The 72,089-nt window shown below is 40.3% G+C and overlaps 1 pseudogene; it reads left to right on the top strand.

Annotated features, from left to right (window-relative positions):
- The first annotated feature begins 30,132 nt into the window (after positions 1-30,132).
- On the top strand, positions 30,133-58,920 carry LOC145794659 (hypothetical protein At1g04090 pseudogene; annotated as a pseudogene).
- Positions 58,921-72,089: the final 13,169 nt, after the last annotated feature.

The following is a 72,089-nucleotide window of genomic DNA, read 5'->3' as shown; positions in this document are numbered from 1 at the left end:
ATTTGATCTAAAATCAATTTTCCAAAATGATTTGCCAGATTGGACTCTTTGGTGTTTATCAGTCTCACATTGCACTTTGTGAGATTAGATTCAGAACCGTGATAGGGGTCCGAACTGTAGGAGACCAATTCGTGCCTCTCCGAAAAGGGGCACGCGAAGAAAGTCGAGTCTACACCAAGGCTCTGGAAATCAACATAAGGGGAAATCATCTCCTTGGCAGACAAAGCGTCCGTTCAAGGTTCCCCGTATTGGTTTGTGAACTAACTCATACTACTTCTCATTCCTCTTTGCTTTGATCCTTTCTCTCAACTCTTGCCCCTTTCCTTTGCCAATCTACAACAGTAGGTTTGTGTCCTAGCCCGAAAGCATGGGGGTTGTGAATCATTTCCTCAGCAACAGTACCTCCTTGTCTGCCACTTCGGCCTAGTCCCGATCCAGGCATATGCCCCTGTTTGCTCATCATGTAGATGGACTGAACACTTACATAAGTTCCTTTATCTCTCGCCATGATAGTTTGAACTAATCGGGCCTTCGCTAAAGAGAATTCGGAGTGGAACACATCCTCCTCCCCATGTACATAGTAGCAATCTCGCCTTTAAAGGGGTACTTCACCAACTGATAAACCATTGATGACATCGTTTTCATCTGATGTAGCTAGGGCCTTTCCAGTAGTAGATTGAAGGTGGCCAGGTCCATTACATGGAATTCTACCTCATGTTTGGATGGGCCAATTAGTACTTGGTTCTTGAACGTTCCCATTACATCCCGACTAGTATTGTCATAGGCCCGGATGGCCTGAGTTGTGGGTGTAAAGTCAACCAGCCTCAAACCTATAGCATAGGCGGTCCTTACCGAGCACACATTGATTACTGAACAAGTGTCTACCAGGACCACTGGGATCCACTTTTTCCAACTTTCCAGGGTTATGTACAAAGGTCTGTTGTGGTTTGCACCCTCAAGAGGCAATTCTTTATCCGTAAAGGATATGACTAGCATAACATCCCCATAGGTGACCAACGACACCAATTGGTTAGCGGTGGTGTCAATGGGTAATTTGGTCCGATTCATTGCTTCGAGCAGGGCTTGTCTGTTCTTCCGAGATGTCATTATCATCCCCCAAATGGATATGTCAGCCTGGATCTTCTTCAGCTGTTTCAAGACTAGGTTTTCTTCGGCATCCTTCTTCTTTGCTTTCTCAGCCTCTCTGTTGGAAGATTCTGGCTGATCCAAAGTTAGAGGTTTAAAGTACCGACCACTATGAAACAAATGATCAATCTCATCAGTATACCACGTATCATTATGGGTATTATCCTTCCACCCTTCATCCGTGTATGCATGGCTTAGATCGTTATCTTCCCACAATTCTCCCGCGGTCATGGCTGGGCTGCTGTCAGGTTCTATTTAGAGCATGTTAACATCACGTGCCCTGTCGTCATATCATTCTTTCTCCACTACAGCTCTGGTTTCAGCATTCCGATACTTTCTGAGTTTCCTTAACATTATTTTCCTGTCATTGGGTTCCCACTCAATTTTCTTAGCGTTTTGAACACTGCCGGTTGTGGACTCAACCTTTTTTTTCTCTTTTTCCTTTTCCTGTTCCAGGGCTATTTTCTTCTGGATCTCTTCTATCATTTCCCTTTGAAATTGTTCTAGTGCCTGTTCCTTCTCAGTCAGAGGTGCAACCTCAGCCTTGCCATTAGCACCAATTTCCTTTTCCTTCTCAGTCTCTCTTATCTGTTCCTCCACATCTGACTCCTGCTCACTCAACCATCCATTGCTTATTTCCGGTTGGCTAGGATCCCACCATCCCAGCTAAACATTGCTCATTTCCTCTTTGTCAAAGAAGTAGAGGTTGTCTAAGTCCTCCTCCAACTCGGCCAGGCCCTCTTCCAATTCGACCAAGTCGTTCGAGCCTTATCCAGGCTAATCTTCTTAATGTTTCCCTAACTGGTCTTCTCTAATAAAGTTGATACTGAGGACATCCGGCAATATGACTGCTGGCTTTGACAGATCGATGGCCATAATGTATAGACTGGGATCGTACTCCTCTGTGAGTGAGACCCCTTTCTCTATGACACGGGTATCAGGCGACCCTGTCTTCAGTGCATTCTTTTCTTTCTCCATTTCTACTACTACCGGCTTGGATTGGGTTTGTAGTGTTAAATCCATCATGCACATGTCTGTGCCTTCTGGAATGACCACCTCCAGTTTTGGTAGGTAAGATGAGGTAATGTATGTGCTAGGGTTGAAGGTAGGCGGTAGTGTATGGATGTGGTTAATGTTTCTGGGGGACTTGGTTGTGTGCAGGAAGTGGGTTGGTTGTTACGTTTGGTTTGGAAGGTGGAGCAATGACTTTGTTGTCAATAAGATCCTGGATCTCATGACATAAACAGTAGTATAGATCTGTGGGGTGGCCATGTTGTTAATGAAAGAGACAGTATTGGATTGGGTCGTGCCTATGTGGTAGAGGGTCTGAGAGAAGACGAGAATTAAGAGGCTTGAGATGCCCCTTTTACATTAACAGCTTGAGGGCGTGGGTTGGGCTCATATGGAGGAGAGTAAAAACTCTTCGATTCCGGGGTGGACCGGTACTTTGTGAAGGTTGTGAGGTTGTGGTAGTAGGAAAAAGGATTAGCCATCTTGGCTGTTGAAACAATAGTACTGACATCCGCAGGCCATGGAATAGTGCTATTGCTAGCATTGGTACTCCGAGAGAATGGTCTTCTTGCGAGTTCGCTTGTTCTATGTATAATACCCTTTTTGAATGCACTCTCAATCTGGACCCGCAACTCATATAAGGAAGCAAATGTAGACAATGGTGCCACTATCATTCTCTACAACATGTCTGGCTCAAGGTTCTGGACCACTAGTCAGACTTGTTCTCTTTTGGCAAGCCTATTTGTCATAGGGCTACCTTGGCTATCCACCTGGTGACAAAATCGATGAATGATTCTTTGGGGTTATGGGTAGTGTAGGCCGACTTTTTCGCGCCCCCTTTCAGAAGTTTGAAATATGCCCTACAGTTCGGGCTCCCGCGGTTCTGAATCTAATCACACAACTGCAATGTGAAATTGATAAACACCAAATAGTCCAAATCTGGCAAATCTTTTGGAAAATCGATTTTGAATACAAATGCCAAAATTAGACTGCTTTGCCAGATACAGAGTCGCCACCTAAATGTTTTTGAAAAATTTAGGAAACCCATGACTCGTGCCAAAGGCCACGTGTCCGTCATCACAAAGATTGTCTCGGCTCGGGAACTTAGGTATGAGAGGGGAAAGTCATGAATACATTTGAGCACCTCCGCTCGCCCGATCAAACATCGGTCTCCACTAATCATGATATGATTTTTATCAACATTATATGCTCTTGTTCCGGTTTATTAGGCTAGCATTACTATGTCATGCGCGCACACAAGTATAGACTAAATCACAAGAATTGGAACATCTCGAGTCATGTTTGTTTTGAAAATTGTTTCGAAATATGTACCACTTGAAAAAAAAAGAAAAAGTGATCGCATATAAACATTGCCCAAATTATTCCAATTCAAGTAACAAGCCTTCATCCATAGGCATTCAAGTAGTTATAGAAATTAAGCAATTAGCCTCATGGCAAGCATGCTAAACATGGCAACAATCACACGCATGCGATATGCTAAAGCAAATAAAAGCTTACCTAGTACTCCAAGCCAAAAAGAGAACAAAGTTAGAAAAATGCATGATCCTAACTATGCGATATGACTAATGCAACATATTTAATATGTAATTACTTAGACTCGGCTACTAATATGGCATATGAATCAATTGAAATAGCATACGGTCTAAGCACGTATTCAAAAAAGTATTGAAATGACAATGCAGTTAGAATAATGAATCGAGCCTTGGCACATGCAATACAAATGGATGGAAACATGGAGAGTGCTAAACAAAATGTGATGTCCCTAAACTAACCATCATAAGCAGTTAAATAAAAGGGAGAAAGACGTAGGGTTGGAAGACATACACATTATTACAACATTGCGCTCTCACGAAGGAGAGTTTGAATGAGTAAGCTAATTAACTAGCTAATTAAAGCTAAGCTAATTATTACAAAACAAATGAAATTAGCTAGACTACTTAACTAATTATTATAACAAATGAATTAACTATTCTAGCTAACTAACGGATCGAAACAACTAGTTAACTAACAATTAATTACAACACTTTGTAAGATTAACTAGCAGCAACTAATTAATTACAACAAATATTTAAGCTTAAATATTTAAACTAAATAGGCTAGATATGCGAGGAATGCTCTTGCACGTGCTTGCTTTCCATCTAAAAAGCCACTGTTTTGCTTCTGAATGCCTCTATTTGCAGAGTTAAACAACAACACTGCTGCCCACTCTGCTCTGCCTTACAAATTCACTACTCAACTTTGCACCAGTGGTTGGCCGGCCCGTGAAGGAACTTGCCGGCCACCAGTGATGGCCGATCGGCCATCGAAGGTGGTCTGCCGGCTAGCTGCCGACCATGGAAAGTGGCCTGTCGGCCATTGCTGCACAGGTTCATCTTGCTGCAATAGAGGACAAACAGAGCATATACAGGGTATTTCAAAGGTTTGTTTGCACAGCTCACCCCTCCTTTTCATGAGCAAATCAAAGGAGTAGTGAACTTAAGCCACAAACCACCAATTCATGCAATTTCATTGCATGATGGCTTGTGAACTCAAGTGTGCAAGTTCAGTAAATGCAAAACAAGACACAAACCTCCTCCATTTCATGAATGATTAAGGGAAGTGGTGACCTTGGAACCTTGAATCATTTCATCACTAATGAGTATGAAATGGTTCAAGTTTCCATGTGTTCAATTAACGTCCGATTGAAAACAACCAAATTATTATTTTGCTCACTTTTAACTCCAAGTTTTAGTTACTCCATTTTAGTTACCTCTTCATCCTTTAATTCATTAAGTCCAAAGGGTGAGTTTAAGTCCTCTAAATGGAAAGGGGGCTCAAATCAAAAGTTGTTGTAGGCATGAAAAAGACCTCATATCGTTGGTAATGAACCCCCTAAAGGATTAAACCATTAAGTATGACGTCTCAATCTCATGCTTTAAATAAACAAATAGTTTGAACCACTTTCAAAGCAAATTTAAAAGCCATGAAAGAAGGGAGGTTGTAGAGATGATTAAGTGTTGAAAATGAGTGAGAAAAGCATAAATAAATGCTATCAACTCAAACAAGATGCTGCCTAAGGCCTAAAACACCAAACTCATGAGGACTATTACACTATAAGCATGCAAACAAAGCTTAAATGCAAACAACAGCCTAAAATAGTGCTGAAATAGTCTAAAACAAGTACTAAAACATGCTAGAATTGAGTTAAAAATAGCTAGATTAAAATGCTAAAACATGGCATCAACTAGGCTAGTAAGCAAGACACAAGGAGGGGAGGCTAACCCCTTCAAATTTGGATTTCAAAACATGATTTTGGCTACTAAAAAAGCTCCAAAAATTAGTGTTTAAAAGCTTGGAAAAAGATAGTAAAAGAGTGGGAAACACAAGGGAAAAGGCCTCCAAAATAAGATACAAAGAAGGGTGAACCACCCCCTAACCATTAATGGCCTTAAACCCAAGCTTCAGCCCAAAAAATGCAGAGTTTTGACAGCCCAAAACAATGGAAAAACAGTAGGAATAACAGCAAATAAAACAAAGTTATAAGCAAAGTCTTATACCTCTTGAAGAGAAGAAGCAATTCCAAGCAACAAAACCAAGTAAACACACCCTCTAGAGATCAAACCAAGCTCAAAAGTACCTCAACTCAAAGATGGTAAGATTTGGTTAAGGGTCTATAGGCAAAGGTTAAGGAATTGTAGGCAAAAGTGTAGAGATTTGGTAGAGAGAGAGAGAGAGAATTATAGAGAGAGGGGAAAATTTTTAAGCTCAAAATTTTCTAACCTTAAAACATGAGAGAGGGGCCTCCTATATATAGAAAACATGAAATTCCCTTAAGGAGATCCAGCCTTGCACGTGGGGATAGATGCATGCATCTGTGCAAATAGCTGGCACAACTGGCATAAAATATCTGCAAAATACACTGGTGGCCTGCAAGCCACATCAGTGACTAGCAGTCCAAAAGTGATGGCCGACAGCCTCTCAAAGTGGCCAGCAGGCCACCAAAAGCTGCAGGCTTAAAGGACTAAGGCTTGGTCCAAAAATGAGGCAACAAGGGTACAGGGTTTGAAAGGCTCAAAGTTGTGGCATTCCGCTGAGGACTTCGGGAACTGAACAAGCACATACGTTCATCATCGGGTGTGCATGAGAGGACATCCAAGTCATAAGGGCCATTAAAAATGGGGTGTCTATAGTTGCCCTCTTTGACAGAACTCGGAGTCATGAAATGACATAAGTGAATGTCAAAGCCCGAAGACAACCCATTTTGACAAGGCCATAAGACTTGGACAAACAATCAAGACAGAAACAAATGGTTGCGCCCGCAGGCTGCTTACGTATCCCTTTACAAGGAATCAAACCAGCATAGTTCTGGGGCAAGGTACAAATGATATGCAATGCAACTTTGAAAATTGGATTCACACGCTACGCAAAGCCGGCTATTTTGAAAAACTTATGATCATGCGAGATGATGCAATAAGCAACAACAAATGTGATAAGCTAGAATGAATACAATAAGCAAGATAACAACACATGAATGAGCAATTTCCAACACAAGTTTCATGCAAAATGAATATAAGCACATGTTTAACCACGCCAAAACACAGGACGAGGAAAGAAAACACCGCTTAAGGTTGCATTTCACGCATCCCTGAGAAACTGAGAAAACTGCTCGAGGTCGTGTTTCACACGTCCCAAGAAACAAAAGAAAGAAAAACCACTCGGGCTCGTGTTTCATGCATCCCGAGATAAACAACCACTTAGGACCACGCTTCGCACGTTCTGAGAAAAACCGCTCGGGCGCGTGCTTCACACGTCCTGAGATGAAACCGTCCACAGCCGCGCTTCTCACGTTCTGAGAAAAACCGCCTTGATATGAAACCCGCCCAGAGCCGCACTTCGTACGTTCTGTGAAAAACCACTCGGGCGCGTGCTTCCCACGTCCCGAGATGAAACCCGCACAGAGCCGTGCTTCACACGTTTTGAGAAAAAACCGCTCGGGTGCATGCTTCACATGTCCCGAGATGTAACTCGCCCAAAGCTGCGCTTTGCACATTCTGAGAAAAACTGCTTGGGAGTGTGCTTCATATGTCCCGAGATAAAACCCACCCAGAGTCGCGCTTCACAAGTTCTAACAAAAACCGCTTGGGCACGTGCTTCGCACGTCTCGAGATGAAACCCGCCCAGAGCCGCGCTTCGCACGTTCTGAGAAAAATTCCTTGGGCGTGTGCTTCTCACATCCCAAGATGAAAAAGAGAGGTGTGCGATAGATGCACAAAATGAACGAGTGCGATAGATGCACAAAGGACTTATCTGGAACTCCTCCAAATGAACCGTACATACAATATCGTTTGTCTGTGTTGGCAAAGGAAGAAAGAAAGCAAAGTTATCATGAACAACATGCGATGCACCGATAATGCATATTCTATGCAAGATGAACAGCCGAGATATGAAATTAAGTGAAAGCATGTTCTATGCTAGATACAATGGGATATTATATGCGAAATTGAAATGATGCGAGACTCGCATGCAATATATTTATATATATATATATATATATGCGAAATGCACATTCTATGCGACCATACATGTGAGATGCATATTCTATGCAACAAATATGTGAAATGCATATTCTATGCGACAATAGAGAACGAAAGGAGAACAAAAGTGAAACGAACAAAAGCGACATTCGATGGCACCTTCTGATTTACCTCTTGGAGGAAGTGCAATATGTTTAATAAGGATACACCTCGTTCACGTTGATAAGTGATGAACATCGTGCGTTGAAAACACAGTTTTGAGCTTCCATAGAGACAATCTGGACCCAACAGTGAACCTTCCTTGCAACTCTTGGGAAACAAAGACACAAAACAACAGCAAAACACAAAAGAAGGCCATCGGCCATTGGCCGGCCACAGGGGGAGGTTGCCAGCCACCTACCGGCCATCTACTGGCAGTGCGGGAGTTTTTTGGTCTTTTTGGCTTGGGTATTTAAATATAAGCCACTAGGGCTCATTTCCTCACACCCACACATCCGAATTTGCTCTCTCTCTCTCTCTAGGTGCTCCTTCTCTCTAGATTTGCGCTTTCTACGCATTTTCTAACACCCCAGGCAAACTTTATTCGCTAAACCCTCTTAGTTCTCTTCGTTTTGAACTAATTGGAATTTGATTTCGACACTCTTTTTCTCATTTTCACCCTTCTAGGCTTGTTTCCCCAGAGTTTCTCTCGAGTTCTGTGCACTTTTCTCGACATTGACTTTTTCTTCCATTTTCTCTCTCCTAGGTTGACTTTTTCCAAGTATACCCTATTTTCTCCATTTTTCTTCATTTTTCACCCACTTCTCACCCATTTTCCAGATGGTGGATGGTTCACCACACGATGGGGCCCCTTTAGAGGTTCGCCTCGTATTTGTGCCTGTTCCCGAGGTGGATGAGCCGGTCATTGCCGAGGCGACTGGAGGTATTAAGGCGGACCTTGAGGCAAAGTTTGAGCACGAGCCAAAACCAGAGCCACTACCAATGAGAGTACGACCATTTGATCAGGAGAGGTACTATTCCTGGACACATATCTTGCCAGCCGATGGTATTAGGCCCTTTAGCGACTTCATTGTCAGTGTGCCAGAGGATCTCCTGTTGAGGGAGCCGACTTCTCACCTTTCTTCCGTTGCAGTTGAGGTATGAGCATTGTTTTCATGCATTCCTTCCTGTCTTTACTTGCATTTCTTGCACTGCATCTTCGGACTGTACTTTCATCATTGCTTGATCTGATTCATTTATTCTTTGCCATAGGGAGAGTCACGTGCCTTTAGTGGGTACAGAGCCACGACTGCGCGAGACTGGTATGACAAGCTCCTTGCAGGAGTTTGTGACATCATAGACGAGACTGGCTTTGGCCTATTCTGTTCTGGGTTGACGCAGGTTATTGTTAGCCATCCATTTCTAGGCATACTTGTGGAGAGGTGGTGGGATACCACCAACTCTTTCCACTTTCTATTATAGGGGAGATAATGATGACTTCCTACGACTTCGCCATGATCACCGACTTAGACGTAGGGGGTGATCCGATCCCTTTCAATTCAGACATGGGAGAGTGAGAGGCAGCCTGGGTTGAGCTGCTGGGAGTGCGTCCACCTTTGTACCAGGTAGGCATGGTCAGATATACGTGGTTCGCCAAGCAGTTCAGAGAAAGCGAGCCTGAAATGGTAGCGGAGATGGAGCAGTATGCCAGAGGCTTTCTGATGTTCGTCTTTGGTACCACCCTGTTTTCGAACAGGTGGAACACTGTAGGCTTATATCTGCTGAGCGCCCTGGTGACCCTTCCTCAGGTGCGCTTCTATGATTGGGGCGGCATTGCCCTCGCCACCCTGTATGGCTACATGAGCTCTACCTCCTCTTTGAGGGGGGACTTGATCGGAGGCTACTGGCGAGCTTGGGAGGTATGCATCTTAGTTCCCTCTTTGCACTTTACATTTTCTACTTCACATCCATTCAACACCTGTGCTTTCTGCTTTGTACTTTCTACATCTGTTCACACATTGTGCTTTCTGCTTTGCACTTTCTATATTTGTTCATGCATTGTTGATCACATATCACTGCATTTTCCTTGCAGCTGTGGGTGTATGCATATTTTTCGACTTTCACCCTAGAGCCCATAGAGGAGTTCCCACTTGCAGTCCCTTACTCACGGAGGTATGATGGCTAGCACCAACACAAGACTCGCGAGACCTTTACATTCTTTTGGCATTACTTCGGCACTGTGGCTACTGATGAGGTAACCCGAAACACAGTCATTTTTTTTTCTTTACAACTGTTCTGATTCAAATTTAGCAACTGATAGCAACTAATAATCTATACAACCTCTGTTTGCAGATCATGTGTCAGCCATGGGCCATGATGCCTGCCGGGATTCGAGACCAGTATGTCGGAGCCTGGACCACTTCTGGCTTTCGCATTCTACTTGAGGGCCCAGTCTGCTGGGCCTAGTTCTTGAGCAAGCGGTTTGCATGCTAGACTGTGGGCTTGCTTGACCCGATCATTCCGATTGCGCCGCCAAAGTCCATGTGATTAGCAAACAGCCTATCCATTGATGAGGTCACTCAGTTCATGGTGGGCTTGGATGCTGACTACTTTCGAGCAGAGGGCGACTATGCGACCTTTATTCAAACACACCTCATGCCACCTTTGACCGGTGCTTGTGGAGGTGAGGGGGTGAGACCTCCTGTTGCGAGAGAGGCGCTTAGAGCGACCAGAGCGACCAGGGCCCATACTAGAGGGGCTCCCCGCACCGGTTGGCTAAAGCTTCCTACCACGCTTACATACCGGTGGCATACCGGGGCGGCTTACCAAGTCCTGATTGAGCCTGTAGCAGTTGATCACGAATTTGTTGGGGTTCTAAGCCCGACTAAGGTATGGACCATACTTTTCGATTTGCACCCCGTATTTCATCTCAGATATATTTATTGCAGACATTGATCATCCAATTGCATTTGCAGGCATCCATTGAGTACACATGGAGTGCTTTCGAGTTGATAACCTCCTTGATGGGCATGGTACAGATGATGGAGACGCTGTTCGGCCTCCATGGCATCCCGATAATTTCTTTAGTTTGCGCTTCATGTATCAAATTTTCCACTAAAGTATTGGCATTTCAACTGTAGTCTTTCCCAAACTGTATCCGACACAATATATCTGACACACTGCATTAGCATACTGCATTCACACACTGTATCTGACTCCTGCATTCACATTCTGCATACTATGTTTGCATCTGCTTCTATCTGAAAGACACACTACAATTAATACGTGACAACTATCTTTTCAGATCCCAGTTATGCGAGGTGCACCAGCGGCAACAGTGGCACCAGCATCAGCAATACCTCCTGCAGTAGCAGGGGGAGAGGTAGAGACAGGGGTGCCCAAGGTCGGAGCAGTCCTCCCAAGCCCATCTTAAGGGACGACGATGCTGAGACTAGTGGCTTGGAGGAGGCAGCAAGTCAGCACTCAGAGTCGTCCAAGAGTGGAGATGATGATATCGGCTTAGGTTCCAAGAGCGGAGGCAACGATGCTAAGGAGGGTTCTAGAGCAGAGAGCAGAGATGATGCTGGCTCTGGTTTCGGCTCAAAGGCAGATTCAGATAGCGTAACTAATAGAGATAGTGCCCCAGAGTCTTCTCCTCCAAGGAAGAGGACCAAGAAGGCCTCTCGGGCAAGAGGCTGCTAGCGCTGATTTTTTGTATTTTTGCTTAGTTTATTTTTGTTTGGTTATGTTAGCAGATGTATGGCTTCAGATAGGTTTTATTTTGCTTTAAAACTTGTACTCCTCTTTTGTAAAAAACCATGATCGGAATAAAACCTCGCAGTTTTTATGAAAAGTATGTTATCATTTTTGCATCAAGAGCACCATATTAGTATGAAATGGACATGGAAGTGAAATGGCCAAGAGTGCTTGATTGAAACAAAATTCTTAATCGGGTAATGAACCGACTGACCAACAACCAAAATACAAAATACAACATACAACTCGATAAGCAAAACAACTCAAACACAACTCAACAAACTTGCTAAAACCAAAAAGACTTAAAACAAGACCCTAAAACACACAAACAACATAACAAAACACATGCTTTCAGTAATGTTCAGCACAAAAGTGGATAACAGAGCTGAAAACAAGGTTGCCGGCCAAGAAAGGGACTTGCCGACCACATGCCGGCCATCAATGCATAAAACCTCTAGATTGTTGACAACTGGCTTCCACTCATTGCCTTATCTTCTACAAAAGGTTGAACTTCGGGAATTCTTCATTTCAGCTGCAAATTCTTCACAAATGGAGCCATTTTTCGCCAAAAGACTCTCGGATTGGATAGCGACTTTAGATGGCTCGAAAAAGGTAAATTTTGGGGTTTTGGCATAAATGTACTTTTTTTGTTGAGCCAAACTCCACTTTGTTTCAAGTTCCTTCATGTCACGGCTAAGTGCTGGGACCTGATTACACACGTCTTTAGCTTTGGGGGGACAAGAAATGTGCCTGACAATTGAAGAATTTCAAGTGTTAATGGAATCCCGGCGCGATGAGGAAATCATGCCTCAGCCACGTTTTGGCCACACCCAAGCTTTAAGATGGATGTGTGGGCTCACTCTGCACGAGGCTTGATCTTTGGCCCATGATGGAGAGCTAGACATTCCTAGTTTGATTCATCGATTTTCCGACGCCGGTAATCGCGGCGACCTTCTCTAGTGAGGTTTTCGGCAGCATGCCCTCTGCTTATGTATGCTGGCTCATTTTCTTCTTGCCTTTAGTTTTGGTGGGTCCAGCATCCGATTGATCGAAGTGGCTAAAGGTTTGAAAGTAGGCAAGAGTTGCATTGGCTTGGTGTTGGCCGAGACTTTGATGGGCTTAGACGTCTTTCATCGGTGAGAGACTACCAGATTCGCAGGGAGTCCACTACTTCTTCAGGTAATGTTTCCCACCCTTTCTCATATCTGTTTCTCACATTACTCGATACTCATGCTCTATTTTTCTCTCAAATCCCTTTTCTTACTTTTTTCTCAACATATATCTCTCTAGTCTTTAATCTCTCTTTTCTTTCATCCTTTCCCAGGTGTGGCTTATGGATAAGATGAAGGTAGTGGACTCTTGCCCTGAGTACTCAGCTCGAGGCTATTTCTTCCACCACCGTCTAGTGGATTTCCCGAATGAGGAATGGTGGTACAACTGGATGTGCAACAAGTCTGCTGCCGACATAGCTTCGCGTTGCCCCTGGCTTAACCTGACCGAGATGAGCTACAACATGGCTTGGCAACTTGGGATACAGCTGATCGGCCTCACACATAGTGTGTTCTACTTCTCTTTCCGGTTCAGGCGTCAGTTTGGGCATGATCAGATCTGCCAAGAGGAAGGGGTAGAATACCCAGTTTCATTCATCGTCCAAGGTTCACAATTAGCTAGGTACCTCACTACTTGGAGGACGAGAGAGCTCCTAGCCCCTGCCCTTAGTTTCAGTTGAACCCTTTCTGGCAAATGTTTGGCTTGGCTTGAGGATGAGGCACAAACCGGGCCTAATTTAGCTTCAGAAGCTTCCACAAGCACGAGCGGGGAACGTAGGAGCACCTGACTCATCTATGCCTCTAGTTTATCGCTTTGACCTTTCTTTTCAAGTTTTCAATGTAATAAAAGCAACTTTGATTTGTATCAGAGAGTTGGTGAACTTTGTATTGAAATCAATGAAATTAAAGTTGTGAGCACTGAAAATTTTCATTTTGGTCTAAAAATGGTCTAAGTTGTAAAAGGTAAATTTGAACAAAAATCAACTTTTATCAAAACTTTTCAAAACCGTTTTCGAAAAGGACCACCACTTGGCAAGCACGAAATCAATCCTCAAAATATACAACCCCGAATCCAAAGATCGCAACTGCCCCTTAATTGAACACCACTGCTCAGCATTGTAACTAACTCTTCTCCTCAGAGTAAAGATCACAACCGAACTCTCAGATAAAGAACAGAAAAAGATAACCTGATTAGACACATGGACAAGACAGTTGATTTGGAGATGTTTACGGTTGGACTTTAGGATGAAGTTGCCTACGTATCCCGAAGATGGGAATCAGGCCTTACCTAGTTCGATTTAGTCTCACTCGGGTATTAACTCTCTCTTTTTATGCTCTAACTTTTGCCAAGGCCGCCCTTCCGGGTTTTCAACCTTGTGAGCTCAATTTTTCTTTATTTCTAATTTTTCATGCTCTAACTTTTGCCTAGGTCACCCTTCTGGGTTTTCGACCTAACAAGCCTCTTAGGGATAGTATTTCTTCAACCCATGTTGATCGGTTGAGAAAATTCTAGGCCATCTAAGTCCATGAGAATAATAGCTCCACCTGACTAGATAGTTTTGAAAATGTAAGGACCAGTCCAATTAGGTCTGAATTTGCCCCTAGGGTCATGAATGGAAGGTCGGTTGTCTTTCAGCACCATATCTCCCTCTTTGAGATTCCGTAACTTAACCTTCTTGTTAAAAGCCCTAGCAATCCTGCGTTGATAGCCATGAACATGATACAATGCTTTCAGCCTTCTCTTATCGAACAACATTAGCTCCTCAAACCTACTCTGCTGCCAATCTGCCTATACTATTTGACACTCAGCCATAACTCGCAGAAACGGTACTTCTATTTCAATTGGAAGAACAGCTTACATTCTATGGATGAGAGAATAAGGAGTTGCCCCTACAGACGTCCGGATTGAAGTTCTATAGCCCCAGAGTGCGAATGGCAATTTATCTGGCCAGTCCCTGTAGGTCTCAACCATCTTCTGCAGAATATGCTTGATGTTCTTGTTGGCGGCCTCAACAGCTCCGTTGGTTTGCAACCGATATGTAGACGACTTATGAAAAGCCACATTGTATTTCTCTAACAAGTCTATCACTTCCTTCTTGAAGTGGGAGCCATTATTTGAAATGATCTCGTTTGGGACCCCATAACGGCAAATGATGTTGTTTCTGATGAACTTAGCTACGCGCATTGCTTTCAACACTGCATAGGACTGAGCCTTTACCCCCTTTGTGAAGTAATCAATTGCCACCATAATGTATTCATGCCCATTTGACCCTTTTAGTGTAACTGCAATGATGACGTCGATTCCTCAAACTGAGAAAAGCCATGGCGAAGTCATGTTGTACAGTTTTGACAGCGGGATATTCATGCGATTAGCATGAATTTGGCATTTGTGGTATCGCCGAACAAAATCGATGCAATCCTCCTCCATGGTAGACCAGTAGTAACCTTGCCTAAGAATCTTCTGTAACATTAATCCGTTCATGTGTACTCCGCACTCTTCCCCATGAATGGCCTCCATTAGGCGCTTTGACTCCTTTTCTTCAACATACAACTTATGCATTCCCAGATGACCCTCTTGTACAGTTTTCCTCCGCAAATAATAAATTGAACGGCCAGTCGCCGTATTGCCCTTTTGTCCTTGGCATTAGCCCCTAGTGGATAAATCTCATTCTCCAAGAAGTTTCAGATATCATAGAACCAAGGGTGTTGATCTTGCGCTTCATCTATTACAGAGATATTCTCATACGCTAGCATGTATCTCTGTTTAATGATGATTAGACACATCTGGACTCCAAATAGGATGTCTATCATGGAAGATAGAGTTGATAAAGCCTCAGCGAACCTGTTGTTCTCTCTCAGTAGATGTGTGAAAGTCAGTTTTTCAAACCTAGGAATCAGAACGTCCAAGGTCTGATGATAAACCTTCATCTTTTCTTCCTTGACTTTCCAGTCTCCATTCGCTTATGAAATAACTAGGTTCGAGTCCCTGATAACGTCCAACCTTTTTGCCCCTAGTTCCAAGGCGGCTTCTAATCCGGCGATACACGCTTCATATTCTACTTCGTTATTAGACACCTTGAATCGGAGTTTAAAGGCTAAGGGTATATGGGAGTTGTCGAGTGCTATCAGCAACACACCTATCCCATAACCGTATTGATTAGATCCTCTGTCAAAGTACATCATCCAAGTCTCCTCCTCAACTTACAAAATGGCTTCATCTGGGAACAGGTATTCCACCACTTCATCTCCCTGTACTAGGTGATCTGCAAGGAACTCCACTACAGCTCTCCCCTTGACCGACTTACGGGTAGCATACTTAGATCAAATTTGGAGAGGAGTGTAGACACCCCATTTTTGACCGTCCTCAAGACTTGGACATCACCATTTGAACACTTGGTGATCATCCATGTTCGTGTTTGTTTTGAGTTCCCGGAGGTCTCCGCTACGCGGCTTGCCTCAGGATCTCTCAACCCGACTATTCTGTGCTTGGTTTTGCACTAAGAACTTGTTTGTTTTATGCACCTGAGGGTAGAGAGTAGCTTTTTAGCTATCCCTGATACCCACCGGCCATGGCTTGAGGCCACCGGCTGTGTATTACTGCCACCGGCCATTGGTGATGGCCGACCGGCACTATTTTTGGTCGACCGGCCATTTGTTTTGGTCGATCGGCCACTTTTTCTAGCCGAGACCTTTTCTTGAGGGGGTTTAAACCTTTTGAACCCCTTGTTTTAGCTTCTTGAGGAAGCTTGACCCTTTTGAACCCCCTGTTTTAGCTTCTTGAAGAAGCTTGACCCTTTCGAACCTTTGGTTTTAGCTTCTCGAGGAAGCTTGAACCTTTTGAACCCTTGGTTCTAGCTTCTTGAGGAAGCTTGAACCTTTTGAACCCTTGGTTTTAGCTTCTTGAGGAAGCTTGAACCTTTTGAACCTTGGTTCTAGCTTCTCCAAGAAGCTTGAACCCTTTGCTTCAAGCTTCTCCAAGAAGCTTGAACCCTTCTAAGCTTCCAAGAGAAGCTTGCCCCTTTTGCACCCTTGTTCTAACATCTCCAAGAAGCTTGAGCCCTTTGCTCCAAGCTTCTAAGAGAAGCTTGAACCCTTGTCTAGCTTCTCCAAGAAGCTTGACCCCTTTGCCTAGCTTCTCCAAGAAGCTTGGCCCTTTTGCTCCAAGCTTCTAAGAGAAGCTTGACCCCCTTGACCCTTTTTTGCTTAGCTTCTCTTAGAAGCTTCAAGCCTCCATCTTCTCTATAAATAGAGAGCCTGTCCTTCCATTCACAGGTTGAAGGAATTTGTCTAAGACAAAAACCATACACTTCCCTCCATATCTCTACATTCCAAGCTCCAAACTCCATTGTTCTTGCGCCATTACACACCACCTCCTATCCTAACACCTCCACCACCACTCTAAGGATCTTGGAGGCCATTTTCAGAGGCTAAAGGAGCTGGTTTTGGTCCAGAAAAGGGGCTGTTTTGCTGAGCTACAAGGGTGAGCACACTTTACCCACTTTATTCCCCGTTTTTGCACACACTTTTTTGTGTTTAAAATACTTCATTAAGGACACTTTTGTTTTTGGGGTTGTTTACCCCCTCTTAGGCCTTGTTTGGCCCCATTTTGTGCTATTTTTGGTGAGCTCTGGGACCACCTTGTTTGGGCCTCCTCACCACTGAAATCTTGAGGGATTTCAGTGGTGAGGATGGTGGTTTAAGGTCCTAAGAAGGAGAGGGCCACCCCCTCTCCTTGTTGTCTTCAAAAAGTGCCATTTTAGCCTCATGTGTGAGCATCATTTTTAAGTACATGTTGGCCATGTCTTAAGTGTTATTTGTGCTTATTTTGCCATGATTTAGCACTGTTTTTACTTGGTTTAGACACACCATGCTTGCTATGCATACTTGTCTTGTAATGCCATGAATTGCCTTAACATGTGCCTAGCATTTAGACTACTATGCTTACTTGTTTTGGCTTAGCTTTGTGAAGCTTTTATGCATGTTTTAGTGTGCTTGAGATCTGTTTTGGGTCATTCGGGTCATCCATGCTTTGGTTTGTATAGCTACCATGTAATCCTCCTTGGCTTGCCTTGAGTTTTAGACCATTGTTGCATGCTTGGCCTATCTTGTTTACTTGGTTTTGGCACCATCATTAACATGATTTTCAGAGCTTACATTGCATGCCATATGCCCATGTTGTTCCTTTTTTAAAGTGTGCTTAAAAGTTGTCTCTATGTACCTAAGTGTTGGACCTTGCATGCATGCCTATTTGTATGTGTTTTGGCTTCCATTCTTGAGCATGTTGGCCACTGTTTTGGACCTAGTAGAGAGCTGTCCAAATTAGTTTAAGACCATCCCTTTGGCATGTTGTTGCATGCTATACATGTTTGTATGTTTAGGTACTTAGCCTATTAATATGTTGCATGTTTAAGTGTCATCGCATTTGGAATACTTCTTGTGTTAAGTTGCTTTGCATATTCGCATGTGTTATGCCTTTCATGTTGTTGCATGTGTGTCATTGACATTGATGTTATATGCCTTGCATGCTTACTTGTTTAGTTCATGTGCCTATTGCGCATGGTTTTGTTGTTTGCATGATCATGTTGCATACTTAGCTCACATGCCTAGGTTGCATTACATTGGCATGCATGTTTTGCCTCTTGAATTGAGTATGATAGAGGTTGAGTTCATTGTTTGTTTATGTGCATTTCATTCCACATTGAAATTGCACACTTTGGCTTCTTGGGCCATCATGCATTGAAATGCGTGATTGGTGGTCCGAGGGTCGAGCACCATACTCCCTTGAGTCTTAAACATGATATGGAGTGTGGTGGTGCACACATTTGCTTGAAATGCACTGTCATGCCTTGTTTTTCCCTCTGCTGCTATCAAAACAGGTTCTGCAGGAAGTTTTGGCCGGTCGGCTGCATAGAGTGCCGACCGACCAAGTATGGATGGCCGATAGCTTAACCAGTGGCCGGTGGTGTTCCCCCATGGCCGGTGGTGTTCCACAACACTCAGAGAAGCAACCCTGAAAATTGTGCCATTTTCGGAGAAGCAAAGCAGGGAAAACAGAGGCAACTTGTGCATGGCAGTGGACTTCCGAGCAGAGCCGAGCATGCATTGCATTCATCCCTCTTCCCGAGGCCTTTACTGCTTTAGTAGCTTAGTTAATTTGTTTAATTAATTAAGGGTTTGTAATATTTAATTAGCTTAATAGTTAGTTAAATTGTATTATTCTTTTTGGTCCCTCCGAGCGAGGGCAAATTTGTAATAAGTGTGGGTGCGTGTGTGCATGTCTTCCAACCCCCACTTCTTTCTCCCTTTTACTTACCTGCTTTTGATGGTTAGTATTAGGTCATATTTAATTTAGCATACCTTATGCTATGCATGCGTGCATCCATACATTGGTCTTATATGCACCGGGCTCGGCGCATCATGCTAACTGCACTTGTATTTCAATTCCAAAATTGAATACGTGTTATCTGTTCAATTTCACATGCCATGTTTAGGATAGCCGAGCCTGTCTAGATCGCATCTTTGCATTGTTGCATTAGCCATTTTAAACATGAACTAGGATCATGTATATGATTACTAACTAGTTTCTGTTTTGGCTTGGAGTACTAGGTGAGCTTTTATGCTTTAGCATCCTTGCATACGTGTGAATGTTGCCATGACAGCATGATTACCATGAGGCTAGTTGCTTATGTGATATAAACTGCTTGAATGCCTGTGGATGGAGGTCGAATTACCTAAATTGAAATAATGCATTAAAACTGTGAGTTTTAAGCCCACTAGACAGTGGCAAAACCATATTTCCTAAGCCCACTTGAGGGTGGCAAAATTCATGTCTTAGCCTACTTGCGGGTAGCATCATCAAACCATTTTTCAAACAAACAAACACGCAATGCTTTGTTCCAAATTGGGCGATTTGGTCTATACTTGTTTGCTGTGCGCATAACATAGTAATTCTAGGCTAATAACCGGAATAAGAGCATATAATGTTTTCAAAAGAGGATACCATGGTTAGTAGAGGCCGATCTTTGGATCGGGGGAGAGGGGGTGCTCATAGCTGACCTTCCCCAATCGTACCCAAGTTCCCGAGCCGAGGCAACTTTGGTGATGACGGACACGTGGCCTTGGCACCGAGTCAGGGTTTCCTAAATTCCCCCATAAAAAATATTTAGGTGGCGACTCTGTATCTAGCAAAGCAGTCCATGTTTGGCACTTCTTTTCTAAAAATCTGTTTTCTCAAAACGATTTGCCGGATTTGGACTCTTTGGTTCAGATTTAGAACCGTGACACAAAATCAAGTCCGAATTGTAGCGGGGTCCCTCGCGGACGTGCTACAAGGAGAAGCAACCAACGGGCTAGCCTACCTGTAAGTGCTGGTTTCTCAAAGAAATATTTGATGGGATCTAATCTCGAAACCAGAATTACAGAGTGAGCTAACACGTAGTGCCTTAACTTCCTGGTAGCCCATACCAAGGCTAAGCAAGCTTTCTCTAACGGAGTGTAGCGGGTCTCATAATCCAACATTTTCTTGCTCAAGTAATAGATGGCTTTCTCCACTCTATCCTCAGATTCCTGGGCAAGCATTTATCCCATTGTGGTGTCTGTTACTGATAGATACAGAATCAAAGGCTTCCTCGGCTCCGGCGGTGACAACACAGGAAGATTCTAAAAGTACTGCTTGATCTGCTCAAAAGCGAATTGACATCAATCATCCCATTGGAATTTCTTTCCTTTTTTTAGGAGACCAAAAAGTGGTTTACACGTCAAAGTTAATTTGGAAATAAACCATCTTATGAATTGAGTTTTACCTAGAAAGCCTCGCACCTCATTTTCAGTCCTTGGTGGTGGCATTTCTAAGATAGTCTTGATTTTGGAAGGATCTACTTCGATGCCCCTCTGTGTGATCAAAAAGACCAGCATTTTCCCTACTGTTACACTGAAAATACACTTCTGCAGATTCAACCTCAGCCTTTATTCACCGATTCATTGAAAGAATTTCCTCAAGGCGATGTAATGGCCCTCTCTTTCCTTAGACTTGACAATCATGTCATCCACATACACCTCGACCTCTTTGTGGATCATATCATACAGAATAGTGGTTGTAGCCCTTTGATAGATAGCCCCAGCATTCTTCAGCCCAAACGGCATAACCCGATAGCAGTAGATACCCCATAGAGTAAATGCAGTTTTCTCTTTATTCTCGGGCGTCCTCAGAATCTGGTTATACCCGGAAAATTCATCCATGAAGGAGAGCAATGCATGGCCCGTAGTGAAGTCCACTAATTCATCGATGTGAGGCAAAGGGAAGTTGTCTTTCGGACTGGCTCTGTTCAGATCCTGGAAGTCCACACACACCCGGATTCTACCATCCTTCTTCAGCACTGGGACAATATTGACTAACCAAGTCGGATATTCAGATACTAACAAGAAACCTACTTCGATCTGCTTGGTGACCTTTTCTTTGATTTTCAATGCCCAATCCAAACGGATTTTGTGCAACTTCTGTTTGACAGGCTGGGCCTTGGGGTCAAGAGGGGTCCAATACTGTACAATATTAGGATCGATTCTAGGCATGTCTTCGTAGGACCACGCGAAAACATTTTTGAAATCTTTTAATAAAGCGACTAAGCGCTCGCGTTCTTCCAAAGACAACGTGGACCCAATCTAGACCAAACGCGGATCCTTCTCAGTACCCACATTAAAGCAATGATTACATCAGCAAGGGGTTTTGCAAACCTCTGCTCCTCTCGATCAATCAAAATTTTCGAAACCAGAGAAATTCCTTCCTCATCGTTTTCATTAAAATTTTGAAAATCTTGGTCAATGCAATAAACAAGCGGCATAGAGAAATAATCAGAATCAGCAGCGTTCTCATTCATAAAATCCAGCTTATCCAGCTCTTCGGTTACAACCAACTCAAAAGCAAAAGAAAAAGAGGACCTGGACAAGACCTTGGTATTCGGGTTATCACCCCCAAGAATACCAGACTCAGACTTAGAAGAACCGGAATCTGATTCCAACTCCACAGACTTTATGGAATTAGATTGTGGCTCATTACCCAACTTAGAACTAGATAGGTAGCCCTCCCTAGCTGCCAGATAAGAGATGGTGATTTAGATGCATCCAAAATGCTTCTAGATAGGTTCACACCCAGTTGGTCCCCGATCATGGAGATGGTAAGGTTATTCCCTAAGCTCTCTGAGTTAGCCAGAGGATCTGAAAGGAGACATACCAGTGCTGCCTCTACTCCAAGCTCGCTGTTGTCTGAGTCACTTTCCATACTCTTTTCAATTTCAGCACTTGGTTAAGCCTTTTTCTCGGCATGACTATTTTACAGCTGCAAGTCAAAGAAGATTTCGAATCCGGGAACATTCTGCTTCGCAAAATTCATCCAAAGCTGCAAAAGGGGAAGTCTTCACTCTCTTGAACAAAGTGGCCATTTAGCGTTCCTTGGATCGGCCTGTGAATGAGCTCATAGCGTTTCCCAGCCTACTTGGCTCTAGCTCTACCTGTCATCTCTTCTCTTTTCCTAACCCAGTCCTCTTTGGTGGGTACATATCCTAGACCAAAGGCATGTGGATTATGCGGCACATCGGCCAATGCTGTGACACCTTTCGGCCACTTTTTCCCAGCCCCATTCCTGGCACATGCTGTAGCTTATTCGTGAAATAGATTGATTGGGCACTAACATACATACCCTCATCAGCTGCCAAGATATTTTGCACTGCCTAGGCCTTAGCCAAAGTAAACCCTAAGAGAAATACATCCTCCTCGCCATGGTTGATTTCCAGCACTGGTGTAGTAACCTTTGGCGGAGGATGTATGGACAAATTCTTGAACACAATTGACACTCCCTTCTCGTGAGGGTATTTCAACATTTGATGAAGGGTGGAGGAAACTGTTTTCACAAGGTGCAGCCAAGGTCTTCCTAGCAGTAAATTAAAGGTGACTGGGACGTCCAGGACATAGAACTCGATATCCTGCTGAGCTAAGCCCACCTGAACTCTGATTTGTACCGTGCTTATAACCTCCCTGCTTATGTTATCATATGCCCGGATTACTTGGGTTGTAGGCACGAAGTCTGCTGGTTTAAGACTGATGGCATAAGCTGTTCTAGAAGGAAAAACGTTGATAGCTGAGCCGGTGTCGACCAACACCACTGGCACCCATTTTTCTCTGCACTCAATAGATATGTACAGGGGTTTGTTGTGAGCTAAGCCTTCTGGCGGCGTTTCTTTATTAGAAAAGGTTAGGGTTGGCCCGGCGCCTCTTGGGAAGACCAATCCCACAAGCTGTTCAGGGGTAGTGTCAATGGACAACTTAGTTTTGTCCATTGCTTATAACATAGCCTGTTGATGCACCCGAGAGGCCATAAGAAGCCCCCAGATTGAGATGTCAGCTTGGATTTTCTTCAGTTGTTTCAAACTGCTTCTTCCTCCAACTGCTTCTCTTTCTGTTTCTCAACTTCTCTATCTTTTCTAGAGGCCTCAGCTTGGTCTAAGTACGGTGGCTTGAAATACCGCCCACTTCTAGTCATGTGGTCTATCTCTTCAGCATACCACGTGTTATCTGGAAGGCACCCATCCCAGTCCTTGTCGATGTGAGCTAGATGTAAATCTTTATTCTCCCACCATACCCCTCTAGTAACCGACAAACAATTTTTTGACTCTGTTCTGATCATTCTCACATCACGAGCATCCCCCCCAGGGTGTTAGGCTATTACAGCCTTCTGGTTGTCTTCACCCCTTTCTCTTGCAAACTGCTTCAATGCAGCTTCCCGTTTTGTATCCACGATACTCATAGTGCCCAACTTTTAAGCCGAAATTTTCACGCCCGTGTTCTCCAGCAGTTTCCCCTTTTCACCAGCCATTATAGCAATTCTTGCTTCCCTTTCTTCTAGTTTTGTTTTAGTTCCTTCTTTCCTGTCAGGTTCATCACTTAACCACCCAGAGTTGTCCGTCGACCTATTCAAATTGAACCAATCAATTTGCACATCCCATTGATCTTGTTCATTGAAGAACTGTAGGTTGTCTAGGTCCTCCTCAAGCTCTGCTAGATCATCTAAACCTTGGCTCGGGCTGTCCTCCCTTACCACATTGACCTCCACTGTAGTTGGTAATACCACTTCTAGCTTGACTTGCTTAGTCAGCACAATGTAGCAGCTTGGATCATACTCCCCCTTAGAGAAGTTTTCAAAGCACTCAGGTAACAGACTCGTACTCTCCTCCAAGGCCAACCTCCCGTCTTTTGCAACTGTCACCACCATAGGTTTAAGTTGAATTACGGACGTGTCTATCATGGACAAGTCTATGCTTTCAGGAATGAACATCGTCGGTCTGGGCAGGTGGGAAGGGGTAATATATATGCTGGGTCGTAGGGGAGGGCCAATGTATGGATTAGGTTTAGATTGTGAGGTGAAGGGATTTGATTGTGAGCCGGGAGAGGGTTGGTAGTTACATTTGGCTTTTGGGATGGTGCAATCACCTTGTTGTCGATGAGGTCTTGAATCTCATGACGCAGCCTATAGCATTGGTCGGTGTCGTGACCGTGCTATTAGTGAAATGCACAGTACTTGGCTGGGTTATGTTTTTGTAGAAAATGATCGGGTAGTGGGTGGGGCTCTAACGGTTTGAGATGCCCCTTTTTTATTAACACCCTCATGGCTTGGGATAAAGGCATGTAGAGTGGGGTAAAGGTCCTCTGGACCGGGTTTGGTTATTTGAAGTTTGTGTAGTTATGCTTGCAAAGGGATTGATGGTCTTGGTTATGGTGGTGACAATGCTCATATCCGACAGCCGCGCAATTGTGCTACCACTAGCGGTTGCATTGGAATTGCACATAAAAGGCCTCATGGCCTGCTCTTTCTCATCAATAATTAAGCCCTGTTTCATGGCATCTTCAATCTGAACCCCCATCTCATGGAGCTTGGTGAACGTGAACAAAGGTAGGACTATCATTTTCTGCAACAACTTCTCGTGCAGCTTGTGGACTACGATCCTTATCTGATCTTTCTCTGAAGGTTGTGTAGTCATCATTGAAGCCTTGGCCCTCTACCTTGTCACAAATTCTAAAAAGTCCTCCTTTGGCTTCTAGCGCGTTGCTTCGAGATCACGGGTCGTGACCTCGATTTGGGTATTGTAGAAGTACTGTGCAATAAAGGCCTCAGCCATTTCTTCCTAACTCTGCTTCACAGAATCTTCCAACTTCATATACCATATGGCGGCTATACCCAATAGGGTCCAGCCAAAGAGTGAGAGCTTCTGCAATTTGGTCAGGCCCATCGCCGCAGAATGTCTGAAAACAGTCGAAGGTGAACCATGGGGTCTCTAGAGCCATCGAATCTATCAATGTCTGGCATTTTGAACCGGTCTGGCAATGTCACTATAGAGTCGGTATACCCATCTTCTATATCGGGAATAGAATTAACACCCTGTGCCCTTTTGAGGAGCTTCTTCAGCTTGTTGACTTTAAGTATAGTCGGGTCAACCTCAAACTCAAATGGAGCCTCGGTTTGATACACAGGTGCTTTGGAGGCCTGTGGTGTGATCAGCTCTGCTGGGTTTCCCTGATTCTCAGCTTGGGCATTAGCAGTATGGGTTGTGGCTCCTGGTGTTGGGATACCTGGAGGAGGTGCATGAGATACAGAAGACGCTGCCGACTGTGGTTGTTGTTGCTGCAGCCTATTTATGACCTCAGCCAGACGTGTTGTGACCTCGGCTTAACGAGCAGCGTCTTGCTGCATGGTTTTAACTGTTTGCTGAAGGTGGTGAATCAAGTCGTCCATGCTAACCGGGGGATATTGTGCCATAGGAATTGGCGAGTGATCTCATACTGGACCGGATGTAGAAGACTGAGCCTGACTAGGTGCAGGTGATCGCTGGACTGGTGAATTGTGCCTAACTCTTCTCCGTCTAGTAACCGGTGGGAGTGAAGCAAACATAGGTTGTTCCCTAACAAGATCTTCGGATCTATAAAGCCTCCTAACATGGGTCCATAGTGCTTGAGGGGTATCCGAACTGTCCGAAGCTATGATGTTATACTACCTAGCAAAAAGAAATAAAACAAAAAGAAAACAGTAATCAGAAACTGCACAGCACCTCAACTCAGATGTTAACAACACACAGATGTAATAAAAGCTGTAGGACTGCACTCAACACTGAATTTTGCCCCCAAAACTGATACCCAACTTGCAATTGATACGCACATTCCTGTACAGTTTCACCGTAAAGCACATACCAGTTAAGTGAGAACCAAAACACCCCTATGAGGGGGTAGGGTTACCCTGTCCTAGTTTCATCAGGAGCTAGGGTTCACTATTCAAACAATGCAGTTTCACGCAGTCTTGCATTCAGGTAATCATCCTGTCCTAGTTTAGAACAGTCTCTATGGCTTTCGATATGCAACTAGGCCAAATAGTCAAAAGGGGTACCTTAGCAAGACTACCTAATATACCTCTCACACCTAACATCGAGAAGTAAAAGGAGGATCAAGCGGTACAGCGGTAGTCCAGATCCAAGGGTTATGTTCCCATCATGGCAAAGCCTGTGACCGATCAGCCTTTTGCAAGCTTTTTAGGCAAGCCTCTGGCAAGCTGTCCAGGAATAGCAAATGACAAACATAACGACTTAAGCACACCAATGCAAATGCGAAGCAAAGATGCATATAAGTGTAGATAAAATTTCATATCATGAATTTCAAGTCAAGTTCTTTAAATTCCCCAACAGAGTCGCCAGAAACTGTTGCCTGACTTTTTTACGCCCCCTTTCGGAAGTTCGAAATAAGCCCTATAGTTCGGACTCCCGCGGTTCTGAATCTAATCTCACAAGTGCAATGTGAAATTGATAAACACCAAAGAGTCTAAATTCGGTAAATCTTTTAGAAAATCGATTTTGAATAAAAAATGCCAAAATTAGATTGCTTTGCCAGACACAGAGTCACCACCTAAATATTTTTGAAAAATTTAGGAAACACATGACTCGTGCCAAAGGCCACGTGTCCGTCATCACCAAGATTGTCCGTCATCACCATGAGAGGGGAAGGTCATGAATACATTTGAGCACCCCCGCTCGCCCGATCAAAGATCGGCTTCTACTAATCATTATACGATTTTTATCAACATTATATGCTCTTGTTCCGGTTTATTAGGCTAGCATTACTATGTGATGCCGCACACAAGTATAGACTAAATCATAAGAATTGGAACATCTTGAGTCATGTTTGCTTTGAAAATTGTTTCGAAATATGTACCACTTGGGAGGAAAAAAAAAGTGATCGCATATAAACATTACCCAAATTATTCCAATTCAAGTAACAAGCCTGCATCCACAGGCATTCAAGCAGTTATAGCAATTAAGCAATTAGCCTCATGGCAAGCATGCTAAGCATGGCAACAATCACACACATGCGATATGCAAAAGCAAATAAAAGCTTACCTAGTACTCCAAGCCAAAAAGAGAGCAAAGTTAGAAAAATGCATGATCCTAACTGTGCGATATGACTAATGCAACACATGCGATATGTAATTACTTAGGCTCGCCTACTAATATGGCATATGAATCGATTGAAATAGCATGCAGTCTAAGCACATATTCAAAGAAGTATTGAAATGACAATGCAGTTAGAATGATGAACCGAGTCTCGGTGCATGCAATACAAATGGATGCAAACATGGAGAATGCTAAACGAAACGTGATGTCCCTAAACTAACCATCATAAGTAGTTAAATAAAAGGGAGAAAGACGTAGGGTTAGAAGACATACACATTATTACAACATTGCGCTCTCACGAAGGAGAGTCCGAATGAGCTAAGCCAATTAACTAACTAATTAAAGCTAAGCTAATTAATACAAAACAAATGAAATTAACAAGACTACTTAACTAATTATTACAACAAATGAATTAACTATTGTAGCTAACTAATGGATCAAAACAACTAGTTAACTAACTAATTAATTACAACACTTTGTAAGATTAACTAGCTACAACTAATTAATTACAACACATTTTTTAGCTTAAATATTTAAACTAAATAGGCTCGATATGCGAGGAATGCTCATGCATGTGCTTGCTTTCCACCGGAAAAGCCACTGTTTTGCTTCTGAATGCCTCTATTTGCACAGTTAAACACCAACACTGCTGCCCACTTTGCTCTACCTTACAAATTCATTGCTCAACTTTGCACCAGTGGCCGGCCTACCAGTGAAGGAACTTGCCGGCCACTAATGATGGCCGACCAGCCATTGAAGGTGGTCTGCTGGCCACTACTGCACAGGTTCATCTTGCTACAACAGAGAACAAATAGAGCATATGCAGGGTATTTCAAAGGTTTGTTTGCACAACTCACCCCTCCTTTTCATGAGCAAATCGAAGGAGTAGTGAACTTAAGCCACAAACCACCAACTCAAGCAATTTCATTGCATGATGGCTTGCACTCAAGTGTGCAACTTCAATAAATGCAAAACAAGACACAAACCTCCTCCCTTTTATGAATGATCAAGGGAAGTGGTGACCTTGGAACCTTGAATCATTTCATCACTAATGAGTATGAAATGGTTCAAGTTTCCATGTGTTCAATTAACGTCCAATTGAACATAACCAAATTATTATCTTGCTCACTTTTAACTCCAAGTTTTAGTTACTCCATTTTAGTTACCTCTCCATCCTTTACTTCATTAAGTCCAAAGGGTGAGTTTAAGTCCTCTAAATGGAAAAGAGGCTCAAACCAAAAGTTGTTGTAGGCATGAAAGAGAAGTCATACTGTTGGTAATAGCCCCCTAAGGGATTAAACTATTAAGTGTGACATCTCAATCTCATGCTTTAAACAAACAATTAGTTTGAACCACTTTCAAAGCAAATTTAAAAGCCAAGAAAGAAAGGGAGGTTGTAAAGATGATTAAGTGCTGAAAATGAGTGAGAAAAACATAAATAAATGTTATCAACTCAAACAAGATGGTGTCTAAGGCCTAAAACACCAAACTCATGAGGACTATTATACTATAAGCATGCAAAACAAAGCTTAAATGTAAACAACTGCCTAAAATAGTGCTAAAATAGTCTAAAACAAGTCCTAAAGCATGCTGGAATTGAGCTAAAAATAGCTAGATTAAAATGCTAAAACATGACATCAACTAGGCTAGTAAGCAAGACACAAGGAGGGGACGCTAACCCCTCCAAATTTGGACTTCAAAGCATGATTTTGGCCACTGAAAAAGCTTTGAAAATCAGTGTTTAAAAGCTTGGAAAAAGATAGTAAAATGGTGGGAAACACAAGGGCAAAGGCCTCCAAAACAAGGTACAAAGAAGGGTGAACCACCCCCTAACCTTTAATGGCCTTAAACCCATGCTTCAGCCCAAAAAACACCGAGTTTTTGACAGCCTAAAAAAATGGAAAAAATAGTAGGAATAATAGCAAATAAAACAAAGCTACAAGCAAAGTCATATACCTCTTGAAGAGAAGAAGCAATTCCAAGAAACAAAACCAAGTGAACACACCCTCTAGGGCTCAAACCAAGCTCAAAAGTACCTCAGCTCAAAGATGGTGAGATTTGGTTAAGGGTGCATAGGCAAAGGTTAAGGAATTGTAGGCAAAAGTATAAAGATTTGGTAGAGAGAGAGAATTGTAGAAAGAAAGGAAAATTTTTGAGTTTAACCTTAAAACATGAGAGAGGGGCCTCCTATATATAGAAAACATGAAATTCCCTCAAGGAGATCCAGTCCTACACAAACAACAGGCACAGCTGGCATAAAATATCTGCAAAATACGCTGGTGACCGACAAGCCACATCAGTGGCCGGCAGCCCAAAAGTGATGGCCGGTAGCCTCTAAAAGTAGCCAGAAAGCCACCAAAAGCTGCAGGCTTGAAGGACTAAGACTTGGTCCAAAAATGAGGCAACAAGGGTACAGGGTTTGAAAGGCTCAAAGTTATGGCATTCCACTGAGGACTTCGAGCACTAGACGAGCACATACGTTCATCATCGGGTGTGCATGCGAGGATGTCCAAGTCGAAAGGGCCGTCAAAAATGGGGTGTCTACAGGTAGTAGCCTCCAACTCACTGATGGTTACCTTTATCTGAGTGTTATAGGAATACTGGTTAACAAATGCCTCAAATAACTCCTCCCAATTTCGTTTTGTAGAATCTTCCAACTTAGCATACCAAATGGCTGTTACATCAGACAGGGTTCTCCAGAACAACAAAAGCTTTTACGCCCTAGATAAACCCATGGGCCTCAATACATTTGAGAACAACCGGACATACACAATCGGATCCCCACTCCTATCGTACATGTCCGTGGGGCATCTTGAATTTCTCTGGTAATCTAACTGAAGCCTCAGCGTATCCATTCTCAATGTCAGGGATTGAGTTGAAGCCTTGGGACTTTTTCAGTGCCTTCTCAAGTCTAGCAATTTTGATTAGAGCTGAATTGATTTCATTGAAGTCAAAAGGGAGGATTTCTGAGGTGGTTGGACCATAGGCCTATAAACTAGAGCCGGTGGAAACATGTCCTGAGGATCTGGGACCGACAGATTTTCAACCAGTGGGAGAGGATTAGGATTTGGCTGGGAAGTTAGGACTGGATGCACAGTTGATGCTAATGTCCTAGATGTGCGTCGTAGATCGGCCATAATTTCATCGTGTGCAGCCATCCTTTGGTTTACTGTATCCATGGTTCTCTGGAAATTTGCCATCATGGCATCAAATTCCTCTGCGTTCTGTGTTGTATTCTATGCCATTGCTGGTCTGGGTGAACTAGATACTGGTGAACTGATTGAGTGAGAACAGATAGGTGTTTGCGAAATGCTTTGTACTGGTGCTACTGACTGTCTGTTCCTTCTTCGTTGGGTGACTAGCGGAAATGAGACTAACACTGGCTGACCACCAACAAGGTCTTGAGCTTTGCAAAGCCTGTCGAAATGTGTCCACACAACTTAGGGAATATTGGGTCTTTCTGAAGCTATAATGGTAAACTACCTAGCAAAAAGAAAGAAAAGAATAACATAATCATAATCGAATAGTACCTCGGTCCCAATTCACAATAGTCATAACACACAGCTGAACTGTAATCCCTACTGAACTCCGTTCTCAAACTACTACTTGTTGTATCACTGATATGAACCATCCTGTATAGCTTCATTGTAAAAGCAAATACCAGGTAAAAGAACCAAAACACCCCTATGAGGGGGTAGGGTTATCCTATCCTAGATTTTTGACATGATCCAGGCTGCACTACTTTCAAACAAATGGTTTCATAACATCCTGTATATGGGTGGTATCCTGTCCTATTGGAATAACCACTAGAGTATACTGTATGAACTAGGCTAATTGGTCCGAAAGGGTACCTCAGCAAGATTACCTAATATACCTCTCACACCTAACACCGAGAAGTGAAAGCAGGATCAAACGGTACAGCAGTAATCCAGATCCAAGGGTTGTGTTTCCAACATGGCAAAGCCTACGACCGCGGTCAGCCTTTTGGCAAGCCTTTTGGGCAAGTCTTCGGCAAACTGTCCAGGAATAGTAGATGTCAAACACAATGACTTAAGCGCACCGATGCAAATGAAATGCATAGAACATATATTTGTAGATAAAATTTCACATCATGAAGTTCAAGTCAAGTTCTCTTAATCTCTAGCAGAGTTGCCAGAAATTGTAGCTTGCTTTTCATGCACCTTTTAGATACGATCAGCCCTACAGGTCGGGCTCCTATGGTTCTGAATCTGATTTCATAAGTACAATGTGAAACAATGAAAACACAAAAAGAGTCCAAATCCGACAATTCTTTTGGAAAATCGATGTTGGAATCAAATACCAAAAATGGACTGCTTTGCCAGATTACATAATCACCACCTAAATATTTTTGAAAAATTTAGGAAACCCATGACGCATGTCAAAGGCCACTTATCCGTCATCACCAAAGTGTCTCGACTCAGGAACATAGGTACGAGAGGGGAAGGTCATGAATTGAGCACCCCACTCGCCCAATCAAAGATCGGCCTCTATTGATCATGATATGATTTTTATCTACATTATATGCTCTTGTTCCTGTTATTAGGCTAACCTTACTATGTGTTGCACACAAGTATAGACTGATTTGAACAAGTTAGAATACTTTGATTTCATGTTTGTTTTGAAAACAGTTTTGAATACACGTCACTTGAAAATGTGTTTGTACATACATTTAATCAATTTATCCCAATTCTTGCAATTGGCCTTCATCCACAGGCATTCAATTAAGCATTTAGCCTCATAGAAATATGCTTGACATGGTAACACTAACATTCGATGCAAGATGCTAAAATATAAATTTACTCACCTAGTACTTCGAGCCAAAACAAAGCAAAATATCTAGAAAAAGATGCATGTTCCTAGTTAATGCCATATGATTAAATGCAACGCACACATTATGTATTTTATAGGCTCAGTTATGAGCATGGCATATGATTCCATTCAAAATGTGCGATAAAGCACGTATTCAAGCAATGAATTTGAACATTTGGTTGGTATGATGAGCCGAACCTTGGATGCATGCACGACAATGGATGTAAAGCATGAGAATGCTAACTTTTGAAAAATGATGCTCTATTCTAACCATCGTAAACGAGTAAATAAAAGGGAGAAAGACATGGGGTTGGAATACATACAACTTATTACAAATTGCCCTCGTGTAAGAGGGTGCGAATCAAAGTCCGAAAGTCTAAATTAAACTAATTATTACAAAACTGAACGAATGAATAAATAACTAATTAGCTAAGTTTTTACAACAAAGATAATCACGATAAGTAAACTAACTATTTAAGCTAACCAGTTATAACAATTACAAATAAACAATAATAATAACTACAACACTAATAATTAACAAGACTAATTATAATAACAATAATAAATAAATAAATCACAGTAATACACTGAGCATTAATCTACAACAATGTTGTAAGCAAGGATGCACAAGGGTTGCATACACAATGTCCAAGAGCAACTCTGTCTGCCCAGGTCTGCCTTATTTCACCTTCAACCATTGCCCTCTGTTTTCTAGAAAATACACTGCTGACCAAACATTGATGACCAGCCAGCCCTCAATGAGGCTCGGCCGGGCCTAAAGAAGGCCGATCGTGCCTCAATTTCATTCAAAATTCTGTTTTGTGCTCTGAAATGAAAATAGTGCAGACAAAGTTATTCTAGACTCTGTTTGTCCCTCTCATACTTCTCTGTTATGGGAAAGCCTCGAGTGAAGGTTGAAATCGTTTCCAAAACCATCAATGAGCAAGTTGATTGCTTAATGATTTTAGGTACAATTTGGACAAAGATCAATAAACCCCTCCCTCTTATAATGGAGTGAGCTCAAAAAGGGAGGTAGAGATGCTTTAAGGTTCATTAAAACATCATAAATCGATATAAGACAACCCTTGACACAATAGATTCGGCATAACGTCCGGCCGAACCCCCAAGCAATATGACCCATTTTCTTTATGTCAATTAGTCCATTTTAATCCAAATTCATTAGTCTTTCCATTCTTTAGCCTATTTAATCCAAGGTGATTGCTACGTCCACTAAAAGATTACGTCCACTAAGTGAGAAACATGCCAAACGGGAGGTGATTCTCAACATGAACAAGAGATTATGCCGTTGATAATGAACCTCCATAGAGATTAAGCCATTAAGCATATATCTCTAGTTTATGTTTTGAATAACTGTCAACCGATTGAAATAACTCTCAAATGAAGGAAATGAATAGCAAGTTGATTATTAAAATGAGGTTCTTAAACATGGAAATTAGTTAAAGAAAAACTTACAACAATGTACAACAAGCTATGTGTGCAAACTTATGAGACAACAACCAAACTAATCAAAGCATGAACTATTTAAACAACTTAGGACAGCCCCAGAACATGTTCTATGCAAGTAAGGTGCACAAAAAAGTGTGATGAAATGCATGTTCTATGCAAATGAAGAGCATTTTCTATGCGAAAGATACGAGCATTTTCTATGCAAGTATGGAAAAGTGCATGTTCTATGCAAAAGATACGAGCATATTCTATGCAATATTGAAAGCATATTCTATGCATGATTGAAAGTAAGTATATTCTATGCATGAATCATAACGATGCGCGGCACGCATGCAACAGAAGTGTATATGAAAGTGCACATTCTATGCAATAGAGGGGCATCAAACATGTACGCTGGTGCCTCTGATTTACCTCTCAGAGGACTTTGCAACACACTCAGCTCAAAAAGGGCACACCCTGTTCATATTGGCAAGAGATAACATCTGCTGCTGCTTTAATTGCCATTCTGACTTGAAGCAGGCTTAAGCTTGGGGTCGAGATACACTCATACTCCAGAAAAAGGCGAGGCCTGACAAGATGCACCTGGAATGCAGTCTCGGAATTTGCTGGAGTTGAAACAGACTGAGATGCTCCAAATTTTCCTTCTTTTCTTTTGCTTTGCAGTCCGGAACTTATATAGCTTTAGATAGTTCCTTGTTCTACTGTTCTCACATGACCTGGGTTGAACCCTGCAGTTTTATGAAAGAACAAATCCTGTTTTGCATATATGTGGAGAACGACACGGCACTCTGAGCACAAAACGATTTATTTTGAAATTGAAATTGAGAAATGAGTTCGTAACGGGGTATTGAGCCTACGAATGACCTCAGCCAAAACGACCCAACAACGGAAAACAAAGGTAAAGCAACCTAAACACATCTATTGACACTCAAAATGACTCAAAACAAGAATCGAGAAAAACAAAAACAACAAACACAAGACTCAAATGTGTTCCAATGGCGAGAAACCTCTCAGTTCACGGGGAGCCCGCAACTTCTCCAGGTAATGTTTCCCACCCTTCCTTATTTGTGATTCTCACATCACTCGGCCCTTAGGCTCTATTTTTTTGAAAAGCCCTTTTCTCACTTTTTCTCTGAGCGCACATCTCTCTATTCATTAATCTCTCTTCTTTTTTATCCCTCCCCTGGGTGGTTGATGGATAAACAGGAAGTTATGGGCTCTTGCCCCTAGCATTCTGCTAGATTCTTCTTCTTCTGCTCACAACAGTGAACTTTCCCGCAGAGGGATTGCACTACAACTGGGTGTGTAGCAAATCTGTAGCTGACATCGGTTGATGACGCCCTTAGCTAGTTCGGATGTGACCAGACCTTTTCGGATAAGAGAGTGAAATATCCTACTCCCTTTCCCGTTCGTGCTTCGCACTTGGCTTGATACCTCACTGCTCGAAGGATGAGAGAGCTTTCGGTCCTTTGCTGTTAGCTTCAGTTGTGCCCTTTTCTGGTAGGTAGAGTGCCCTTTCTGGCAAGTAGAGTGCCCTTTCTGGCAAGTATGTTGACAACGGGGAAAAGACATGAAGCCTGACTCAACTGTGCCCCTAGTTCATCATTTTGACCATTTTTTGTTTTGGCTTTCTAAAATAATTTTGACCAACATGAGAGTCAGATTAACATGCTTGTTTGATTTCCTGATTTAAAATCATGCAAGTTAGGTTATGAGCGCTGAAAATTTTCCTTTTTTGGATCCAAGAAATGGTCCAGTTTTGGAAAAATTGAATAATTTTTGAGAGAATTAGTCAACCTCATTAAAAATTCTCAAAACTGTTTTTGCAAATGGCCACTGCTCGACCAACGTGGAATTTACTCTTGAGATGCACAACCTCACATCCAAAACAATGGAAAATTGCCCCTTGTCTGAACGGCATTGCATGGCAACGAAAGTTGCCCCTTGTCTGAATGGCACCACAGCGCATTGTAATCAGTCCTCAAAGTGACAACCATAACCGAACTCTCGGATACAGAGAAGACAAAGATGATCAGAACCATTACATGGACACAATCGATTTGGAAGTGTTTATGGTTGGACTTCAGAATGAGGTTGCCTACGTATCCCAAAGATGGGAATCAAGCCTGGCGTAGTTCCGGGTAAGATACACTCGGGTATTAACCTCTCCTTTTGTGCTCTAACTTTCGCCAATGCCGCCCTTTCTAGGTTTTCAACCTTATGAGCTATGTTCTTCTTTTCTTTTTATTTCTTTTCTTGCTCTTTTTCTTTGCATTTTTTCATTTTCTTTTCTTTTCATCTTTTCTTTTCTTTATTATTTTTTTTTCTTCTTCTTTTTTTTTCATTTTTTGTTCTTTTTTTTTTTTTTTCTTTTTCTTGCTCTAACTTTTGCCTGGGTCGCCCTTCTGGGTTTTCGGCCCAACGAGCCTCTCAAGGGTAAAATTTATAACTTGGTCCATGTTGATCGGTTTGAGATCTCGAAGCCACCTGTATCCAACAGAATGGCTACCATTCGCTGATGATGTAGGAGTCCATCCAATTGGGGGCTGAATTTGCCTCTAGTGTTGTAGATAAGAACTCGATTGTCCTTCAGCAATACTTTATTCTTTCCTCCCTTCTGGGATTTGGCTTCCTTGCCAGTCTTCATTGGTTTGCAGAATGATCCATCTTTGGTTCTTCGAGCACATCTGACATTTTTGCCCCTAGTTCAAGGGCCGTTTCTGATCTAGCGTTGCAAGCTTCTTTTGATAACATCTGATCTTCTTGATCTGACTTTCTTGCCCCTAGTTTGAAGGCTGCTTCAAATCTGGCCTAACGGGCATCCTTTGATGGTTGATCATTGAACATTCAGAATCCAAGTTCAAGGTTTGAAAGCAAAAGGGGTCGAGTCTTGAGGCTGAGAGTGATCCTATGCTGCACAATCTCAACAGTGATTCCACACAGGTCTTCGTAGGATCGCGCAAAATATTTTTTGAAATCTTTTAAGAAAGCGACTAATCGCTCGCGCCAAAGACAATGTAGAACCAATCTGGATCAAGCCAGGATCCTTCTCAGTACTCACATTAACAAGCATGATCTCATTCATTAAGGGCTTAGCACGCCTCTCTTTCTCTCAATTGATCAAATTTTGCAAAACCCGAGGAATTCCTCCCTCTTTGTTTTCACCACAGTGTTCAAAAAGTTTTGAAAAACTTAGGTCAATGCAATGATTTCAAGGCACAGAAAAGTAGGTGAAAAGCACTGCCATTTGATTCAAACTTGCTGGCACAACTGGCTCAGGGTAGAAACAAACTCAAAAGTACGAAAATCACTACTGTTTCATTCAAGTCTTCTGGTGCAACTGGCTCCATGGCAGAAACAGACTCAAAAGAAAGGGTGTAAAAGATAAATACAAAACAAGATAGTGATGTCTGAGGTAACACTCCCGAAATCACCCGACTCCAACACAACAAGACTGACTCGATACAACAAGACAGACTCAACTGACTCAGTACAAAAAGACTGACTCAAAACAACACAACAAGACTAACTCAATACCCAAGTCAAAAAGTAAAATTAACAGCATTTGTACATTGCTCAAAACAGTGCATGCCATCTACCACATCTGGAGTAAATCTAGCGCCATCCGTAGGTGGTTTATCCCCCGATCACATAATCACATTATCCCCTAAGTTCATCGATCTCGTGCCGATAGACTTTGCAGGACCTGGCGTGACAATGATCTTGTTATCAATCAAATCTTGTATTTTATGGCAAAGACAAAAACACATGTCAGTGTCATGGACGGCTTGTTGATAGAAGGCACAATACTTAGCCGGGTTGTGGGAGAGAGGAAGTTTATTCGGTAATGGCCGCGGCTCCAGGGGCTTCAGATGCCCTTTCTTGATCAGGACCTCTAGGGCCACTGACAGAGACATGTACTATGGGGTGAACACACTCTGGCCCCGATGTAGGTATTTGGCAGGTTGTGAGCTGGTTGTGTTGGATGTACCGGCGAAAGGGTCTACAAATGTTGACTGGGTTCGCCGATCTGCTCCAAGTGTAGGATTGGAACTAAAGGGGGGTTTCTGGTACGACATCCCTTGTCCCGGCTTGCCCCTTGCTTCAAACTACCCCCAACTTGAGTGGCGAAAGTGTCCTCCACAGTTTTTGCAATAACTGCGAGCACCTGCTTTTTGTTTAATCCTTCGGCTTTCAGAGCCTCAACAGCCCACTGAAGGTGTTCATGGGGACCAATGCCTTCCCCCACCTTGTTCTTACCACTCGCCTCCACTTTACTAAGAGATTGGCCTTCTTCTAAGGCAGCCCGTCCCAAGATTGGGAAGCCTTTTGACATGAAATTTCTGGTATGTGGTGTGGTCGATAATGGAGCCAATATCCCAAAGGCTAAATCTGCCACAGTTCTCTAAAGATCTTCAATCATTTTCATCAGCTCAAAAGTAGTTGGTTAATGGGTTTAAGATGATTAGGGTTCGACTGCATTCATCATGCATAAGTCCATGCTTTCCGGGATAAACACCTCAAGCTTGGGTAGATGGGCCGGGGTGATGTATATGCTCGGGTTATAGGTAGATGGAAATATATGGATGAGGTTGAGGTAGGTAGGAGATGTTTGGTCATTAGGTTCTGGAGGTGGAGCTATCGTCCGGTTGTCGATTAGATTCTGGACCTCATGACGAAGGCGGTAGCAACGATCAGTGTCATGACCGCACTGTTGATGATACACACAGTATTTAGAGGGGTTATGTCTGGCAGGGAGTGGGTCAAATGGAGGTTGAGGATCGAGGGGTTTGAGATACCCTCTTTCCATCAAGACTTTTAGTGCGCTAATCAGGCTCATGTAGAGGGGGGTAAAAGTTCTGCCCTAAGCTCGGGCTGGGTCGGCTGTTTGTAGGCTTGGATTGGCAAAAGGGTAAGCTGTAGCGACTGTATTGATCTGAATGGGTTTGGGGATAGTGCTACTACCAACATTGGTACTCCCTGCAAAAACCCTCCTTATCGGTTCACTTGTTCTGGGAATGATCCTACTGTTGAACACATTCTCGATCTGAACCCCCAGTTCATGCAAACTTTTGAAAGTGGATAGTGGAACGACTATCAACTTTTGCAACATATCAGGCTCAAGGTTGCGCACCATCATCTGCACGTGATCCCTCTCAGAAGGCCGATTTGTCATCTGTGCTACCTTTGCTCTCCATCTTGCAATAAATTCCACAAAAGATTCTGCAGGATTCTGGTGGGTTGCTTCAAGCTCTGGGGTGGTCATTTCAACTTGCGTATTGTAAGAATACTGATCAACAAATGCCTTAGCCAATTCTTCCCAGTTTAGTTTCACTGAATCCTCCAACTTGGCGTACCAAGTGGCTGCTATACCCGACAGGGTTCTTCCGTACAGGGAGAGTTTCTGCGGCTTAATCAGACCCATCGGTTTCAAAACATCCAAGAAAAGCCGGATATGTACCATATGATCTCCAGACCCGTCGAAACGGTCAATTCGTGGCATTTTGAATCTGTCTGGGAGTCGTACGGCAGACTCGGTGTACCCATCCTCAATGTCGGGAATGGAGTTAAGGCCCTGGGCCTTTTTGAATTGCTTCTCAAGGTTCGCAATTTTCACCGCGGTCGGATCAAGATCATTAGCATCAAGGGGATAAAGCCTCTCATTAGGCTGCACTAGGGGTCTGAAAACCCGAGCTTGAGCCAGCCTTTCTCGAGGATCTGGACCCTGCAAATCTTCAGCTGGCGGAAGTGGGTCAAAATTCGGCTGGGGTCCCGAGACCGAATATGTGGCAGATGCCCCAGATGGGCGTTGCGTTTCAGTATTAATCTCATCCTGCATGGTAATTCCCTGATTTAATGCTGCTATCACGGCCACACCTTCTTCTGAACCCTGTGCCATCACGGTTTGCTGGGTTTGAACAAAGGTGATGTGACTGGTGACTATCGAATTAGTTGAACCTGTGAGCCCTGACTGGCCTTTCTTTGCCTTGCCTCGGCGAAGGAAACACAGGTTGCCCTTGAACTGAGTCTCTGACCTGACAAAGTCTATCAACACAAGTCCAATGTTCCCGGGGGATATCGAAGCATTCTGAAGCTATGGTTCCAAGACTACCTTGCAAAAGAGAAAACAGACAACATCTCAGCCTGATTTCACCAGAACAAATACGATCATAACTGAATGACTATGCTTCCTACAGAATTCTACCCAAAAGTCTGCTTCTAAACTGATACCCTCAAGCCGATACTCAGACTTGCAACTGATACATACCATCCTGTAGAGACACACCCTAACAGCACATACCACGCAAGTAAAAGCCAAAACACCCCGATGGTGGGGTAGGGTTTCCCTATCCTATCTTGTCAGGAGCTAGGGTTTCACTATGTACGCAGCGTTTTCAAACAACCTACAATCGGGTAAGCAACCTGTCCTAGTTTGGAATGGTCACTATGGCTTCCGATATGCAACTTGGTCGAATGGTCGAAAAGGGTGCCTCGGTAACAACTGAGGTTTGTGTTCCCATCGTGGCAGAGCCCATAACCGGTCGGCCTTATGGCACGCTTTTCTAAGCAAGCTCCAGCAAACTGTTCGGGAATAGCAGACGGCAAACACGGTGTCCTAGGCACACCAACGAAAATGGAATACAAAGAAACACATAAGTGCAGATAAAACAACATATCATGAGTTCGAGTAAAGTTCTCTAAATCCCCAGCAGAGTCGCCAGAAACTGTAGATCGCCCGGAACTCCGCTCCGCACGTGAGGGCGCGAGATCGTTGTTCTTAGCTACTTCAGTTCGGACTCGTGTCACGGTTCTGAATCTAATCTCACAAAGTGCAATGTGAGACCGATAAATCATGAAAGAGTCCAAATCCGACAAATCATTTTGGAAAACTGATTCTAACAAAGAAGTGCCAAGCATGGACTACTTTGCCAAATTACAGAGTCGCCAATATTTTGTTTTGGGAAATTTAGGAAACCCTAACTCGTGCCTAAGGCCACGTGTCTGTCATCACCAAAGTTGCCTCGGCTCGGGAACTTGGGTACGAGGGGGGAAAGTCATGAAATGAGCACTCTCGCTCGCCCGATCAAAGGATCGGCCTCTACTAACAAGATATGTTGTTTTTGAAAACACATGTGTTCTTATTTCGGTTTATTAGCTAGCCTTACTACGTGATGCACACAGCAAACAAGTATGGACTCAATCATACGGATTGGAACAAAACAACTCATGTTTGTTTTTTAAAGTGGTTTGAAGTTGCTACTCGCAAGTAGGCTAAGACGCGGTTTTGCCACCCTCAAGTGGGCTTAAAACTCACAATCATCGAGTTGTTCCAACCTAGGCAATTAAACCTTCACCCACAGGCATTCATGCAGTTATAGCAGTTAAGCACATAGCCTCATGGCAAGCATGCTAAACATGGCAGTCACTTACACGCATGCAAGGATGCTAAAGCATAAACACTTACCGAGTACTCCGAGCCAAAACAAAAGCTATGTTAGAAATCAATGCATGCTCCTAGCTATGTTAAGAATGCCTAATGCAACATATGCAAAATGCAACTAAGATAGGCTCGGCTATTCTAGGATGTCATGTGAATGCAACAATTGATACATGTATTCAAATAGCAATTGAAATACAATGCAGTTAGTATGATGTGCCGAGCCTGGTGCATGCAAGATAGATGAATGAATGCAAACATGCGAGCATAAGTATGCTAATTGAAACATGCCCTAAAACTAACCATCAAAAGCTGATAAATAAAAGGGAGAAAGACGTGGGGTTGGAAGACATGCATCACACACACGAACACTTATTACAACAGTTGTGCCCTCTCGACGGAGGGTCCGAATGAATCAACTAACTAGCTACGCTAAGCTAATTAATTGCAAACCGAATTGAAACTAGCTATACTAAGCTGATTAGAATATTACAACACAGATTAAACTAATTAATTACAAAACAAGTAATTAACTACAACTAGCTAGTAAAGCGGTAAAAATGGCCTCGCGGGGAGGGGTGTATGCATGCTCGGTCGGCTTCGCTCGGAAATCCACTACCGTGCCTCATATTGCCTCTGTTTGCACTATTCTATATCTCTGAAAATTGTGCCAACTTCCATAGTGCTTTTGACCCACCTTAGGAATAATCTGAGAAGTGGTCGGCCAAGAGGAGTGGCCATCGTCCAGCTTTTATGGCTATTGGCCAACTTTGAAGGCTATCGACCAATTATTGATAGCCGATCGGCACACTAGATAGCCGATCGACCACTTCTTCCTGTAAACTTCTCCTTTTGCTGCAACAAAGCACTAACAGAGGCATGGCAGTGTATTTACAAGGAAATGTGTGTACAACCACCCTCCCTATCATTTCTTAGGCTCAAGGGAGTGTAGTTCTCGACTCTCGGGCCACCAATCGAGCATCGCAATGAACGATGGACGAGATGCCAAGATTGCACAATTCAATGTAAATGAATGCACAAATAACACATAAAGCTTTAACCTTTATCATGCATGATCAAGAGGGTCGGCGATCGAGAATTGAGGCATGTTTCATCACCTCAAGTATGAAACATCCCTCGTTTCTCGTGTTTGGACTAACACCCTATCCAAACACAATGCAATGCATGCACATGAAAATACAACGCAATGCATGCAAGCAAACAACAATGCAACGAAACAAGCATGCAAACATGAGGCAATGCAACAAGCATGCAACAACATTCAAACCACATGCTCAATGGACTTAAACCGAATATGGACAGACCTCAATCATGCCCAAAATAATGGCCAAAATGCTATGAAATGCTAGCATGAAATCAAGAAAATGCTTGCACATGAGTTGACTCACCAATTAAGCATAAGTGCACAACTCTCAAAAGTGCTCAAGGAGTGACAAATGTAAGAGTGTAGCCACACTATAAGCACTGAAATATCATGTGAAATGATGCCAAATCATTCAAACAACACAAGTGTAGCATGCTAGGGTCCTTAAGCAATAAAGCTAATGAAGGGGACTATACATGAGGCATGCAATGCATGGCACAAATGGATGAACCAACCACAAATAGAGCTCAAATAGGTAAAAACAAAGACCAAAACATGCTGAGATGGGAGCTCAAAGGTCTTGGCATGCATGCATACGAGCTAGGCCACAAACAAGGCAACAATGGCATGACCATTAGAGGCACTCAAAAGGTGAGAGAAGTGGGAACATGGCAAGTCTATATGCTCTGAAATGTCATGGTAAATGATGCCCAATCATGTACATGTCACAAATGAAGCATGCTATGGTACTCAAAACTTGAAACTAGCATAGGCACTTACACTATAGCTATGCAATACATGAAGCATATGACCAATGCAACCCAAAAAATTCCTAGAGCATTTCAAAATGATGCTAAAACATGCATGGAGCAAAGCCAAAACAAGCTAGCATGAAGGGCCAAAACAACAAGCATGCAAGGCCTACAAGGAGGATTACACTACACCCACCAAAGCCAAGCATGAGATGACTTAAGTAACAAAAATCAGAGTTATGGCGTGTCAAATTAACACCAAAAATGGGCTAATACAAAGTCAACACATGCTAGAATAACAAGCTCACTCATTAGGCATGCAAGACTAGTAAAGAGGACTTACACTACAAGTGTAAGAAGCAAATGAGGTATGCTCTAACCAACCAAAAATAGAGTTGTATCATGGAAAAATAACACCTAAAACAGCCTGAAATGGTGGCCCAAAAGCCTAGGCAAGAGGGCATACATCAAGGCTCATACTTAAGACACAAAGTATCAACCCTCCAAAGTATTGAAAGAGTGAAAGATGTGAATGCATGGCAATGAAACATGCTTTGAAATCACATAATAAATGATGCCAAATCATGTAAATAGCCCAAGCAATGCATGCTAGTGGCTTGGAAACTCAAAGCTAGTAAGCATGAATAAACTATAGCTATACAAAGCGAGGCATGCATGACCAAAATAACATAAATCAGACCTAGATCATGGCAAAACATGAGTAAAATCTTCCTGGAGTTGAGCCAAAATCACACTAGAATGATGGTCTAAAGCATGATGCAAGTTAGGCTAGTGTGCAAGTTTACACTACAAGTGTATAAAGCATGCAAGAGGTGACCAAACTAGCCTAAAACAGAGTTATAGCAAGTCCTAAAAGTCACAAAAAGTGCTTGAAAAGAGCTAACACAAACGATAAAACGATGCTACTTTATAGAGCTAACAAGGCATGGCATGGAGAGACAAGGAGGGGAGGCTATCCCCTCCCATTTGGGACCTCAAAACAAGCTTTTTGTTACTGAAAATCTCCTAGATTTCAGTGGTTAAAAATCCAAAAAGTGGTTGTTTGAAAAGCTTGGAGAGATGGCTCAAAAGGCTTTACAAGCCAATGATCAAAATGGAGGAAACACCCCCTAGCCAAACAAGGCTTAAACCATCAATCTAGAGCCTCAAAATCAGATTTTTTTAAAGTTCAAAACCAGCCTCAAAATAGTCCAAAACAATGGAAAAAGGAGGGTAAAGAAAATGTGTAAAAACAAGCTTGAAAGGAGGAAGTTCTTACCCTTGAAGCACCTTGAACGACAGCAGCAAAACCAGCCAAAATCTAAGCCAAAATCAGTCTTTTGGAGCTCAAAAATACCTCCAAGAATCTCAACCCAAAGGTAGAGGTGTTTGGTCTAGGGTCTCTTTGCAAGAGTGTAGAGAATTCCAAGCTTAAGGCTCAAAAACAAAAGGAAAATGAAAGAATTCTAGGGAGGGAGAGAGTTTTGCTTACAAATCTTCTAGAGAGAGAGGATTCTTGAGTGAGAAGCTCTCAAAATTTTCTAAGCCTTCCAAATGTTCTAACCCTTTGAATATGTGATATAAGGCTCTCATATATAGCAAAATATCAAGTTTGGTCGAAATATCTGATTTGGGACAGCTGAAGCAAGCTGAAAACAGCTGGAGGAGGCATATCTGCCAATTCTAGGCTCTCTGGACATTTCTGGCCGATCGGCCAACATTTGTGGCTGATAAGGTTCACTTTTGGCCGACCTATGGCCGATGAAGTCCAATTGTGGCCGATGCACTCCCACAGAGGCCGATGGAAAAAATCAGTCTTGGTCCCTGGCTTGAAGCAAGCCTAATTCCTTCATCTGGACTTCTTTTCAGGTCATTCTTAAGCCTAAACTGTAGCCCCGGAAGCCTTCTGTCCATATTTGGAAGCCTCACCTAAAAATTCTAAGTGTACTAAGAGATATCCCTCTTTTAGTGAAGACTGTTCAGTTTCAGTCCAACCGGAATGATGCCCAACTTCAACCAATCATATCTCCATCATCTGGACTCAACTTTAGGAGATTATTAAGTGAAAAATGAAGCCCCAGAAGTAAGCTTTCCAACGGTGGTGGCCTCATAGCTGAAATCCAGGTATTCAAAAAGATAAACCTGATTTAGCGAGGACCGCTCATCTCTCTCTTAACAATTCATGTCCATCTTCTTCTCCAACTTGGTTTCTTCCCTCTCCTCCAATTTTCTTCAACTCCAAACCCTCCCCCCCCCAAACAAGGTGTTTGGAAAGATTTTTCAAAGATTTCATCTCTCTTTCACTCATTTCCACTTTGTCCTCGCTCGGTTTATCGAAAAGCGCAACATTTAACGAAATGCGAGCCTTAGAACATCGTAGGAACTTTATTTCAAAAATATTTTGAAAGAGAAGGTTTTAAGGTCTAAAAACCATCCAAAATAGCTTTGGTCCAAAATGGGGTGTGAGGTTAGGATTTGACTCTCCTTTTGCCGAAGAAATTGAACCTTTGCCTTGCATATCTTTCATCACCATGTAAACCATCAGTAGCGCCCAAGTCTTACGGGCTGTCAAAAATGGGGTTTCTACAGCATATCATCTGTACCTAAAAATGATGTCCCATATAGGGTCAGCCAAAGCCCAGTAGAGATACGCTAAACATAATATGAGAATTAACTAAAACATTAGCATTTGATAAATGTTTAACTCATATAAATCAACGTACATCTCTTCCATAACCAATCCATAGTCACGACCATGTTTCAATCCCTTTTCGTTTCATTATTGAAATCAATTCATAGATATAGCTCATTATTAATCCGAACAGTTCAAAATGAGACTACAACTCATACTATCAACATTTCAAGCATAATCAATTCAAAATGAGACTACAACTCATGTTATTAACACTTCGATCATCATCAATTCAAAATGAGACTACAACTCATATTATTAAAATTTCAATACTCCAATCATCTACGTTATACAAACGTAATTAAGATTTCGGGACTTTCACCCTGGACACTCCGGCCAACTTAATTATCAATGGAGTCCATCCCCGATCTCCTCCCACACAGGTTTGGAAGTGCATCCCCTATCTCCTCCCAAACCATGGAGTACATCCCCTATCTCCTTCCAAACAAGATACATATGCAATGTATTTAAACGTTTATCATATACAATGATCAATTTAAAGCACATATACAATGTGTTAATCCAACTGTCATATTCAATGACATATCCCAATTGATTAGTTTCAGTTTACCTAATCATCATGCAATTCTACAACAATCATGGCTATCCTCCACCGATAGCCCAAAACAGTTATTTCTAAACAGGTAATTAAATTTATCAAACAGATAAATTAATACATTTTCATAGGAGAGTGATTAATCAATCCAACTACACCATTCAATCTCATAATTTCCCAATTTCATGATTTTCGACTCAATTTCATATTCCTATAATTCCCCAAATTAATTATAGAAATTAATTATTTAATTTCAATTAGGGATTTTTTCTCCTTTTCTCAAATATCAACCCTAAGGTTCAATTTCATCAGTCTAACAACGACAACTCCATTTTCCAAGGTCTCATACACACATGGTACTCAACAATGGAAAACCCCTCTTTGTATATTTCAAAATCAAACCCTAACTTCCCAAAATTTCCATAACCTCACCATTTAATCAAAATGACTAAAATTTATGTTAAAGCTCATAAAGATGAGTATTTTATCCCTACCTCAAAGTGGAAGCTCAAGAAGATGAAGAGTAAAATTGAAAGATGCTCCAAACCCACAACTCTTCGAATCAAAATGGAGCCCACGCGAAGCTCTACCTTTCTTACAAAGAGACTACGGTAAAAGACCACTAGAACTAGGTGTATTTGTAGAGAGGGAGTGTGTATAGAGAGAGAGAGAGTCGGATCTAGGGTTTGAGATGAAAATGAGATCAAAAAGTAAAGGGAAAGATCGCTGCTGCGAACTAATATATTCGAACCTCGCTCGAACGAATGAGTGGTCGCTCGAGCGACCAGACACAACAATTACCTCGCTCGAGCGCAAGAAGCATTGCTCGAGCGAACAATGCAAAGCCTCAAGTCTGCAACCCAGAAGCACGCTCGAGCGCAAGAGTTCTCGCTCGAGCGAAGGAAAGCTCGCTCGAGCTAAGAAACACAACCTTCAGGTCAAAAAGAGACGCAGACGCACGCTCGAACACAAGAGTTCTCGCTCGAGCCAATAAACACACCACACAAAGCTCGCTCGAGCGAAGGAACCCTGGCTCGAGCGAAGGAACTAAAACCGAATGCTTGCTCGAGCGAGAAAATCTGGACAGCAACCATTTGTTTCAAAACACACCCAACCTGATACAAACCTACCCAATACATCCCAAAACTCTAATACGAGGAATTAAAGGATGGAAACAAGATAAAAACAACGACCAACACTACGGAACCGAAGTCCAAAACACAATAGACAATAGAGGAAAACTGGGGTCGCTATAAAAACAACACAAAACTACAAAAACTTAATAGCAATAGATAGAACAAGAAGTAAAAGAGAGGATGACAAGCTTATACCTCTCAAAGGGGTGAGCTTTTGTTTGTGAACGAAACTAAGTCTCAACGCACTCTCAAGCTTGAATTATGGTGTTCAAGGCTCAACCAAGGTTCCTAGGCTAAGATGTGAAGGTGTATATGATATATGGATATAGGTTCAAGGTGGTAAGCTTGCTCAAAGGGTTACTTGCACAAAAAGAAGGAGAAGAGGGAGCTCTTAAGAAGGCGTATAAGCTTTTTAGAAATTCTTCAACCCTCAAAACAGAGGTATCACCTCGTTTTTATAGAATTTGAGCCAAAAAGATCATAAATATCTTCAAAAATGGATAGCTGGCGGGCTCCCGCCCAAAATAGCGTTTCTCGCTACCAAGGCACCGTCGACCATCAATAGCCACGGTCGACCCTCACTGAGGCATGGCTGGGCCTTGTTGTAATCCCCTATTTTTTTGCTTTAAACTCAGTGTAGGGTGGCATAGGGTGTAAAAGTGAATTTCTAGGATACAATCAGTGGGAATATGAAAGGTTTGGGATTATTTCAAAGCGGAAACATAGGCCCCTTCGTTGAGACCCCAAACCACGTACAACACCACTTTCATCATCGAGTGTACCGGGCAAAGCACTCAAGCCTTGCGGGCGGTAAAAAATGGGGTGTCGACACATAGGCTTGAAAAACTTACTGATTTGGGCGTTAAGTCAAACTCCAATTGGAAGAAAGAGCTCCGGCAATAATAACGAGCGAAAACAGGTGATACAGATGCTTGGATTAAGGCTTGAATGCAGGAAGTGAGAGCTTGAGAGTATGAGGACTTGCAATAAAGAAGATGAACGGTAGAGACTATTTGTGAATATGAGTTGTATATATAATGGAGGTAGAAGGGCGGGGCTTTTTGAATTTTTGGGCACTGTGTGACAGCTGTCACAAAGAGTAGGAGCAATCACCTCGTGCCACGATCCCAGTCAGAACACGACGTCAGAAATGTGGGAAGACGGGTTGTACAACTGGAGTAGATTCTAGAAGCCGAGCGGGTTCTAGCTTGGTTAGCGTGAGTGTTTCGACTCGGTTGGTGTGAATGTCTTAGTACGGCTAGAAGACAATAATCTCAATCATGCTTCGTAGATGGAATTAAGGGGCAATTGAGAGGGTAATTTATGTGACTACATTGGGCTAAGCTAAGTCAATCGTTTTAATCATTGGACCGGGCTATAAGCCAAGGTACGGGGCTTGGGTTAGCCCGGTCTTGGGCCAAGCAGGCATTGAGCCAGTCAAATGTGTCGCTAGGGCCTGGACCAAGATGTCTAGACGTAGTCCAGTAGCAGACCGAAGTATCACTAGTGCAGAGGGCCGAGCTAAGTTTAGCTCGGTAGAGCGCAATCTTGGTTGTGTCAAACGCAAAGTAGAGCCAAGTTAGCTCGGTTGACCGTATTGACAGCCGAGGTAAAGGGTCTGACCTATCTCACTTGGTTGGCAATGAGTAGGGTGTTCTTAGGATAGGCTTTATCCTTGGGGAATGTGATTCCTAGGAGGACTCTACTAAGGAGAGTTAGAGTCCTACTAGGATTGTGCCAGGCGAAATTTATAAAAACTCATGACAGGACCTGTTGACAGGTTTTGCAATTCTTACTTTCGAATACACAGAGTTTTTGCGTCTATTGTTTATTTGCTGACTTAGGTATCGGAAAAGTTTCCGGCACACACCCGCCGACTAGCTCACGTTTGTGTTTTCAAGTAGCGAAACGATGACGTTTGGAGAAGTACAAACTTAATCAACAGGATTATATAAGAAGATTATTCTATACTTATACATAAATAAATAATACTTGCCTCTTGGATAAATATATATATATATATATATATAAGTGTATGGAAGAATGTAAAAAATAAGTATTTATAATTAGTACTACATGATATTTTCTCAATCCTTTTTTTTTTTTCCTTCTATTTTTTATGTTTTAAATAACTAATCATAATAATCCATTTACCAAAAACATATCTCAAGTAATCATTTAAGGAGAAAAAGACCATCCACCACCTTTGTAGTCTGTCAATCACCATAAAAGGAACTTTAAAAACCATCACCAGATTGCTCATGCTTCTTTCCAATCCTCTCTTGGAAGTTTGTTTCCATGTTTCAAAAACTCTTTTTTTTTTTTTCTTCTCAAATTTGAGAGAATCATCATAAATAAATTTGCAAATGTCCTAAATAAAAATGAGCTTGATAGTAACTTTTACAAGATAATTACACTGGAAGCTTTGAACATATTAAAAACATTTATTCACAAGTTTTTTTTTTTTTTTTCGATTCAAATTTATTCACAAGTTGACACACCCTATGGAGCTCTCACCAAATCCCTTTGCTATTTCAAAGATGAGATTGGGATTTTTTTTTTCTTTAAAAAAAAATTCAATAAATATATATTTTTGAAATAAAAAATATACATATGAATTACACATGAAATGAGATCCACGTGGAGACAATTTATGAATTAATATTGAGTAGATGTAAATTTTACTTTTGTAAAGTACTTACTCACCTAATGTAGACAAGTTATTGGTTACTGTTACATGGTATTTTAACGGTATTATGATTGGTGGAAAGGGTAAAATTCACAAATTTATATTGCGTAATTAAAGAATATAAAAAAGTATGATAAATTATAATTGGTGAGGGATATAATCACGTGACGCACCAATAATTTTTCCCTAATAGGTTGCCCTAGTGATCCTACAAACTATTCCATCATGTTCTATTAAAAACAATAATTGAGGACCATTAATGTAGGATAAACGGGTGTATTCAAACCACATTCAAGAAAGAAAAAAAGAAAAAAAAAATCTAGTGTATTCAAATTATTTGTTTATTTTTAACATTTTTATTCTTTAATCGTGTACATAAATAATGTGCTTTTATAATTAAAAAATCACAAATTAAAACATCTCAACTAATTCTTGCAAAAAAAAAAAAAAATCTTTCAAATCATTAAATAATATAAACAATATTTTAAAATGCCCAAAATAGTACAAATCATCATCATCATTACATATATATATATATATATAAAATTAGCGTTTACTCTCAATTTTTCTCTTTTACGTGGCACATCTCTCTCTCCTTCTTTTTTTTTTTTTTTTCTTTTTTGTCTTTTTCTAAACGTTAATATATCTTTTTACCAAAATGCTTTAAAAAATTTAGGATAAATTACATTTACACTTCTTAAGATTTGAGTTTAATACATATTACCTTCTGATGTTTGAAAAATTATACTAATCCTCAGTCATTGTAATTATTTAGACGGAATGAAGATATTGAATTCATACACTCTCGCTTTTTTTTACTGTGCTTTACTTTCTTTTTTTCCCTTTCCTTTGCTTTAATTTTTTTTTTCAATATAATTTCCTCTGTTTTTTTTACTAGAAGTTATTGCCTTTTATGTAAACAAGAGTTTTGTGAAATAAGACTATTAACCACAGGGGTGAGAATGTAATTTTCAAAACGTCAAGAGATGGTATATAATTGAACCAAACCATAGGAGGTGTCAGTGTAATTTATCTAAAAATTTAATATTTAAAAGACTTTTACGATCTAAATTGTGTTTGCTCTCAATTTTTCTCTCCCCTATGTGGCACATCTTCCTTTTTTATTATTATTAAAATGTCACATCAATATATTCTTTTACCAAAATTCTTTTTAAAATTTAATATTTAAAAGACGTGTACTTAATCTAAATTACGCATAAACAAAACCTAATAGAATTAAACATACTAAAAATACTTTACCAATTAATTTCATCATATTTTTTTCACTTTTTTAAAAATAAAATATTAAAATTATTTCTTATTCTTATGCCTATCTTATTTATAATATTAATCATATTGAATTTCTTAAATAATTAGAATCACTTTTAATTTTATAACAACTATTTATAATATTAAGTTATAATTTAATATCATATAAATTTATTTTATATATATATATATATATGTAAGTTACATTTATGTAGCACGAATGGTTAAAATTATAAAATGAATATTTCTTTTTTTGTGTTATAATTTAAAATTATTATATATATTTATTTCATTTACATTTTTATAATATGATAGAGCTAAAATTATTAAAATATGCACAAATAATTTATTTAAAATTCTTATATGTGTTGATTTAAATAAGACTTTTATCAAAAGATAGGATTAAGATTATCAAAATAAATAAATAAAAAATTCAATTTACCTTTAAATTTTTCTCTCTCCTATGTAGCACGTCTCTTTTTTTTTTTCTTTTTTTCTTTTTTTATTAAAATTTCAGATCAATATACCCTTACCAAAATTCTTTCTAAAATTTAATATTTAAAAGACTTCTACTTAATCTAAATTAACCATAAACAAAATTAATAGAAGTATAAATACTTAAAAAAAATTATCAACTAATTTTATTATAATTTTTTCACTTTTTTAAAAAATTAAATATTAAAAAAAATTATTTTTATGAGATTTATTATATATATTTATGTAAGTTACATTTTTATAACACAATAGAAAATATTAAAATACATATAAATAATTTATTTAAAATTAATATATGTGTTGATTTAAGTAACATTTTTATGAAATGATACAATTAAAATAAATAATTAGAGTCATTATTTAAATTTTAAATTATTGTTTATTTTTTTCTTCAATTTAATGGTTATTTTAAATATTTTATATATTCAAAAATATAAATAATTTAACTAGATTTTATATAATTTTTTTCTTAAAAAATAAATATGTGTGGTCATCGCACTGGTTAATCACTAATCATATATATATTGTTAAAAGTAATATTCGCTCTCAATTTTTCTATCTCTTACGTGGCACATCTCCCTTTTTTCTTTTTTTTATTAAAGTGTCACATCAACATATCTTTTTATTAAAATTCTTTCTAAAATTTAATATTTAAAATATTTTTACTTATCCTAAATTACCCATGAACTCAACCTAATAGAATTATACATACTAAAAATATTTTACCAATTAATTTTATTATACTTTTTTTTCACTTTTTTTAAAGAAAATATTAAAATTATTTCTTATTTATAATATTAATTTTATTGAATTTCTTGAATAATTAGAATCATTTTTAATTTTATAACACTTATTTCTAATATCAAGTTATAATTTAACATCATATAAATTTATTATGCATTCGTTTGGGATGTGAGTTGGTTTTTTAGTTTTTTGGCTATTTTAGTTTGTGGCTAAAAAGTCTGGTTTGAGATTGGCTTATTAGATTTTTTGACTTTTGTGAGAAAAAAAATGAAATGATTATGGTTTAGATGTGACATTTTGTTCTATTTTGTTAAAATAGCCAATTTTGTACCATATGACTATTTTAGCCCAAATGGGCATGCCAAACATATATATAATTATTTAATTTACATTTTTATAGCACGAAAGGTTAAAATTATCAAATAAATGTTTCTTTCTTGGTGTTATAATTTAATATAATTTAAAATTATTATATATATTTATTTAATTTATAATTTTATATAGTACAAGGGATGGGGATCATGTCGTGTTGGATTGTATTCATGTCGTGTCATTTTAGATTCGTACCAGAATCACTTCAATACTAACTCGACCAGTTTATTATTTCATGTTATTGTGTTGTATTATTTTCTATTTATGTTCGTTTCATGTCGTGTCAACGTGTCATATCAAAAATTTCACTATTAACTAAAAATATCAAAGGTATGAAAAAAGAAATTGATTTTTTTTTTCACAAGTTAAATTTAATGAAATAAAAAATATTTGATTTCAACTTAGTTTTCTTTTCTTAATTTTTAAAATTATTTCTTATTATAATATGTTTTACTAGATTAAACTCAAATAAAAGACAAAAAATACATTGAGTTCAATTAAAAACAAAAACAAAATCTATATTAAGGTTAAAGTTGTATTTTACATACTTTTTAATAAATTGGATATAATTACGTAAGAGATTAATATGTCATGATACTAGAAATAATATTAAAATGTGTAACTAATTTTTCATTATACAGCTTATCCGTGCGTGTCATACAAATTTGACACCAATCTAACATGTTTAATATTCGTATTATTGAGCCGTGTCATACATGTGTTCATATTAGGAAATGGTCAATCTTAACCCTCTAATTTCGTATACGGTTTGAGTTTTGTTATTATGTCATGTCGCAAATTCCTATTTCTAAATGATAGAGTTAAAATTATTAAAATATACACCAATAAATTACTTAAAATTATTATATGTGTTGATTTAAATAAGACTTTTATAAAATGATAAGACTAAAATTATCAAAATATAATATATATATATATATATATATATATATTGTTTATCTTTTACTTTTTTTTCTCTCCCCTATGTAGTGCATCTCCCTACTTTTGTTTTTTATTAAAATTCTAAATCAATATACCCTTACCAAAATTCATTTAAAAATTTAATATTTAAAAGATTTCTACTTAATTTAAATTACCCATAAACGAAATTTAATAGAATTATACATACTAAAAATATTATACCAATTAATTTTATTCTACATTTTTCAATTTTTTTAAAAATTAAATATTACAAATATTCATTTTTATGAAATTTATTTTATATATATATTTATGTAAGTTGCATTTTTATAACACGGTAGACCTAAAATTATTAAAATGCACATAAGTAATTTATTTAAAATTAGTAGGGTTGTAACGCCCTCAAAATAAAACATATAAACTCAACATTCATGACATCCATAGATATGAGTGAATAAAGCATAATTCCATTTATCAGAGTATTTATTACAAAAGTATTATATGTTGACAATAAAAGTAAATGCCCTACGGACTTACAACTTTCTAAGCCAACACTTGGTTACAAAAAAAGAGTACTAACTCAAAACACATTAAGCCCTTGGCTTGAATTTACATGTAATACCAAAATAACAAAAGTAACTAAAAGAGTCTTCAACTCTCAAAACCTTCCAAGCTACGTCCTTGGAGGTGGCATGTCACCTAAACCTGAAAATGATGTCCCATGTAGGGTGAGTCAAAACCCAGTAGAGATATACTAAACCAGACATGAGAAATAACTAAAACATTAGCATTTGATAAATGGTTAACACTTGTAAACCAACTTACAACACCTCCCAGTTCCATGACAAACACACCCTTGTTTCTTTCCACTTTCCTTTACTTATCCAATTCAAATTCATAGACACGGCTCATTATCTAGCCAAACAAGTAAATGAGACTACAACGCATATTAAACACTTTCTTTTATCCACAATTCAATGAGACTACAACTCATATCAAAACATTTCAATACTTCAATTCATCTACATTATGCAAACGCAATTAAGATTTCGGGACTTTCATCCAAGACACTTCGGCCAACTTAGTTATCAATGGAGTCCATCCCCTAACTCCTCCCAAACAGGTTTGAGAGTACATCCCCTATGTCCTCCCAAACCATACTATCTCCTCCCAAACAAAATACATATGCAATGTATTTAAACAGTTTATCATATACAATGATCAATCCAGGCACATATTCAATGTGTTAATTCAACCATCATATTCAATGACTTAACCATTTGATTAGTTTTAGTTTTCCCTAATCAACATACAGTATCTACAACAAACAAGACTATCCTCCACCGATAGCCCAAAGCAGTTATTTCTAAACAGATAATAAATTCATCAAACAGATAAATTATCAACATTTTCATGGGTGAGTGATTAATCAATCCAACTACACCATTCAATCCCATAATTTCCCAATTTCATGATTTCCAACTCAATTTCATATTTTTCCAAATTAATTATTCAAATTAATCATTCAAACATAATTAGGGTATTTTTCCATTTTTCAAATATCAACCCTAAGGCTCAATTTCATCAATTTAACGACAATAATTTCATTTTCCAAGGTCTCACATACACATGGGATTTAACAATTGAAAACCCCCTTTCTATAACTTTAAAACAAACCCTAACTTTCTCAAAATTACCATAATCCACCATTTATACAAAATAACTAAAATTTATGTCAAAACTCATAAAAAGGAGTAGGGTATCCCTACCTTAAGAGAAGAGACTCAAAGGAGTTGAAGGTGAAGAACCAAGATGCTCCATACACAACTTTTTTGGATTGCAATGAAGCCCACACCAAGCTCTATCTTTTTTACAAAGAAGCTAGGGTAGAAGACTCCTAGAACTAGATTTATTTGTAGAGAGGAGGTATGTAGAGAGAGAGGAAGCAGCCGTTCTACGGTTTGAGTATAAGAGATGAAGAAAATGTGAAGAAGAAGCTGCTACTACGAACTGATATATTCGAACCTCGCTCAAGCGCAAGAGTGGTCGCTCGAGCGACCAGACACAAGGAAACCTCGCTCGAGCGCAGGAGGCCTCGCTCGAGCTAACAACACGACGCTTCAGGTCTGTAACCCAGAAGCACACTTGAGCGCAGGAGTCCTCGCTCGAGCGAAGAAATCCAAAACATATAGCTCGCTCGCTCGAGCAAAGGAAAACTCGCTCGAGCCAAGAAACACAACCTTCAGGTCAAAAAGAGACACAGACGCACGCTCGAGCGCAAAAGTGCTCACTCGAGCCAACAGACACACCACTCAAAGCTCGCTCGAGTGAAGGAACCCTGGCTCGAGCGAAGGAACTAAAACACAGAGCTCGCTCGATCGACAAAAGACTCGCTCGAGCGAAGACACCAAAAACTGGGCAACAACCATTTGTTCAAAACACACCCAACCTGTTACAAACCTGCCCAACACATCCTAAAACTCACATATAAAGAATTAAATGACGGAAATGCAACATATACAACAACAGACATCCACAGAACCAAGTCCGGAATACAATAACCAAAGGAGGAAAAATTGGGATCGCTATAAGGGTAAATTACACTGACACCCCCTGAGGTTTATATTTATTACAGTTCCCCCTCACCTTTTAAAAATTACATCTCTCCTCTTGAGGTTTAAAGTTTGATTACAGATTCCCCCCTCAGCAATTTAATTTTTTTAAATACCAATTTTTCCCTCACTTGGTAAATTACATTGACACCCCTCACATTTTAGAAATTAAAATCCCCTCCCTAAGGTTTAAAGTAGCATTACCAATTGCCCCCTCGGTTAGTATTAGTTGGAAAAAAATTCATTGAAAAAAAAATTAATTGGAAAAAAAATAATTTGAAAATAAATTAATTAAAAAAAATTATTTGAAAAAAAAAATTTGTTAGTAAAATTTTTAACTTTCTGTTTAAAAATAAACGTAAACTTATTTTTTGAATTTACGTTTTTTCCTTAAATTTACAAACTAAGACAATCATTTATAAATCAAAAAATTATCAAATAAGTTTTTATGACATTTTAAAAAAAAATTTAAAATATAAATTGAAAATTGAAAACGAAATGGTTACCAAACAGATTTCATATGGTAAAAATGTCGTAAAATTAACAAATAATTAAATAAGTTATCAACGTAAGAAATAACTTATTAAAAGATTCTTAGGCTATATATGGTTTGATTTTTAGAAATTTTTTTTAAAAATTTAAAATTAATTTGGTTAAGAAATAAAAAATAATTATCATTTTTATCTTTTGAGTGGTTAGAAATAATTTTTTACAAATTAAATTAAAACAGTCATACGTATGCATATAACCTGCCCAAAAGTTAGAATGATAATTATTTTTTACCCTTAAATGATAATTATTTTTTATTTCTTATTTCTTAACCGAATTAATTTTTAATTTTTAAAAAAAATTCTAAAAATCAAATCATACATAACCTAAGAATCTTTTGATAAGTCATTTCTTACGTTGGTAACTTATTTAATTATTTGTTAATTTTACGACATTTTTACCATCTGAGGCCTGTTTGGTAACCATTTCATTTTTAGTTTTTCATTTATATTTACAAAAATTTTAAAAACTGTCATAAAAACTTGTTTGATAATTTTTTTGGTTTATAAATTGTTGTCTCAATTTGTAAATTTGAGGAAAAAACGTAAATTCAAAAAATGAGTTTATGTTGATTTTTAAACAAAAATTTAAAAATTTTACTAACAAAATTTTTTTTCAATTAATTTTTTTTCCAACTAATACTAACCGAGGGGGCAATTGGTAATGTTACTTTAAACTTTAGGGAGGGGATTGTGATTTCTAAAATGTTAGGGGTGTCAATGTCATTTACCTAGTGAGGGCAAAATTGATATTTAAAAAAATTAAATTGCTAAGGGGAAACCTGTAATGAAACTTTAAACTTCAGAGAGGAGATGTAATTTTCAAAATGTTAGGGAAGAACTATAATAAACATAAATCTCATGGGGTGTCAGTGTAATTTACCCAAATTAGTATATGTGTTTATTTAAGTAACTCTTTTATGAAACGATACAACTAAAATTATTAAAATAAATAATTAGAATCATTATTTAGATTTTAAATTATTACTTTTTTTTTCTCTAATTTAACAATTATTTTATATATTTTATATATTTTAAAATAAATATATTTAGTCCGTGCACTAGTTGATAAATAATTTGAGGGAAGTATAATTTGTTGTTTTCAACGAATGTATTGTAATCCTGAACTTTTATGGATTGAAGCCAAACAAGACAGACTTCCCATGTAAATAATAATAATAATAATAATAAAATTTATTAAAAAATAAAAAATAAAAAAACTTCATAACAAGAACAACTTCTACTTCATTGGAAAAGTCTCCCCCTTGTCCCTCTTTTTTGACTGACTCAACCCCTTCACAAGTAAAGAAGAGCTCTCTCGCTCGCTCTCTCTCGGGTTTTGCTAGTTTACCTTTTGCTCCTCCCTCTTTCATTCTGAATTTCTTTGCCCCTTGCCCAAATTTCAGACACCAGAGGGATTTTTTAGCCTCGGTCACTATTGCCAGCCCAATGACCAGCCGTTAAGAGGCTATGTTCTTGTGGCCCGAGATGTTGGTGCTACCGGGCAAAACATAAGCTCTATTTGTGGCTCAGTGTCAAACTCTCCAGCTCTTAAAAAGCCTGTCAGTTACACGTTAATTTGGCGTACAGATTCCCATCACAGTGGATGCGGATACGTCTGGCTGCCATAACCGCCAGCAGGTTATAAAGCCATGGGTTATGTGGTTACTGGCAAGCCAGATGAGCCAGATGTTGAAGAAGTTAGATGTGTGAGAGCTGATCTTACTGAGACTACTGAAACTTGTGATATGATACTTGAGACAGATTCGAGTTTTTCAAAGCCACCACTTAGAGTTTGGAACATGAGGCCCAGCCGAAGGGGGATGTTGGCTAAAAGTGTTTGTGTCGGGACGTTCTTCTGCACTACCAACCACAGCTCAGGAGATGAGCTAAACATTGCGTGCTTAAGGAATCTTGATTCAACCCTACATGCAATGTCGAATCTAGATCAGATTCATGCCCTTATCAAGCACCACCGGCCCACGTGTTCTTCTATCCGGATGAGATCTATTTGCCCTCATCGGTATCATATTTTTTTCAAAAATGGGGCACTTTTGTATCGAAATGGAAAGGTCAAGGGAGAGCCCATTGATTCTAGGGGCTCAAATTTGCCTAGTGGTGGAAGAAATGACGGGAAATATTGGATGGACTTGCCAGACAATAAGGATGAGAGAAATTTTCTCAAAAATGGTGATATTAAGAGTGCTGAGCTCTATGTTCATGTAAAACCGGCTTTAGGAGGAACTTTAACGGATATTGTCATGTGGGTTTTTTGCCCCTTCAAAAGGCAAAAGAAAAGGCTCCCACAACAGAATCTCCTATTTTACCTGTTAATGTAAAACCACCTTTAGAGGTTACTAATTTTAAACTCCGATATACAAAACAAGACAATGAATTTATGAATACTTTGATACAGAAAATGAAAGATATTAATTTCGGACAAAGAAGTTCTCAAATTAATATGTTGTCTACCCCAACAGAGCCTATTTCACCAGAAGAAAACGGATTTGAGGATCTCTCTCCCTTACAACTCTTTGAAATACAGGCTACGTTCTCAAATGAGGACAAAGAAGTTCTCAAATGACTGAGAGTGTCGAGCTCTACATTCATGTAAAACTGGTTTTTTGCAAATTAAAGCTTCTGGTATCTTATATTTAATTTGCATAGAATTCCCACTGGCGCTGGTAAGAGATTGAGTGGTTTTCTGAAAATATGTAGTAGGTATCAAACCTTCTTGAATACAGTTCATATCAGCACCACTATCTACAAGTGCTATGGCGTCTCGGATAATAAAACCTGATTTAATTACAAATGTAATTCGGATATATCATTTTTGGAAGGTAACTTGATTTATTAGCAGTAAATACTGGTTGTCTTGTTCTGACTTTCTGGTGGTTCAGATGGTTATTGGTCTGGTTCTTTTTCGATTAAGACTTGTTTTAATTTCTTCATATCTGAAAACATTGCTTGGCTTGCAGTTTGAAGATGTTGGACTTCTGTTTTGAGAAAATTTATTTCCATCTTAAGATCCTGAATTGTTACTGGTTTTTCTAGTAAGGGTTGAGACTACATTTTATTTAAGACTTATTTCATACTGTAGTGGGTAAATGGAATGATTTCCTCAGTTTTGTGATTTTGGTAACAGAGTTCTTAAAATTTTAACTTCATTTCTGGGTCTTTAATTTGGTCTACAAGGTCAAGCATGGATTTTTGACTATCTATTAGAACATTAATACTTGGTCCTCCAATATTGAGACCGTTTATTTCAACTATAGCTTTCCAATAATTGGATTCTGTTAACGGATTTAGACTACTGGGTTTATAGGTACAAATTTCTGGAGGGTCAGTATCACTAGATTCTGATGGCGAATATAATTCAGCAATTTCATCATCAGAACTTTCTTCTGTTTCTTCATCTTCGGATAATGTATTTAAAATTTATTGTTGAAGATGTTCATGAATTGACATTTCATTAAGCTTCTATTTCAATTTTGCTTTACAGTGATTAGCATAGTGTCCTGTAGTTGCACGTTTATAACAAGTAATGGAAGATTTATCTTTTGGTTGATTAGGAGTTTCTGTTTACCTTTTGAATACTTTCAAGGTTTCTTTAGATAAAGTTGTTTAGCAGGTGTGGGATATCTGGAATATTTCTTCTTAGAATATTTTTGAGTTGGTTTACTGTACCGTGGTGGTTGACTAGATTTTAGTATCATAAGCAAATTGGTTGTAAAACTCGCCTAGCTCTTTTCATCCAGTTAAATTCTGTTGTTTAAGTTTAAGGTCATTACAAGGCAAAAGACCTTCCTCGATTATTGTCACGCCCCAATTTTTTATCACACAGAAACATTACCAAAAGTCCGAAATTTAGGACCATTTTTTTTTTCTTTTACAAATATCTATTACCCTTGAGTAATAGAAACATAATAGTACCTGTTCTCTCTCATGATGAATACAACAATAATAATAATACATGTCAATCTCCCGCTATGGAGTTACAAATAAATAATTACAAACAACAATGCACAATGAGATTACACATAAGAGATACATGAACTTCATAATCCTCCAACCAATCAATTCGAATTCTTTTCTTGTAAAAAAATGAAACAACGAGGGGTGAGCACAATTGCCTAGTAGAAATCTCATAGTTCAAAAACAATAACTATCCTATAGATAGAAATGATCATGCATATAAGGTGATACCATATAGTACGGTGACATTTTGTAATATCAAAATATCATATGTAGCGTATCTTTTTCTCGAAATTTATTTGAACATTTAAGGAAAAACCTTTGACCATAAAAAAACTATCCATTTTCGTTAGAAAACCATAAATCCTTTTTGAAAACAAATACGTTTAAGGAACAACATCTTTTTGAATTTATTAACCCATTCCAAACTATTCCTTGTTAAATTCTCATCTTAACATTCCTCTTTTTATTCCCATTCTCCCCTTTTACTAGTTACATTTATTATAACTCCATAATCTCAAATTCAAGTTCCCTTAATACTCCAAAACATCTCACAAACATGCTACTCCAACCAATCTATTCATATTTGTTGTAACTCCTCAATGTAAAAATCCAAATCTTCTCTATATTCAATAACAATTACATCACATCTACATTTGCATTATCAATTATAATCCAACATATTACAACTGCATCACATCCACATTTACATTATCAATTTGAGTTCAAACATGACACAAGAATAACAAACCCTTTTTAACACAATGTCTCAATTATTTATAAAACAAAACTCATAATTTCCCCCTATAGTCACAAGCAATCCAGTGAGTCTATCATCACCAACCTCTAATCCAATTACCATCTCATTTTCCATTCTTTCAAATAATGTCATATTAAACACCAGATCCATTAACAAGTCATCTCCATGAATCACACGCTTTACCGGTCACAAGCCGGAAGGAAGGCGGAACCTCACGCTTTACCGGTCACAAGCCAGAAGGAACGCAGAACCTCACTCTTTACCGGTCACAAGCTGGAAGGAAGGTGGAACCTACTTCAAGCGCCACGCTTTGCCGACTCAAAATACGGCGGGAAACGGACCCCGAAATAACATTACATTCCATAAATTTTATCAAGTCATCCATCATTGTGATTAGTGGGCAAAGCTAACACATCATTCATTATTCCCGTAACACATTAGTTCAAAACGCATCCACCATAAGTTAAAATTCCACTTACATAACAAGTACAAATTATGTTCCACCACCTTTTTCTATTACCCACCAAGTCATTCATGTGTTCATAATTCTTGGGTTCAAACTATTTCTTTACTCTTCCATATTATTATCAAGTCTTCCAAATCAATTTTCACAACACATCGATTATCAATTACTATGTGAGGCTATAAATTAAATCTCTAGAATTTATTTCTTTGATACAACTCCCTTACGTGACATCATCATATTTCACAATCTCCCATTTATTGTTACTCACACTTATCTTAACCCAACCTTGACTTAACACAATTTAACATAATACAATAAGATTCTTAAATATTCACTTCATCATTTTTATCGCAATTCCCACATCATCCTTACCATTGTAATTTCTTTTCCCCAAGTTTGGTTTCATATTATAACATAATTTAAAATATCAACATTATGAGTTCAATCGCAACTTTTACATAAATTACTCAAATTGTTTAAAATTCCAATTAAACTTGTACATGTGTAATTTAACACCTTAATTTCATAATTCTACTATTAATTGAAGCAAAACCATTAACCATCTTTATGAGTCAAACTAGGGTTTTTAAGAGAAGTTAAAATTTTTCACAAAAACACATTTTATTCCAACCTTTCTATTACTTTTACACCCAAACTCATGACCCAAGATCATGACCCAATAAGTCAACCCAACTCTCTTCAAACCTTAACCCCCAATCTCGTGAGTTATCATAATATGCATAAAAATATAAAATTTTGTATTTATATAAAGAAAATACCATAAATCTATCCATAAACGAGAGTATTGAAAGAGAACTAGAAACCCCTACCTCTTGAAGCCAAGAGATGATGACCTAAAAATCGATGGCGACAAAACCACGAACTAATCGGACCAAAAGGAAGCCCTTAACAAGATCTACAACCCTTCTCAAAGGACCATGGTAAAAAGATCACTCTAGGTGAGTAGATCTAGAGATCTTAGTGCCAAAAGCTTGAGTTTAGAGAGAGAGAAGAACTCACGGTTTGAGAGAGAGGAAAGAGGAGAAAAGTGAAATGAAACTATACTTGGAGCCTATTTATAGTAGTAGAAAAGTAGCCCTAAGGTCAATAAAATAATAGGCCCAAAACCCCCCAAAGGTAGGGCCCATTCGAACCCATAAATCTGAAAATAAACACGCAAGGGTCGACCCCTGGTGTGGTGGTGTTGACCCTCCAGCAAGAAAGACAATGTTGGCAGCAAACAAGGTGTCGACCCTTGGACAGAAAGGGTCGACCCTATTTTCCAGTAACCAATACCCAGATTCTACAATATACAAGGGTCCACCCTTCCTAGACTAGTGTCGCCCCTTGTGGACAGCAACAAGAGACAGGTGTCGATACCACCAAGGCTGGTGTCGACCCTAAATTCCAGCAACACTTCCAGAAACTTCACCAACAGGTAAGGGTCGACCCTTAGGAAGGTTGGTGTCGACCCCAGAATAGAATTTCTAAGTTCCCAAGGAACTTTTTGACAAGAACAAGTGCAAACAAACAAACCCAACGAGTTTAAATCGGATCATACTCCTCTAAAACCAACATTCAACAACTCCAAAGACTCCCAAAAAGGAAAATAAGAGAATTAAATACACTCTCCATTGGATTAAAGGATACGGGTGTTACAAACTCTCCACCTTAGGAAATTTCGTCCCCGAAATAGAAGAAGGCCAAACAAAAGGTAGTATGAACCCAATAGAAAACACAACCTCTAACCTACAACTTTCAAATTTGAATTTTGAAATGGATTAGTATACTTTCTATTTTTTATTTTATATATTTGATATACTTTCCATTTGAAAGTCATAAATTAAGAATATTAATTTATTTTTTTTCGCTTGAATGAGAACTATAGAGACTTTTTTTAAGGGTGAAACACCAATAAATCCCAAAATATGATATTGTGAACTATTTAGTCCTCTCTTTTTTCTTATGAACCCAAAGGTCTTATTAAAGTGAAAATTACATAAAAGGATAGTTACTTACATGTTTGACTTCAATTTTTTAGAAATAAAAGTGGGTTTCTCTAAATGTAAAATTACACATATGGGCAATCCGTACTATAGAGGATTTCGATTTTTGCCCCTAGAACAAATCTCACATTACGAACAAAAATGTGACACTAAAAAATGTAACACTCTAATATAACACATTAAAAAATTCTTTGGTGCAATTTTCCCAAACGTAACAACGTAACACTTCAAAAAAAAACTCATTAGTGTACTTTTTCCAAACGTAACACTCCAATGTAATACACAAAAAAAATTCCTTAGTATACTTTTCCCGAACATAACACTCAAATCAATATAATTCCAAACATAACACTCCAATGTAACACACAAAAATACGAAGTAATTTTTCCAAACGTAACACTCATAATTTAAAATTATACATTTGCTCAAAACTTAATAAAGAATTTTTGTACTCTTTTCGGAATAGTTTGAAGAATCTCACATCCTTTTGGAATGGTTCGAAGGATCCCATATCTTTTTTTCTTTTTCTTTTTTTTTTTTTGAGTGTTACATTGGAATGTTGCGTTTGAGAAAAGTACACCAATGAGTTTTTTTTTTTTTTTTTTTTTTTTTTTTTTTTTTTGTGTTACATTAGAATGTTACACAGAGAATTTTTTTTGGAGTGTTCTATTGGAGTGTTATGTTTGGAAAAAAAATACCCTAATTTTTTTTTTTAAGTGTTACATTTGAGTGTTATATTGGAGTGTTAAGGTTTGAAATTATACATTTGCCCAAGATTTACTAAGAGATTTTTGTACTCCTTTTGAAATGTTAGAAGAATTCCACATCCTTTCGGAATGTTTGAGGAATCCCATATTTCAAGTCATTTTTGTATTCCTTTTGAAACGTTTTTCAAATAAAAAAAATTCTCATATAAAAATTCATCCCAAATAGATTGTGTACATTACATTTCTAGCACAAAAGCAAAAAAAAAAAGAGAAAAAAAAAACATAATAGAAATAATGGTATAACCATGAATCTAACTTCTAAATAATATATTAAAGGATAAATTATACAAATAATCCCTATAATTTATATGATGTGTTAATTTAGTTCATGTTATTTCAATTTGCTTGATTTTGCCCCTTAATTTAACGGATTATGCCATTTTAGTCCAATAAATAACGGTTGTTAAGTTTTGTGGACGAAAGTCAAACTATGTGTCAATTTAGTCCCTATAGTTTACACAATGTGTCAATTTCGTCCCTGTCAAAATCGAGCAAATTAAAACAATAAAGACCAAATTGACACATTATGTAGACTTTCCATCCACCAAACTTAACAACCATTATTTATTGGACTAAAATAACACAATCTATTAAATTAAGGGGCAAAATCGAGCAAATTAAAATAATAAAGACCAAATTGACACATCTTGTAAACTATAAGGACCATTTACATAATTTACCGTATATTAAATCTACCTTTCCAAAATCAATGAAACTAATTGGTCTATAGGACTAAATGAATCATCATTCCTCAAAATAGGATCTTTAGGTTAATTTTTCTTTTTTTAATTATTTAAAATCAAAAAATTAGAAATTTTAGTTTGAGATATTATAACTCCCACAATACTTGTGGTTAGAAACCCCCTTTACTTATATAATATATAGATAGATAGATAGATTTAGGCTAAGTTTGGCATCCTCTAAAAAATTCAAAAAGTCAAAAAGTCACTATCCTATTTAAGTCACATCATCTTATTTAAGTCACATCACCTCTCTAACACATCACTTCAAACCCAACCCAAATCCAATCCATATTTCATAAAAAGTCAAAAAGTGCACTTATTTAGTCTTCCCAAACTTATTTGTTTTAGATATTTTTTTGATATACAAATTTTTTTTTTTTTTGATTTTTTATAAAAATAATTTAACAATCCCATCACTAACCATAGTGTATGCGAGAATTTGAAAAGGATACTGCAGTAGGTATGGGAGAAATCAAAAAGGCTTGTAGATTGGGAGAAGTCAACAAATACTGAGGTTTTTTTTTTTTTAATCAAAAAATTAAGATTGGGATATTGGAGCTCACACAAGGCTTGTGGGTTAGAAACCCCTTTTCCTTATATAATATATGACATGGGTAGATCCATAAAGGCTACAGCCCACTATGAACAACCCAAGCCCACCACTTAGGGCCCAATACATAATTCAATTAATGAAGCCCAGCACCGTTGAAGCCCCACATAGCAATAAGAACTAATGGCATCATGACACATGACAAGAGAAGGGCAAGCTACATCAGCAGACAAAGATCTGCAAAGTTATTGCTACGCCACATCACCATTAATGAGGCCCCTTACAGCAATTATTGCGATAACCCCTCTCCGTCGGGACAGTACGCCCTCACCCTGAACAAGGTAAGCTACAACATAGACTTTCGGCCAAGGTGACAGGTCGGAAGGGACAATGAAATGATTACCAGAGGATATAAGCAGACGTTGAAGACAAGAAGAAGGTTAAGCTTTCTATCTCTAATCTCGCTATATACTCCACTCCTCTTTCTAACTTGCTCGTCAGAGGGTTCGCTGGGGAGAACTCCCCGTTCCCCGTTGAACTCGTGTGCAGGTCTTCCGGTGGTCTTGGTCATTCGGACATAGGCGTGAGAAGCATGGATCAGTCCGACCCGGTTCATTGGAACGAACTGTATCATCAGTTGGCGTCGTCTGTGGGAATCTTTCTTACTCTGTGCGCCAGTTGTGCTCATTGTCGCCGGAGGCCCTTTCCCAATAACCCCTTCCTGTCACCTGCGAAGGCAAATGGTCACGACTAGATCCATGGCTTCCCACCCCAATGTTCCCGACCACCAAGCCGACCCTCCTAATCCAAACAACCCACCACAATACTTTACCGAGCTCACCAACAACATTAACCGCCTTGCCGAGCAGAACCAAGTAATCAATGCCCTGCTCCAACGAGACCTTCCCATGCCCCCTCCACCACCTCCAGATATTCCACCCAACCAAGAACGAGTTCCGAGCCATACTATCCAGCAGCCTTATCCACCCAACTTGGAAGGCTTGCAACCTCCTCCCCCAAATATAAATCTACCACCCCGACCCCCACATCCATCGGCCCTGGCACCAACCCCTGAAGGAGAGGCCAGTAGCGTCCAACCCCCATTGCCCTCCAATGGTGACAACATTCCTCTCTGGGACGCAGAACTCCGAGCCATGAAGCTCCAACTCCAAGGAGTCATGTAGAACATCCAGCATAAACCCTCTACCACAGCCAACTCGCCATTCGTTGCCTCCATCCGGGACAAACCTCTACCCCCCAAATTCAAAATGCCCACCATCGACTCTTTTGACAGTACGACGGACCCAGTCGATCACTTGGAAACCTACAAGACCCTCATGATCCTCCATGCTTTCCCTGATGAAATCATGTGACGGGCTTTCCCCGTGACACTCAAGGGGTTAGCTTGACTTTGGTTTAGTCAACTGCCAGCAGACTCTGTCTCCACTTTCCAGTACCTTAGTGACTCTTTCCTCAACCATTTCATTGGAGCCCAGCACCAGTGGCGTTCGGCAACCCAACTCCTCAACATTCGTCAGACCGAGAGGGAGTCGCTACGTAGTTTCGTTACCTACTTCAACACTGAAGCCCTGCAAGTAGCAGAAAACGATGACAAGGTCATCCTTACGGCTTTCATGGCCGGTCTGCGATCGCCTGACTTCCTTTTCTCCCTCTCTAAAAACCCCCCGACCTCTATGGTAGCCCTACTCTCCAAAGTCCAAAAATACATGAATGCTGAAGATTCCCTAGCCGCCCAGCAAGATCCTATAACCAAAAACCCGACCCCTAGAGAAAAGAGAAAAGACTCAGAAACCAGAAATAGCCAGTACAATAACCAAACATCTCAGTACACTGACCAATCCCCCAGAACCGACCGGTCAGCCCCAACCCGACCGCCGAGCCGGTTCGAGCGGTACACCCACCTAAACTCCCCCATGGAACAAGGCCTCCATCAGATCCAACGGGACTACCCCCTAAAATGGCCCCAACCATCACGGGCTCCTTCCAATCGGAAAGACCAATCCAAATATTGCCATTTTCACCAGGATCACGACCATAATACCGAGGAGTGTGTTAACCTGAAAGATCAGGTCAGGGGCCTGATTCGTCAAGGACGCCTCAGCCGATTCACAGATACTCGCCCTCAGCAGAGGCAGCGGACTGAACCCATCAAAAACAACCCTCCCCAACAGCCAGCACGGCCTAACCAAGGTCATGATCGTCCTCCACAGTAACCTCGGCCACAAGGTAACCCCGCCCCACCTATTGGAGAAATCAGAGTTATCTCCGGCGGGCTTGCTTGTGGAGGACCATCCCGATCGGCTCAGCGGGCAGAACTCGAAAAAATAAGGCAGGGCTCAGACAAAGAAGTTATCACGTTGGACCGACCCTCCAAACACCCCAGGCAGTCGACCGAGCCTATCACCTTTACGGACGCCGACTGCACAGGCATCTGTTATCCTCATGACGACCCTCTCGTCATTTCCGCCCTCCTCTCCAATTACAAGGTCAAACGGATTCCCGTCGACAATGGCAGTTCTTCAGACATTATCTTCCTCAATTGCTTTCGCCAGCTCAAGATTAGGGAAGAAAGTCTGTCTCCCCTCCAAACCCCTTTGGTCGGTTTCACTGGCGACCGGGTGACCTCCATCAGCTCCATCGATCTTCCTATCACAATTGGCGAGTACCCGCGGCAGACCACAAAGTTGCTCACCTTCCTCGTTGTTGACTGCTCCTCTGCCTACAACATCATCCTTGGCCACACTGCCCTAAATGTTTTCCAAGCTATTTCATCCACTTACAACCTTGCCATCAAGTTCCCTACCGATCTTGGAGTCGGAACAGTGAGGGAAGAGCAGACTGTGGCCAGAGAATGTTGTGTCGCCTCACTTAAAGAAGTCAAGCTGAAGGAGGCTATGATCATTGAAGGACTTGATGTCAGAGATGAGGACGAGCTGGTCAGAGAGGAACCAGTGGAGGAGCTCATCGAGGTCCTCGTCGACCCCACCAACCCGGCCAAAACCGCCAAGATCGGCAGCCAACTATCCCCCCAAGCCAAGGCCGACCTCACCGTCCTCTTGGTTGAACACAACGGCGTGTTTGCCTGGACTCACTCCGATATGCCGGGTATTGATCCCTCCTTCATCAGCCACGGTCTCAGTGTTAAGCCCAATTTCTGACCTATCCGCCAGAAACAGCGCATTTTTCACCCGGAACGCAATAACCTTATTGCTTCTGAAGTAGACAAACTCCTTGAGGCACAGTTTATCACTAATGTGGACTACCCTAGATGGCTGTCGAATGTGGTTCTGGTTCGTAAAAATAATGGTAAATAGCGACTCTGTGTCGACTACTCCGACCTCAACCGAGCTTGCCCCAAGGACAGCTACCCTCTCCTTCGTATAGATCTGCTGGTCGACGCCACGACCAGTCATCAAATTCTTAGTTTCATAGATGCCTTCTCTGGATACAACCAAATCTTGATGCACCTATCTGACCAGGAGCACACCTCCTTCATCACCGACCGAGGCACCTACCATTACCGTGTGATGCCATTTGGGTTGAAGAATGCCGGGGCCACTTACCAACGGTTGGTCAATGCCGCCTTCCATCATCAAATAGGCCGAAACATGGAAGTAAACGTCGATGACATGCTGGTCAAGAGCAAGCTCTCCACCAATCATCTGGCCGACCTGCGAGAAACCTTCGCCACCCTACGAAAGTACCAGATGAAGCTCAATCTGGAAAAATGTGCCTTCGGCGTACGATCGAGGCTAACCCCGAAAAGATCAAGGCCTTAATCGAAATGCAGTCACCTAGAACGGTCAAGGAGATTTAGACGCTTACTGGCCGAGTGGCCGTTCTCAACCACTTCATTTCCCGAGCAACGGATAAGTGCCTCCCCTTCTTCAAAGTCCTTCGGCAAACTTTTGAATGGACGACAGAATCTGAAGAGGCCTTTCAACAATTGAAACAGTGCATGGCTAACACCCCCTACTTTCTCAAACCATCATGGACGAACCCCTCTTCCTCTATCTAGCCGTGTCACACACTGCAGTCAATGCAGCACTCGTCAGGGAAGACAGCTCTGTCTAGCGACCGGTCTACTATATCAGTCAGGCTCTTCGGGGGGTGGAACAGAACTACCCATTGTTAGAAAAAATGTCCTTAGCCTTGGTCACCGCCTCCAGACAACATCGCCCTTACTTCCAAGCCCATTCCATAGTGGTCCTCACTGACCAACCGTTGAAGAAGATAATGCAACAACCAAAGCTTTCCGCCAGGCTTATGCAATGGTCGGTCAAACTCAGTTAGTTTGATATCTCCTACCGGCCTCGGACAGCAATTAAGGGACAGGCTATTGCCGACTTCATTCTGGAATTCACTAACCTCACCCCAACCACAACTCCTCCACCGCCACCAACCCCTACCGAGCCAGAAGACCCCCATTCTTGGACCCTCAACGTCGACGGATCATCCCACAAAGAAGGCAGTGGGGCTGGTCTCATCCTCACCGCCCCTGACGGTGGTTATTTCAAATGTTCTCTCCACTTCCTGTTCGATGCAAGCAATAATGATGCCGAATATGAGGCACTGATAGTAGGTCTCCGCCTAGCTAGAGACATCGGTGTCAGCCACATCGGGGTGTTCAGCGATTCCCAACTTATCGTCGGGCAAATTATGGGAGAATTCGACGCCAAGGAGGACACCATGTGGGCATATAGGGATACTGCTCTCCCCTTTGCTCGCCTCTTCAATACCTTCCACATGAAGCACATCCCTCGGGCTGAAAACTCCAAGGCAGATGAGATGGCCCAATTGGCTTCTGCAGACCAGTCAGACCTCAACCACGGTGTCCGCCTTGAATACCTGTCCCACCCGGCCATCTCCCCCAACTTGCAAGAAGTCCACTTCCTCCAAGATGAACCTATCCCATGAGCGGCAGACATCTTTCTGTATCTGACAACGGGGGAACTTCCAGACGATAAACAGGAGGTCGCCAAAGTCAGGGCCCGGTCGTCTAATTATACCCTTGTCAGCGGCCTCTTGTACAAATGTGGCTTTTCACGCTCGTATCTGCGATGCCTCAATCCCTGCTCAAGCAACCTATGTGATGAGGGAAGTTCATGAGGGTATCTGTGGTAATTATTCGGGCGCCCGGTCCCTCGCCCACAAAATACTTTGCACTGCTTATTTCTGGCCTACTCTCAATCAAAGATGCAACTGACTTCGTACTCAAATGTGATAAGTGTCAACGTTTTGCCAACATCCCCCACGCTCCCCCTACAGAATTGATCACGCTTTGCAGCCCCTACCCATTCGCCAAATGGGGGATCGACCTAGTTGGCCCATTGCCCACTGGCCGAGGCCAAACTAAATTCGCAATTGTCGCCATCGACTACTTCACTAAATGGGTGGAAGCAGAACCCCTTGCTACCATTACTGAGCGGAACACAACCCGATTCATCTGGCAGTCAATCGTATGCAGGTTTGGCATCCTTCAAGCCATCGTCTCCGACAACGGCAAACAATTCGACAACGCCAAGTTCAGGAAATTCTGTGCAGAACTCCAAATCCAGCTATGTTTCTCTTCCCTAGGTCATCCCCAAGCCAATGGCCAAGTTGAGGTCACCAACCGTTCTCTCTTGAAGATTATCAAAACCAAGCTGGAAGCTGCTAAGGGACTTTGGGTTGAGGAATTACCCAATGTACTCTGGGCTTACCACACCACCGCTCGGACTCCCACTGGGGAGACCCCCTTTGGCCTAACATAAGGTGCTGAGGCGGTCATCCCAGTGGAAGTCGATCTGCCAACCCCAAGGGTTTTACACCCGAATCCAAAACTAACTGAAGAGCTGCGTCGAGCAGACCTAGATCTGATCGAAGAACTACGAGAAACCACCGCTATCAGACGGGTCTCATACCAACAGAAAATGAGAACACACTACAACTGCAAAGTCAGAGCGAGGGAATTCGCCGTGAGGGACCTTGTTTTGCGAGAAGTAACTCTTGCCACCAAAAATCCGACTGAGGGCAAACTGGCAGCCAAGTGGGAGGGACCTTATGTTGTGAAAGCCAGACCATGTCCGGGCACTTACCAACTTCAGGACATGGAAGGTCGAGACCTCCCCCATCCTTGGAATGCTGAGCATTTGAAGCGCTATTTTCAATAAAAGTTGTATTTTTGTATTGTCCAATTGCTGTATGTTCTTTTTGACAATCTGCACACTTGAATGTTCTC

This window comes from Camellia sinensis, chromosome 1, assembly GCF_055761805.1.
Source record: "Camellia sinensis isolate YWXY chromosome 1, ASM5576180v1, whole genome shotgun sequence".
Taxonomy (NCBI): Eukaryota; Viridiplantae; Streptophyta; class Magnoliopsida; order Ericales; family Theaceae; genus Camellia; species Camellia sinensis.
The sequence above is the reverse complement of the archived record's forward strand: the minus strand, read 5'-3'. Positions and strand labels throughout refer to the sequence as shown.